The sequence below is a fragment of the Ranitomeya imitator genome, chromosome 6 (assembly GCF_032444005.1).
Source record: "Ranitomeya imitator isolate aRanImi1 chromosome 6, aRanImi1.pri, whole genome shotgun sequence".
NCBI lineage: Eukaryota > Metazoa > Chordata > Amphibia > Anura > Dendrobatidae > Ranitomeya > Ranitomeya imitator.
This window is the reverse complement of record NC_091287.1, coordinates 315,164,743-315,236,831: the sequence shown is the minus strand read 5'-3', so window position 1 is coordinate 315,236,831 and position 72,089 is coordinate 315,164,743. Positions and strand designations below refer to the sequence as shown.

Genomic DNA, 72,089 nt, shown 5'->3' with positions numbered 1-72,089 from the left:
ACCATAAAAGGGGATCACCCAAGGCAATGGATTAAGTATGAAAATTACAAATTTTATTAGAATAACACTCATGGACATTGGAAACAACCACATGGAGCACACAATTAAAAGCATTTAAAATTGGTCACACATAGGACCTAGAAACATGAACAAATGGCCCATAATAGAACCCTCCTCCTAGATGCGATCCCTCCCCAAACGCACTGTAATGGCTAATAATAATATATAGTACAGTGTAAGATGTCTGCATGAACAGCACTATTGGAATATAGGGTAAAGCAACACAACCTAAGGAGTATAGTTGTGACCATGATATATAATGCACCAGTCTGTGAATACCTCACACCAGCAGGATTACCTATGTAACACAAATAAGCAGATATGCAAAAAAAAAAAAAAAACACCTTTTTGCAATAACCTAAGACATAGACAAAAGCTTAATAAAGCATACACAGTGAATCAAATTGACCCCAAACCCCACATATGGCATGTAGGTCTACTCCATTAAGGTATAGAGTTGTATATAATGCAGAGTTAGTAGTGTAGCGATTCCACTGGTCTAGTCTAACGTGGTATATAACCTGTGCCATTAAATTGCAAAAGCTCCCATAGTAAGGGAAATAAAAGATCTGCTGAGGAGTGAGGATTCAGATCACCAATAACAAAAAACCAGTATGCAAACCCAGGAGCTGTTCAAGCTCTGTACATAGCCAAGGGGGGTATCGACAGGAGGAGCAGAGACCCTACGCGTGTCGCCACAGCAGTGGCTTCGTCAGGGGTAGCTCCTATGGAGATCCTGCATCCTTATCTAATCGAGTAATTGCAATTTAAGCAGTTGCAGCTGTGCTGCTTACCAGAGGCTGGCATGTGTTCCATCACCCAGTGATTCCAGAGGCGGTGCTTAGTGAGCTAAACAAACATGTGAGCCTGGAGGGCTCCCCCCCCCCTCCTACCTTCGTCACCATGCCCTCAGAGTGGTTGCCATAGCATCATGTAAATACTGCAATCCCTGGATTAACCAGTGTGCACGCGTCAGGAGATTCCTCCTGCTGTGTGTCGTCACACTTTCAGTCCTGTTACCATAGTCACCAGGTGTATACAGAAGCTGAGGAGCACAGCGGCACCTGCAGAGTCTATACCAATATGTCTTGCCGCACCTTATCGCTTCAGTGTGAATCACACCACTACATACTGGCGGCACAGGAATATAAAAGAGCTCTCCCTGTTAAACGTCATACTGATTATAACGTGTTTTTGCAAGGTGATAATTAAACCGTGCAGCAGTCAGTGGACCCATCAAAGCGCATATGCAGAAGAGGATAACTACCATCTTTTATCATCACACCCTCAATACAAATGCCATGATTCCTCAAAGGCGCACAAAAGGGGCAAATTTAAGTGGATACAACCTCCTTAAGATTTCAGTAACGCGTGTGCCTATGGGGTTTCACCCCATTTGACCCCCATATTAGTTGGGGTTATTTAGCTATAGACCCCAATACCATCAGTGCAACACGCACTGAATATCACTCATGAACATTAGTGAGCTCATCGGTGTACACACACCTGGTGGTCGCTCCCCACTTTATAGCATCATACCCCTGATACACTTGCCATAAACGCTTAGTGCGTGCCCAATACGGACAGCCAAACACTGTACATATAGGTAAGCACAGCCTCCGCTACATTAAAATGGCACAAACACATAAAGAAAATCCTCACGTTACAAGCCCTGATCATTGAAATTAAATAATCATGGACATTAGTATCACTGATATGGTATACAGTGTAGTAAGAATCCTCAGGAACCCATGTAGATCTCCACTACTTAGGGGTCAACCTTCATACAGTGGGGATACCAATTGTCCAGTATATATTGGAACGGGGAAAGGACCGTCAATGCAGTAGAGATAAATATGTGTACATAGAGGTAATGTTCATAATACAAACGGATCACGGCAAGCCAAATTGGATGTCCGTAAGCACTGGATACTGCTATTCTCAAATTACAAAGGGATTTTTTGAGGGTCAAATGTCTCCGAGAGTGGCCAGACCGAGACTCCAACCAAGAAGTAACATCAGAGGAGATTGACTCCAGAGCCACATACTAAACTTCACTGTCAAAGCCATGGGATTATAGACACCATAGTTACCACAGAACAGTTCAAAGGCGCATTTTTTTAGAGAACCCAGGTTTATTACCAAAACCAGCCACCAACTACCAATATACAGGCCCCAATGTCCCCACATCTCATGGAGGATATAGAACACTCATATCATGGCAGGTGCAAATGTTGCTGGGGGGGGTTGAATATTATGCTGTTCGCGCAGACATTTGGTCAGTTACCTCGTACCACCCTTAAGAAGATCATGCTGTTCATGCAGAGATCGAGACCTAGCAAACAGGGAGGTGAGATTACAAGCTTATCATGAACCTGCTCAGGCCTTCTTTCAATCCTATACATATACGCTTGAGCATAGTCTCAGACAAAAATGCTTCAATTGCTTATTCAAACCCAAAACCTATACAGGTCCTTCTCAAAAAATTAGCATATAGTGTTAAATTTCATTATTTACCATAATGTAATGATTACAATTAAACTTTCATATATTATAGATTCATTATCCACCAACTGAAATTTGTCAGGTCTTTTATTGTTTTAATACTGATGATTTTGGCATACAACTCCTGATAATCAAAAAAACCTGTCTCAATAAATTAGCATATTTCACCCATCCAATCAAATAAAAGTGTTTTTTAATAACAAACAAAAAAACCATCAAATAATAATGTTCAGTTATGCACTCAATACTTGGTCGGGAATCCTTTGGCAGAAATGACTGCTTCAATGCGGCGTGGCATGGAGGCAATCAGCCTGTGACACTGCTGAGATGTTATGGAGGCCCAGGATGCTTCAATAGCGGCCTTAAGCTCATCCAGAGTGTTGGGTCTTGCGTCTCTCAACTTTCTCTTCACAATATCCCACAGATTCTCTATGGGGTTCAGGTCAGGAGAGTTGGCAGGCCAATTGAGCACAGTAATACCATGGTCAGTAAACCATTTACCAGTGGTTTTGGCACTGTGAGCAGGTGCCAGGTCGTGCTGAAAAATGAAATCTTCATCTCCATAAAGCATTTCAGCCGATGGAAGCATGAAGTGCTCCAAAATCTCCTGATAGCTAGCTGCATTGACCCTGCCCTTGATGAAACACAGTGGACCAACACCAGCAGCTGACATGGCACCCCACACCATCACTGACTGTGGGTACTTGACACTGGACTTCAGGCATTTTGGCATTTCCTTCTCCCCAGTCTTCCTCCAGACTCTGGCACCTTGATTTCCGAATGACATGCAAAATTTGCTTTCATCAGAAAAAAGTACTTGGGACCACTTAGCAACAGTCCAGTGCTGCTTCTCTGTAGCCCATTTCCTGCACACGCCTGTGCACGGTGGCTCTGGATGTTTCCACACCAGACTCAGTCCACTGCTTCCTCAGGTTCCCCAAGGTCTGGAATCGGTCCTTCTCCACAATCTTCCTCAGGGTCCGGTCTCCTCTTCTCGTTGTACAGCGTTTTCTGCCACATTGTTTCCTTCCAACAGACTTACCATTGAGGTGCCTTGATACAGCACTCTGGGAACAGCCTATTTGTTGAGAAATTTCTTTCTGGGTCTTACCCTCTTGCTTGAGGGTGTCAATGATGGCCTTCTTGACATCTGTCAGGTCGCTAGTCTTACCCATGATGGGGGTTTTGAGTAATGAACCAGGCAGGGAGTTTATAAAAGCCTCAGGTATCTTTTGCATGTGTTTAGAGTTAATTAGTTGATTCAGAAGATTAGGGTAATAGGTCGTTTAGAGAACCTTTTCTTGATATGCTAATTTATTGAGACAGGTTTTTTGGGTTATCAGGAGTTGTATGCCAAAATCATCAGTATTTAAACAATAAAAGACCTGACAAATTTCAGTTGGTGGATAATGAATCTATAATATATGAAAGTTTAATTGTAATCATTACATTATGGTAAATAATGAAATTTAACACTATATGCTAATTTTTTGAGAAGGACCTGTAGAATACAGTTTCAAGATTGTTTATAAAACCCTGTGAACAATAGATCTTCATTAAGTCCAAATGGGGTTTGACTATTCAAATTGAAAATCCATTTAGACTCTCGTCTGAGCAGTTCGAGCGTGATGTCTCCACCTCTGATGTCTGGTTGAACGGATTCCAGGCCCACGATCTTAATTCCTCTGCTCTGTGAATTATGTGTCGACAGAAAGTGCGATGCCACAGAGGACAATGTTTTGCCCTTTTCCAAGTCCTTCTTTGCCGTTGTTATAGTTGAAAGATGTTGTTGTATTCTTCTTTTTAACTCCTGTGTTGTTTGGCCAACATATGTCTTTGGGCATGGGCAGATGAGGGCATAGACCAAATTACGTGATTTGCAGTTGAACACGCGTTACTGAAATCTTAAGGAGGTTGTATCCACTTAAATTTGCCCCTTTTGTGCGCCTTTGAGGAATCATGGCATTTGTATTGAGGGTGTGATGATAAAAGATGGTAGTTATCCTCTTCTGCATATGCGCTTTGATGGGTCCACTGACTGCTGCACGGTTTAATTATCACCTTGCAAAAACACGTTATAATCAGTATGACGTTTAACAGGGAGAGCTCTTTTATATTCCTGTGCCGCCAGTATGTAGTGGTGTGATTCACACTGAAGCGATAAGGTGCGGCAAGACATATTGGTATAGACTCTGCAGGTGCCGCTGTGCTCCTCAGCTTCTGTATACATCTGGTGACTATGGTAACAGGACTGAAAGTGTGACAACACACAGCAGGAGGAATCTCCTGAAGCGTGCACACTGGTTAATCCAGGGATTGCAGTATTTACATGATGCTATGGCAACCACTCTGAGGGCATGGTGACGAAGGTAGGAGGAGGGGGGGGAGCCCTCCAGGCTCACATGTTTGCTTAGCTCACTAAGCACCGCCTCTGGAATCACTGGGTGATGGAACACATGCCAGCCTCTGGTAAGCAGCACAGCTGCAACTGCTTAAATTGCAATTACTCGATTAGATAAGGACGCAGGATCTCCATAGGAGCTACCCCTGACGAAGCCACTGCTGTGGCGACACGCGTAGGGTCTCTGCTCCTCCTGTTGATACCCCCCTTGGCTATGTACAGAGCTTGAACAGCTCCTGGGTTTGCATACTGGTTTTTTGTTATTGGTGATCTGAATCCTCACTCCTCAGCAGATCTTTTATTTCCCTTACTATGGGAGCTTTTGCAATTTAATGGCACGGGTTATATACCACGTTAGACTAGACCAGTGGAATCGCTACACTACTAACTCTGCATTATATACAACTCTATACCTTAATGGAGTAGACCTACATGCCATATGTGGGGTTTGGGGTCAATTTGATTCACTGTGTATGCTTTATTAAGCTTTTGTCTATGTCTTACGTTATTGCAAAAAGGTGTGTTTTTTTTTTTGTTTTGTTTTTTGCATATCTGCTTGTTTGTGTTACATAGGTAATCCTGCTGGTGTGAGGTATTCACAGACTGGTGCATTATATATCATGGTCACAACTATACTCCTTAGGTTGTGTTGCTTTACCCTATATTCCAATAGTGCTGTTCATGCAGACATCTTACACTGTACTATATATTATTATTAGCCATTACAGTGCGTTTGGGGAGGGATCGCATCTAGGAGGAGGGTTCTATTATGGGCCATTTGTTCATGTTTCTAGGTCCTATGTGTGACCAATTTTAAATGCTTTTAATTGTGTGCTCCATGTGGTTGTTTCCAATGTCCATGAGTGTTATTCTAATAAAATTTGTAATTTTCATACTTAATCCATTGCCTTGGGTGATCCCCTTTTATGGTCTATTTCTTGTGTTGTTTTTTCATGGCTTAGTATAGCATAGACCAGGTTGGATCCCCGTTTCCTATGTGGTGCCCCCGTTCTAGTTATTTTGGTGACTGGAGGGGATTACAGAGTGGGCGCCGGGCACTGACTGCAGGGGAGTAGGGGAGGGACTAATCGGACTGTGCCCATCGCTGATTGGTAGCGGCAGCCATGACAGGCAGCTGCCGAGACCAATCAGCGACATGGGATTTCCGTTACGGAAGTTGCCGGCAGAAAGACGGAAGTACCCCTTAGACAATTATATATATAGATAAGCAGGCACCAGCAATGTAGTATGAAAAAATAGGTGTTACAAACCCATATAGCAAGTAAAAAAAAAAGGTCCTGCATCACAAAACAAAGAATATAGTAGCTATATAAAGTGGGTGATGCACACTGAATAACAATTAATGTAGTTCATTAGGTGAATAAATACAAACAATCCATGTGGCAAAAAATCGATTAAAAACTTTTTGAAAGTGGCAAAAACTAAACAGAAGAATTACCAAAACATTCTAAGTGTTTGTGTCAAAAATATTCCCTATCTTATCATATGTGATGACAAACCTGCTAGCATAGAAAATGCAACCTATTACATACACTGTGTAAAGTGGCAACTGCAAAGAAAATCTGTGCAATATATGGTGGTCCAAGATAATAAACCAAATGATGTATACCAATAAAATAACAATAAATACTGCATATAAATAATTATACATATTACTAAAGTAAATTCTATAAAAAATCCAAGAGAGACATGCCAAAGAAAAATAAGGGGGTATGAGGTAACCCTACACATACTGTCATGAATGTAACTTCCTCAGGGGTGACCCTAGTAGGGGGCATTTTTTTTATCCCCACATTTATCATAATTTTTTATTAAGTCTTGTACTTGGTTTTGTGCTGTTATGCAATTTTTAAATGTTTTTCATGGGTTTTTTTTTCCATATGGATTTGTACTGAATTACATAATAAGCTACATGCATTGTTATTCAGTATGAATTACCTGTTTTACATACAATAGCTACATTTTAGTATTTTGTGTTTTGTTATCAGTGCTTAAACCCCTTCCTGTGTAATTTTCCATGTATGCTTTTAGCTTTTATTTATTCCTCCTCCTCTTCCATGAGCCATAACTTGTTTTTCTGTCAACACAGCATTATGATGGCTTGTATTTTGCAAGATTAGCTAAGGTTTTAAATGACCCCATTCAATTCATTGTAACAATCAATGTACTGGAAAAGGGGGAAAAATTCCAAGTGCAATGACATGGTGGAAAAGAAATGGAATTCCTAGGAAGCCGAAATCGTTATGGAATATATAGCTTATCACTCGTCTCAGTCTCAGCAGTATGATTTTACTTGTGACAGTAATACCATCAGTTTGAGTCAGTGTTCTGCACAGTCCTTTGCCACCATAAAATGTATTTTAGACTATGAAATTTCAATTTTGTTAATGTCATCTTTCTTTCCTCCCCTTAGACTCCCAAACTACAGAACTCAGGGTGCTAATGAAGAACTTTCACAAAAATTTCATCCAGTTGATGTATTGGATGATATGAACAATGTGTGTTTGGACTTGGATAAGATAGGCCATAAAAGGTGGAGAAAATTATTCAAATGCATAGTTATGTTGGTGGCTCTGTCAGCTGTGATGATAGGATCACTGGCAGGGAAAGCTGAGGTGGTAGTGACATTCTGAGTCAGGGCCATTCTAGAGGCAGGAATCAGGGAAGGGGTCAAAGAGCTCAGGATATTTCCCTCAGTGAGACAACTGTCAGCTCAGTCAGCAATGATGATTTGGTGGACAAGACCTGGTACCAGATCAGGCTGATGATAAGGTGATGTCATCAAAGGAGGTGGGTGGTAGAATTAGTGATAAAGAGCAGAGCCTATATCCACACAAAATATATTCCAGGGGCAGATATGCCTCTACAGCAGTTAGCTCAGGAGTAAGAGATGCCACAACTGCTGTTGATGGAAGAGGCTCAACAGCACCTAAAAGCCGTGGTCATTGTCTCCCCTGTAGTAGAACGTGTTCCACTCCATGGACTTTCCATTGAGCTCGATCGTGCACATCACAATAAACACATGGAGTATCAATTATTATCAACAAGGAGAAAACATGTCTGTCATGGCCCACTGGTTCAATGATTTGAGTGGCAGTGATGAACCAATGTATTGAGTACTGTTATTGGAGCTTGCACAGTTGCTTAATAGGCTCAGTTCCAATGCCAGGCATCCCTTATCCATCTTCTATACCACCTCAGAATTCTAGTCAACTGACACCAGCAGCACCAGTTCAGAATGTTGAATCTACTATCTGCCCTTAGAATTTTCATCCTTGTAAGCTAAAGTACTGCCAAACTGTTTTACAGCTTATGAACATGGGCTGTAAAAGCCACAAAGCAGAATAATTGCATCTCTGCGTCAAGGAGCAAATCTCATTGTGCGTGGATTCCAGTCACCTACAACTGAGCATTGTCGTAAGCGGTAATGTCTAGAGCATAAAGGTCGCATTACATTTGGCCAAAGTAACTCATTCTCCACGAATGATTCACCTGAATCATAAATTTGATCATGCAATTTTTTTTTAAAGAAATATGCCTTCTTGAAGATGATGTTGTTCGTGGCCAGAATGGGCAGTTGAACCATTCTTACATGACAAAGAACGCCTTCTAGGCTTTGAAAAATAGGATGGTCTTTCTGAGCGTCAACTGATTTTGACACTGCAATAGAATTCAACATTGCATGCAGTGAATATAAAAAAGTTCACACCCCTGTGAAACTACCAGGTTTTTATCATGTAAAAAATTACACTAAGAAGAATCATTTCAGAACTTTGTCAAACTTTATGGACACCTATAGTAAATATAATTCAGTTTTAAAATAAACTGAAATCTTTTGGGATAAAAAAGAAAAGAACTAAAATAATGTGGTTGCATGAATATGCACACTCTTAACGCAATACCTTATTGAAGTACCCTTTGAGTTTATGACAGCATGACGCATCTAGAATTGGTAATCTTTGCTCACTTGTCCTTGCATTAGTGCTCCATATCTGACAGAATATGAGGGCACCACCTGTGCATTTCTCTCTTCAGGTCTACCCCAGATATTCATTTGGATTCAGATTTGTGCTCTGACTCAGCCATTTCAAAACTTTGATCTTCTGGCAAAGCCATTCTTTTGTCGATTTGGAGGTATGCTTAGGGTCGTTATCATGAAGAAAGGTGAAATTCATCGTTATGTTTGTTTGCGTGTAGCCCATTCACTATCCCCATCTATTCCCCAACCCCTGAAGATGGCTGGACCATGATTGTAAATACATCATTGTAAATACACACCTGTACTTTGTAGCTCCCCCTCCTCATTGTAGATTGTAAGCTCTCACGAGCAGGGTCGTCTTGTGTCGCTTTAATTATTGTATTGTTAACATTGTTACTTATGACTTTTGTGTTTGAAACTGTTAAACTGTAAAGTGCTGCGGAATATGTTGGCGCTATATAAATAAAGATTATTATTATTATTATCTTCAGCTTTTTAGCAGAGGCAATAGATCTGAGTGTCCGCCTCTAATAGGTGTACATGCCTGAGAATGATGCATGACAGAGCACACGTTCACTCTGAGGGTACCATTACAGTCTATGGCCCCTTCAGCGCATACTCCAGAATCCAGATTTTTGGGGGGTTTGCATATCAGCCCCAATGAGACCAACAAACGGGTGCCAAAATGCAGTGTGAAAGCACCCTCTGGTCTAGTAGACTACATCTGGTTGTCAGTCTACAGTAAGAATGCATGACTGAAAATGATGCACGACAGAGCACACGCTCAATCTGTTGGAACCATTATAACCTATGGCCCCGTCGGTGCATACACCCAAATCCTGTTTTGCTGGGGGTTCAGACATAAGATGAAAAAACAAAGTTTGAAAGCACCCTGAGGTTATGTGCCCACGAGCCGAAATGAGCAGCGCTTTGGCTGCAACGCATTTTTTCTGCGTCAAAAACGCTGAATTTTATTGAACGCAGTTAAATCCGCATGTGTTCATTGAACCATGTTGATTTACCACGTTGAATACATTCTATTGATGTAATTTCTGTTGCAGAGACTGGTGTCTCCACAAGAGAAATTGACATGCCGCGGTCCTCAAAGACAGCTGCATGTCAGTTTCTGTAGGTAATCCGCAGGCGCACATACACACAGCGTTAAAATTGAATTCCTGAACGTGGGAATGTACCCTTACTCTACTTCTGTTAATTTGTTGATGCATATCTCACAATGCCTCAGCATTTGGTTCAGAACATATCCTAAGATTTAGTAACAGCTCTTATGGAGATTAAATCCATAGTGAATTTTAATTTCACTGTAAATGTGTGAAGCAAACAATGTTTTGAGCGTAACTACACATTTCTTCAGTCCGAAAGGAAACATGCATAAATATTATCCAGTAAAAAGTAATAATACACAGTAAAAATAATACACAGGGGCTAATTCTTCAAAACGATTGCAATAGAAATCTGATACAAAACTATTTGATATTGAAATAGTTTTTTTGCTTTTTCACACTGACTCCATCAACTTTTTAAAAAGCAGGTGGAACTTTACAGAGAGGACAAAGCCTATTATGCCTGAAACGCAACAAAATGTACACCACAGACATAGTAACATAGTAACATAGTAACATAGTTAGTAAGGCCGAAAAAAGACATTTGTCCATCCAGTTCAGCCTATATTCCATCATAATAAATACCCAGATCTACGTCCTTCTACAGAACCTAATAATTGTATGATACAATATTGTTCTGCTCCAGGAAGACATCCAGGCCTCTCTTGAACCCCTCGACTGAGTTCGCCATCACCACCTCCTCAGGCAAGCAATTCCAGATTCTCACTGCCCTAACAGTAAAGAATCCTCTTCTATGTTGGTGGAAAAACCTTCTCTCCTCCAGACGCATAGAATGCCCCCTTGTGCCCGTCACCTTCCTTGGTATAAACAGATCCTCAGCGAGATATTTGTATTGTCCCCTTATATACTTATACATGGTTATTAGATCGCCCCTCAGTCGTCTTTTTTCTAGACTAAATAATCCTAATTTCGCTAATCTATCTGGGTATTGTAGTTCTCCCATCCCCTTTATTAATTTTGTTGCCCTCCTTTGTACTCTCTCTAGTTCCATTATATCCTTCCTGAGCACCGGTGCCCAAAACTGGACACAGTACTCCATGTGCGGTCTAACTAGGGATTTGTACAGAGGCAGTATAATGCTCTCATCATGTGTATCCAGACCTCTTTTAATGCACCCCATGATCCTGTTTGCCTTGGCAGCTGCTGCCTGGCACTGGCTGCTCCAGGTAAGTTTATCATTAACTAGGATCCCCAAGTCCTTCTCCCTGTCAGATTTACCCAGTGGTTTCCCGTTCAGTGTGTAATGGTGATATTGATTCCCTCTTCCCATGTGTATAACCTTACATTTATCATTGTTAAACCTCATCTGCCACCTTTCAGCCCAAGTTTCCAACTTATCCAGATCCATCTGTAGCAGAATACTATCTTCTCTTGTATTAACTGCTTTACATAGTTTTGTATCATCTGCAAATATCGATATTTTACTGTGTAAACCTTCTACCAGATCATTAATGAATATGTTGAAGAGAACAGGTCCCAATACTGACCCCTGCGGTACCCCACTGGTCACAGCGACCCAGTTAGAGACTATACCATTTATAACCACCCTCTGCTTTCTATCACTAAGCCAGTTACTAACCCATTTACACACATTTTCCCCCAGACCAAGCATTCTCATTTTGTGTACCAACCTCTTGTGCGGCACGGTATCAAACGCTTTTTAAAAAATCGAGATATACCACGTCCAATGACTCACCGTGGTCCAGGCTATAGCTTACCTCTTCATACATGGCATATAGACTGTAATTTACTCCACTTAATGACTGAAGTACATTTCAGGAGCATGATAACTGAAAGGAGGAATCAAAATAATAAAGAGGCACATGGTCTAAAAGAATTTGGCGCATCTTACTCCAGGACAACTTTGGTAAAGACTGGTGTGTAAAATGCCATTCTTGATGCATTGGCCCCTTATTATCTTACAATATATACAAACATAACAAATCATATAGAGGTGACCGGGTCTTTTGAAATTCAACTTCACTCTAAAGAATAGAGAACCCTGCTGACCATAAGAGTTTACACGCCACATGTAAGAGAAACTTATCCAGTGACTCTGGTGATTGAAAATGACTCTGCTGTACAAACTACATGTATGTGCTGCTGGGAACTGCTGATCAGTGATGGTCCAGGTACTTATCACCACTGTATAAGGCTTGATCAGTAAATCAGTAAGATGTCATAGCTGCAGGGTATTATGGGGAGGCTCATGTGCAATGCAAAATTACATTAGCCCTCTCTCTGATGCTTGAACAGTGTGGGAAATAGTGATAGGCAAGGTTTTTTTGTAAATCCAATGTCAAAATGTTTGAATTTGAGTTAAACTCTGAATTTCATGAAATTCGACTAAAAATCAATCCTCTGCCAATTGATCTGCTCATCTTTAATATCATATAAAAAATATCATATGAAGATGGTGTACTAAACTGTAAAAAAATATATACTTAAATAACACAATGGATCTTGATAAATGAAGCAATTCAAGTTGAAAGTCTTTACTGTTACAAATTGTATAATTTATTGAGAACAAATGCCCATCCATGGATATTAAGCTCATTAATTTACAGACCGCTGTATCTCATATTCTTAGACTCTCTTGTAACAGGGGTGGTGCCACAGGATTGGAGGATGGCTGATGTGGTACTTAAGAAAGGTAAGAAGGAGGATCCAGGCAACTACCGTCCGGTAAGCCTGACATCGGTAGTTTGCTAAGTTTTTGAGGGGATCATAAGAGATGACCTGCAGAAATATATTGCAGAGAATAATATAATAACTAGCAAATCTGGATGTTGGTAATGTGGCTAATGTGATTTATCTGGACTTTTCAAAGGCATTTGATAATGTATCACATAACAGCCTTATACTGAAGCTAAATTAGCAAGGACTTGGGAAACTATATGCAGATGGTAAGGAATTGGCTAAATGATAGGAAAAAATACTCATAAATGGTACATTCTCTAAATAGGATATAGTCAGCAGTGGGGACTGTAGAGATCTGTGCTAGGACCGATCCTTTTAACCTCTTTATTAATGACCTAGTAGATTGGATTGAGAGTAAAGTGTCAGTCTTTACTGATGACACCAAACTATGTAGGATATTAAAATCAGACCTTGACATTACAATATTGCAAAACAATTTGAATAAGATGTCTGGATGGGCAAACACTTGGCAAATGAGATTTAATGTTAATAAATGCTGTAGTGCAACAGTAGCAACGTAAGCAGTGATGAGGCAGTGACCCAGCAAAGTTCAAAGCAAAATGTCTCTTTAATGTTCAACTCAAAAAAACACAGCACACGATATCCTCCGATTCGCAGCCGGGCACAAGACAGTCCACCTCCGGTTCGCAGCCGGGTACATATCCTCTGAATTACAGTCACTAAACATGCAAGTCCACCTCTGACCGGTTGCCATGGACCAATGCACCAGCATGTTAATGTTCTACTCACAGCATCACACAGTATATGATATCCTCCAGTTCGCAACCGGGAACCATATCCTCCATTTTACAGCCAATAAACACGCCAATCCACCTCTAACCGGTGGAACCAGGAGAGGGAGGGGGAAAACTATCTATGCTGGGGGGTAGGGGCTTGCTACCGACCACCATAAAACCTGCCTGAAGTCACCACAGAGGTAAGACTATCTTTCAGTATGGAAGACAATCCATGCCCTGCGTCTGCAGAGCCCAGCGCTGCCCTGCCACAGTAAGTGTATGCAGGGATGGGGTCCTCAGGTAGATAATTTAGGGGGTACTTTTTGTCTGACACCTCTCTCCCTCTCGTTCCAGGGAGACAAGTCTACCCCCAAAACCACTATTAGAAAAAAGTGCACCATCTGTAATATAAAGCTACCCTCACTATGGGATAAAAAGCTCTGCCAGTCATGTAATGACAAAGTAGTCAGAGCAGAGCAACCATCCTGTCATGATCCAGTTCTGAGATTATGTTCAGCTCTCTTGTCTCTGGACTGGTCATGTGGGAGTTAATCCTCTCTGCCTCACCCTAGAGCTGGCTGAGCTATTTAAGTCCTCTGCAGCCTGTGGGCCAGTGTCAGCTATAGTTCATGCTGCACTGTTTGAGCTCCTGACCTGATCCCTGTTATAGTGTTCCTGTTTGCCTCTGACTGCCTGCACCTGTTTATGACTTGTTCTGACCTCTGGCCTGTACCCCGACTCCGTCTTACGTCTCACGTTTTGGTTACCACGTTCCTGGTAGGTTCTGACGTCTTGCTTGTCTCCGACGATTCTCTGCTCGCCCCTTCTGTACCGCGCTGCTATCTCCATGTATGACCTGGCTTGTTTCATGTCCCTTTCATTACCTGTGACACCTGTGTTGTTGCTCAGTTTTGCTGCGCTGTGTGTGCAACCTCCTTTCCTTAGCCAGCACCCCCTGGTGGAGGTTGCTCTATACTGCACTGCAGCAGCACATTACACATCCCTTTGGGAAGAAATCCGCCAGCTAGTCAAGCAGGAGGTGCAGTCTTTCCTGGGGGCTTTTACCTCTCCACCCCCACCACCACCTTCTCCATTGAGGAAAAGGAAAATTTGAGGACTCTGAGTCTGAATCAGACCTATCCTATGCATCGTCCTCTGGTAGACGGGAAGAACCCGTATCACCTAAGGCCTCTGAAACCAGAAAATGTATTTTTTCCTTGGAGTTGATAGAGGAGCTGGTTTCTGCAGTACGCAGTACTATGGGGCTGGAGGAGGCATCAGAGCCTCAGTCCATTCAGGACCAGATGTTTGGTGGGTTAAAAATGGGGAAATGTGTAGGGTTCCCGGTGCATGCTAATATACTTGACATGATTTCTCAAGAGTGGAAACTGCTGGAGAAACGCCTCAGTACCCCCTCAGAGATGAAACACAGATTCCCCATAGAAGGTGATTCTGTCAGATGGGACATTCCCAAAGTCAACGTACAGGTGGCAAGGGTTGCGAAAAGAACCGCACTCCCATTTGAAGATTCTTCACATTTGAAGGATCCAATGGACAGGAAAATAGAAAGTCCTGGGAGACATTTATGGTTACCTTAAAGGCTAACATTGCTTCCACCTGTGTAGCTAGAGCCCTCTCCCGCTGGTTAGAGGAACTTGAAACTCATATATCCCAGGGTACCTCCAGGGGTGAATTGCTGGATTCCCTGCCTAGCCTTCTCAGGGCTACTGGGTTTTTAGCGGACTCCTCTATGGAATCCATCAGAGTTGCCGCCAGGTCACTTGTGCAATCCAACTCAGCTAGGAGAGCCCTCTGGCTCAAGATGTGGTCTGGTGTCATCACCTCCAAAGCCAAGTTATGTGCTATACCCTTTAAAGGAGAATATGTATTTGGGCCCTCCCTAGATGAGATCTTAGAAAAGGCCTGGAACAAAAACCCTCTAAGAAACTTTTTTTTTGTCGTGCCTCACAGCCTCAAACCTCCCAGAGGGGGGAGGACAAGACCGGGAGGTAGAGCTATGCAAAAGGTGGAGGAAGGAATATTGTTATCTCCCAACAACAGCAGTCTCAACAAGAGAAACGGTGACTTTGACCTGGGTGAGGGGGAGACTCTCAAAATATGTACATCAGTGGTGGAATATCACCAATTGCCACTGGGTCCTCAATATCATCAAGGAGGGCCTATTAATAGAGTTAATTTCCTCCCCTCCATGGGGTCTGAAAGTCACCTACCTTCCAACCCCAAGAGATCAAACAGCGCTGCTAGTAGGTTTCAGAGACCTGGCAAGATCAAACGTGATCTCCCAAGTTCCAAAGTTGGAATGGGGTCTGGGCCATTACTCTCGACTGTTTCTGGTAGCCAAACCCTCAGGCGAGGCCCGTATCATTATAAATCTGAAGGGACTGAACCAACATGTAAGATACCGCAGATTCAAGATGAAATCCGTAAGATCAGCCATTCCTTTGATCGGCCCTCACTTCTTTATGTTAACCATCGACGTCTACTTCCATATTCCATTCCACCCGAGACACAGAAAATATCTCAGGTTTGTGGTACAGGGAGGTTGGCAGGTGGAACACTATCAGTTCATAGTCCTTCTACTTGGCATCTTTACAGGATGAAAATGATGAAATGGTAAGAAAGGATGCTGAGAAGGCCAAACTTTTAAATTCCTATTTTCCATCTGTTTTCTCTCAGAAAGGAAATGTAACATCAACTGATGTTCTCTGTCCTATTAAAGGAGTAGAAAAATCCAGAATATCAATAAACAGGACGATAGTGAGGAAACACTTGGATAGCACAAATGAATTCAAGTCTCCATGTCCAGATGAATTACACTCCAGAGTACTGAAGGAGATAGCAGAAGAAATTTTTTAACCACTCTCCATAATCTTTGAAAATTCTTGGAGAACAGGAGAAGTTCCAGAAGACTGGAGAAGAGCAAATGTTGTTCCTATCTTCAAAAAGGGGAAGAAAGTGGACCCAGGGAACTATAGGCCGGTGAGTCTGACTTCCATACCAGGAAAGATCTTTGAACTAATTATTAAACAACATGTATGAAAGTACCTGGATAAGAATGAAGTGATTAACCAGAGTCAGAATGGGTTTGTAACTAATAAGTCATGTCAGACTAACTTGTTTTCCTTCTATGACAGAATCACTGACTGGGTGGATCATGGAAATGCTGTAGATATAGTATATCTTGACTTCAGCAAAGCATTTGACAAAGTATCTCACACCATCCTTAATTAAAAAATGACTAAGTATGGAATGGAGAAGGCAACTGTCAGGTGGATTCATAACTGGCTTAGTGATCAGATGCAAAGAGTGGTCGTAAATGGCTGCACATCCAGTTGGAAGAATGTCCCAAGTGGGGTACCACAGGGTTCTGTCCTGGGCCCTGTATTGTTCAACATCTTTATCGATGATTTAGATTAAGAAATTGAGGGTACACTAATTAAATTTGCTGATGACACAAAGCTAGGAGGGATAGCTAATTGTTATGACTAGGCAATTCAGTACCACAGTGGACATAGAGGTCAGAGCACATACAGTGATCTGACAATAACCCAAAAACATAGAACGAGCTCTGAGACGTGGGAACTCTGTTGACCGCAATCCCTGATCCTCTCCAACAAACACTAGAGGCAGCCGTGGATTGCGCCTAACGCTCCCTATGCAACTCGGCACAGCCTGAGAAACTAGCTAGCCTGAAGATAGAAAATAAGCCTACCTTGCCTCAGAGAAATACCCCAAAGGAAAAGGCAGCCCCCCACATATAATGACTGTGAGTTAAGATGAAAAGACAAACGTAGAGATGAAATAGATTTAGCAAAGTGAGGCCCGACTTTCTGAACAGAGCGAGGATAGGAAAGGTAACTTTGCGGTCAACACAAAACCCTAAAAACCACGCAAAGGGGGCAAAAAGACCCTCCGTACCGAACTAACGGCACGGAGGTACACCCTCTGCGTCCCAGAGCTACCAGCAAACAAATAGAAAAGCTGGACAGAAATAAAACAAACAGCAGCAGGCCACAGGAACGATCCAGGAGGAAAACAAGTCCAATACTGGAACATTGACAGGAAGCCAGGATCAAAGCACTAGGTGGAGTTAAGTAGAGCAGCACCTAACGACCTCACCACATCACCTGAGGGAGGAAACTCAGAAGCCGCAGTACCACTTCCCTCCACCAACGGAAGCTCACAGAGAGAATCAGCAGAAGTACCACTTGTGACCACAGGAGGGAGCTCTGCCACAGAATTCACAACAGTACCCCCCCTTGAGGAGGGGTCACCGAACCCTCACCAGAGCCCCCAGGCCGACCAGGATGAGCCACATGAAAGGCACGAACAAGATCGGGAGCATGGACATCAGAGGCAAAGACCCAGGAATTATCTTCCTGAGCATAACCCTTCCACTTAACCAGATACTGGAGTTTCCGTCTTGAAACACGAGAATCCAAAATCTTCTCCACAATATACTCCAACTCCCCTTCCACCTAAACCGGGGCAGGAGGGTCAACAGATGGAACCATAGGTGCCACGTATCTCCGCAACAATGACCTATGGAATACGTTATGTATGGAAAAAGAATCTGGAAGGGTCAGACGAAAAGACACAGGATTAAGAACCTCAGAAATCCTATACGGACCAATGAAACGAGGTTTAAACTTAGGAGAGGAAACCTTCATAGGAATATGACGAGAAGATAACCAAACCAGATCCCCAACACAAAGTCGGGGACCCACACAGCGTCTGCGATTAGCAAAACGTTGAGCCTTCTCCTGGGACAAGGTCAAATTGTCCACTACATGAGTCCAAATCTGCTGCAACCTGTCCACACAGTATCCACACCAGGACAGTCCGAAGACTCAACCTGTCCTGAACAGAAACGAGGATGGAACCCAGAGTTGCAGAAAAATGGCGAAACCAAGGTAGCCGAGCTGGCCCGATTATTAAGGGCGAACTCAGCCAAAGGCAAAAAGGACACCCAGTCATCCTGATCTGCAGAAACAAATGGAACGGGGCTTAAACTTAGGAGAGGAAACTTTCATAGGAATATAACGAGATGACAACCAAACCAACCCAACACGAAGTCGGGGACCCACACAGCGCCTGCGGTTAGCGAAACGTTGAGCCTTCTCCTGAGACAATATCAAATTGTCCACTACATGAGTCCAAATCTGCTGCAACCTATCCACCACAGTATCCACACCAAGACAGTCAGAAGACTCAACCTGCCCTGAAGAGAAACGAGGATGGAAACCAGAATTGCAGAAAAACGTCGAAACCAAAGTAGCCGAGCTGGCCCGATTATTAAGGGCGAACTCAGCCAAAGGCAAAAAGGACACCCAATCATCCTGATCAGCAGAAACAAAACATCTCAGATATGTTTCCAAGGTCTGATTGGTTCGTTCAGTCTGGCCATTTGTCTGAGGATGGAAAGCCGAGGAAAAAGACAAATCAATGCCCATCCTAGCACAAAAGGCTCGCCAAAACCTCGAAACAAACTGGGAACCTCTGTCAGAAACGATATTCTCTGGAATGCCATGTAAACGAACCACATGCTGGAAGAACAATGGCACCAAATTAGAGGAGGAAGGCAATTTAGACAAGGGTACTAAATGGACCATCTTAGAGAAGCGATCACAGACCACCCAAATGACTGACATCTTTTGAGAGACGGGGAGATCTGAAATAAAATCCATAGAGATATGTGTCCAAGGCCTCTTCGGGACCGGCAAGGGCAAAAGCAACCCACTGGCACGAGAACAGCAGGGCTTAGCCCGAGCACAAATCCCACAGGACTGCACAAAAGTACGCACATCCCGCGACAGAGATGGCCACCAAAAGGATCTAGCCACTAACTCTCTGGTACCAAAGATTCCAGGATGACCAACCAAGACCGAACAATGAACCTCAGAGATAACTTTATTCGTCCACCTATCAGGGACAAACAGTTTCTCCGCTGGACAACGATCAGGTTTATTAGCCTGAAATTTTTGCAGCACTCGCCGCAAATCAGGGGAGATGGCAGACACAATTACTCCTTCCTTGAGGATACCCGCCGGCTCAGACAAACCCGGAGAGTCGGGCACAAAACTCCTAGACAGAGCATCCGCCTTCACATTTTTAGAGCCCGGAAGGTACGAAATCACAAAGTCAAAACGGGCAAAAAACAGCGACCAATGAGCCTGTCTAGGATTCAACCGCTTGGCAGACTCGAGATAAGTCAAGTTCTTATGATCAGTCAATACCACCACGCGATGCTTAGCTCCTTCAAGCCAATGACGCCACTCCTCGAATGCCCACTTCATGGCCAGCAACTCTCGGTTGCCCACATCATAATTTCGCTCAGCAGGCGAAAACTTCCTGGAAAAGAAGGCGCACGGTTTCATCACTGAGCAATTAGAACCTCTCTGCGACAAAACAGCCCCTGCTCCAATCTCAGAAGCATCAACCTCGACCTGGAACGGAAGCGAAACATCTGGTTGACACAACACAGGGGCAGAAGAAAAACGACGCTTCAACTCTTGAAAAGCTTCCACAGCAGCAGAAGACCAATTGACCACATCAGCACCCTTCTTGGTCAAATCGGTCAATGGTTTAGCAATACTAGAAAAATTGCAGATGAAGCGACGATAAAAATTAGCAAAGCCCAGGAACTTTTGCAGACTTTTCAGAGATGTCGGCTGAGTCCAATCATGGATGGCTTGGACCTTAACAGGATCCATCTCGATAGTAGAAGGGGAAAAGATGAACCCCAAAAATGAAACCTTCTGCACACCAAAGAGACACTTTGATCCCTTCACAAACAAAGAATTAGCACGCAGGACCTGAAAAACCGTTCTGACCTGCTTCACATGAGACTCCCAATCATCTGAGAAGATCAAAATGTCATCCAAGTACACAATCAGGAATTTATCCAGGTACTCTCGGAAGATGTCATGCATAAAGGACTGAAACACTGATGGAGCATTGGCAAGTCCGAATGGCATTACAAGATACTCAAAATGACCCTCGGACGTATTAAATGCAGTTTTCCATTCATCGCCTCGCTTAATTCGCACAAGATTATACGCACCACGAAGATCTATCTTGGTGAACCAACTAGCCCCCTTAATCCGAGCAAACAAATCAGATAACAACGGCAAGGGGTACTGAAATTTAACCGTGATCTTATTTAGAAGGCGGTAATCTATACAAGGTCTCAGCGAACCATCCTTCTTGGCTACAAAAAAGAACCCTGCTCCTAATGGCGACGATGACGGGCGAATATGCCCCTTCTCCAGGGACTCCTTCACATAACTGCGCATAGCGGCGTGCTCAGGCACAGATAAATTAAACAATCGGCCTTTTGGGAACTTACTACCAGGAATCAAATTGATAGCACAATCACAATCCCTATGCGGAGGTAGGGCATCGGACTTGGGCTCATCAAATACATCCCGGTAATCAGACAAGAACTCTGGAACCTCAGAAGGGGTGGATGACGAAATTGACAGAAATGGAACATCACCATGTACCCCCTGACAACCCCAGCTGGACACCGACATGGATTTCCAATCTAATACTGGATTATGGACTTGTAGCCATGGCAACCCCAACACGACCACATCATGCAGATTATGCAACACCAGAAAGTGAATAACCTCCTGATGTGCAGGAGCCATGCACATGGTCAGCTGGGTCCAGTACTGAGGCTTATTCTTGGCCAAAGGCATAGCATCAATTCCTCTCAATGGAATAGGACACTGCAAGGGCTCCAAGAAAAACCCACAACGCTTAGCATACTCCAAGTCCATCAAATTCAGGGCAGCGCCTGAATCCACAAATGCCATGACAGAATACGATGACAAAGAGCAGATCAAGGTAACGGACAGAAGAAATTTTGACTGTACCGTACCAATGGTGGCAGACCTAGCGAACCGCTTAGTGCGCTTAGGACAATCAGAGATAGCATGAGTGGAATCACCACAATAGAAACACAGCCCATTCAGACGTCTGTGTTCTTGCCGTTCAACTCTGGTCAAAGTCCTATCGCACTGCATAGGCTCAGGTTTAAGCTCAGGTAATACCGCCAAATGGTGCACAGATTTACGCTCACGCAAGCGTCGACCAATCTGAATGGCCAAAGACATAGACTCATTCAAACCAGCAGGCATAGGAAATCCCACCATGACATCCTTAAGGGCTTCAGAGAGACCCTTTCTGAACATAGCTGCCAGTGCAGATTCATTCCATAGAGTGAGCACGGACCACTTTCTAAATTTCTGACAATATAACTCTATCTCATCCTGACCCTGACAAAGAGCCAGCAAATTTTTTTCTGCCTGATCCACTGAATTAGGTTCGTCGTACAGCAATCCGAGCGCCAGGAAAAACGCATCGATATTACTTAATGCAGGATCTCCTGGCGCAAGAGAAAATGCCCAGTCCTGAGGGTCGCCACGCAAAAAAGAAATAATGATCAAAACCTGTTGAACTGGATCACCAGAGGAGCGAGGTTTCAAGGCCAGAAATAGTTTACAAGTATTTTTGAAACTCAGAAACTTTGTTGTATCTCCAAAAAACAAATCAGGAATAGGAATTCTTGGTTCTAACATAGATTTCTGATCAATAGTGTCTTGAATCTTTTGTACTCTTGCCGAGAGCTGATCCACACATGAAGACAGACTTCTAATGTCCATTGCTACACCTGTGTCCTGAACCACCCAAATGTCTAGGGGAAAAAAAAGGCAAAACACAGTGCAGAGAGAAAAAAATGGTCTCAGAACTTCTTTTTTCCCTCTATGGAGAATCATTAGTACTTTGGGCTTCCTGTACTGTTATGACTAGGCAATTCAGTACCACAGTGGACATAGAGGTCAGAGCACATACAGTGATCTGACAATAACCCAAAAACATAGAACGAGCTCTGAGACGTGGGAACTCTGTTGACCGCAATCCCTGATCCTCTCCAACAAACACTAGAGGCAGCCGTGGATTGCGCCTAACGCTCCCTATGCAACTCGGCACAGCCTGAGAAACTAGCTAGCCTGAAGATAGAAAATAAGCCTACCTTGCCTCAGAGAAATACCCCAAAGGAAAAGGCAGCCCCCCACATATAATGACTGTGAGTTAAGATGAAAAGACAAACGTAGAGATGAAATAGATTTAGCAAAGTGAGGCCCGACTTTCTGAACAGAGCGAGGATAGGAAAGGTAACTTTGCGGTCAACACAAAACCCTAAAAACCACGCAAAGGGGGCAAAAAGACCCTCCGTACCGAACTAACGGCACGGAGGTACACCCTCTGCGTCCCAGAGCTACCAGCAAACAAATAGAAAAGCTGGACAGAAATAAAACAAACAAAATAGCAAAGGAAAACTTAGCTATGCAGAGCAGCAGGCCACAGGAACGATCCAGGAGGAAAACAAGTCCAATACTGGAACATTGACAGGAAGCCAGGATCAAAGCACTAGGTGGAGTTAAGTAGAGCAGCACCTAACGACCTCACCACATCACCTGAGGGAGGAAACTCAGAAGCCGCAGTACCACTTCCCTCCACCAACGGAAGCTCACAGAGAGAATCAGCAGAAGTACCACTTGTGACCACAGGAGGGAGCTCTGCCACAGAATTCACAACAGCTAATACTAGAGAAGAGAGAGGATTCAAAATATATAAATAAACTGGAGCAGTGGGCAGCAACTAACAGAATGGTTTTTAACATGGAAAAATGCAAAGTACTACATCTCTGCAATAAAAATGAAAAAAGGCATTTACAGAATGGGAGGCATAGGGCTAATCAACAGCACATGTGAAAAAGACTTGGATATACTAATAGATCATAAACTGAACATGAGTCAACAGTGTGATGCAGCAGCAAAAAAGGCAAATGCAATTCTGGGATGTATTCACAGAAGCATACAGTCTGGATCACGTGAAGTCATTATTGCCCTCTACTCCTCTTCAGTCAGACCTCACCTGGAATACTGTGTCCAGTTTTGGGCACCACATTTTAAAAAAGACATCAGCAAACTGGAGCAAGTTCAGAGAAGAGTGACCAGAATGGTGACCGGTCTGCAAACCATGTGCTATGAGCAACGGTTGCAAGATTTGGGAATGTTTAGCTTGCAGAAAAGAAGACTGAAAGGAGATTTAATAGCTGTCTAAAAATATCTCAAGGGCTGTCACATTGTAGAAGGATCATCTTTATTCTCATTTGCATAAGGAAAGACTAGAAGCAATGGGATGAAGCTGGATGGGAGGAGACACAGATTAGATATTAAAAAAAAACTTTTTGACAATTAGGGTGATCAATGAGTGGAACAGGCTGCCACGAGAGGTGGGGAGTTATCCTTCCATGGAAGTTTTCAAACAGAGGCTGGACAGACTTCTGTTTGGGATGATTTAGTGAATCATGCTTTGAGCACGGGGATGGACCAGATGACCCAGGAGGTCCCTTCCAACTCTATCATTCTATGATTCTATGATCTCCTCAGCGTCAAAAGTCTTCTCCAAGATAATGGCAGTAGTAGTGTCCTTTATCCGGAGTCAAGGCATCTTTATATTGCCTTACCTTGCTGATAGTAGCCTCCACCAAGACGGTCCTAGAATCTCATGTATCAAAGACTCAATATTTTAACATCTCTGGGGTGTATCCCAAACCTGAGAAAGTCTCAGCTACGGCCCTCCAAAACTAAGAAATTCCTGGGAGTACTCCTGAACTCTGTGAAACAAATGTCTTTCCTCCCAGAAGACCACCGTCTAACCTTAATAATAAAGATCAAGAGATTCAGAGACATGAGGTCCCCTACACTCCGAGAAGGTATGTCAGTCTTGGGCTCCATGACAGCCTGCATCCAATCAGTACCCTGAGCTCAGGCCCACTCCAGAGTCCTCCAAGCTCACATTTTAGGGAACTGGAACGCCCATCCCAGTGCTCTAAAGAGAAGACTACACACGCCGGGTCGAGTAAGAGCCTCCCTGGCATGGTGGATAAATTCAAAAAACCTCCACAGGGGTGTGAGCTGGTCTCAGGTCCCACTAACTACAATCACATCAGATGCCAGCAAGATGGGCTGGGGAGCCATGATAAGCAATATCCCATTCCAAGGACTCTGGGTCCAGACAATGAGCAGGAAGTCGTCCAATTTCAGAGAGTTGAAAGCTGTAGAGGAAGCCCTTGTAACAGCAAGTAGCCAGATCACTGGACAACACATCCAAATATACTCAGACAACATGACTGCAGTTGCTCATATCAAGCATCAAGGCAGTACCAGGTTCAACAACCTAAAAAGTATCTCCCCTCAAATATTCTCCTGGTCCAAGAAACACCTATTGTTGCTGATAGCAGTTCATTTGAAAGGCTCTTCCACACCCAGGCAGACTATCTTAGTCGCCAAGACATCCAGCCTGGGGAATAGAGCTTGTACAGTCGGAGCTTCAAAATACTGGTAGACAGGTGGGGTCTACCAGAAATCAATCTTTTTGCATCTCACCAAAACACGCAGGTTGAAGCCTTCTTCCACCTAAACCCCAGGGACAATTCCAGGGGAGTAGATGCTCTAGTCCAGAAGTGGGATTTTCACTTGGCCTATGCGTTCCTACCAATTCCGATTTTGGTGAAGGTTTTACAGAAAATCTGAAAACGAACCCCAACTATCTTGGTAGCCCCGTTATGGCCAAAAAGAAGTTGGTTCAACCTGATTATCGATCTGCAAGTAGACGGGCTGTTCCAGTTTCCAGTAGAAAACGACCTCTTACATGGGCCCATTCATCACTTGGATCATCAGAAGTGGAACCTAGCGGCATTGTTACTGAGGCCCAGGTGCTGAGAGCCAAAGGGTTATCGGACCCAGTAATTACTACTCTACAAATGTCCAGAAAGACAGTAACCAACACTATCTACAATAAGGTCTGGAAGAAGTTTTCATCCTTCTGCCTCCCTAATCTACCGGATCCTCATAGCCCAAATATGTCACAAATCTTAGATTTTCTACAAAAAGTCTTAGAGATCGGCCTTAGGCCAAGCACCCTAAAGGTCCAGGTCTCCGCTCTCAGTTCTGTTTTTGACCAGGATCTAGCAGGTCATCGCTGGATCAAGAGGTTCATGAAATCGGCCCTCAGAATGAACCCTAAAAGACAGTTGGTGGTTCCCTCATGGGATCTTAACTTAGTGCTACAAGGGCTTACAGGTCCACCATTTGAGCCTTTGTATTCCTGATCTCCTCAAAACCTTGCTTGTAAAATGGTTTTCTTGGTGGCTATAACCACAGCAAGGAGAGTAGGAGAACTACAAGCCCTATCAATGAGGGAGCCCTATTTGTCAATTAGAGACGACTCCATAGTCCTTCATCTCAATCCTTTTTTTCTTCCAAAAGTAGTCTCTGAATTTCACCGTTCCCAGAAAATTGTCTTACCATCCTTTTGCCAAAATCCAGCAAACTCGAAAGAGGAAAAATTCCACACTCTCGATTTCAGACGCATTGTTCTACACTACTTTTGCAGAATTGATCAGAATCTGTTTGTTCATCTCTCTGGTCAAAATAAGGGGGAAAAAGGTGGCAAAAAGCACTATTTCTAATTGGATAAAAAGAGCTATAGCAGAAGCATATCTCGCTCAAAATAAATCACCCCCAGTGGGGGTCGAGGCCCACTCAACCAGATCCACATCAGTCTCCTGGGCAGAAAGAGCAGGCACATCCGCAGACCAGATCTGCAGGGCGGCGACATGGTCTTCACTATATACTTTCGCTAAGCATTATAGATTGGACATATTGGCCATAGAGATCTAGTCTTTGGCCAGAAAGTACTGCAGGCCGTTGTCCCACCCTAGCACCAAATTAGTTGGTATTTCTCCGTATGCCGTCGTGGAAGGTGACAAGAGAAAATAGAATTAGACTTACCGGTAATTCGGATTCTAGGAACCTTCCACGATGGCGCTAATTCCCTCCCTGTATTCCTGGATAAAAATCTGGGATTCAGAAGGTAAACCGGTGCTATGGTTTTCAGTTTGAAGTCACTGGCAAGTGGGAGGTGGGAGGTTCTTTTAACCTCTCTGTGTTTCCTGTTTCCCATCAGGGCAAAGAGGCAACCTCCGTTTGCTGTCATAGCAGGTTCCTAGAAACCGAATTACCGGTAAGTCTAATTCTATCTTTGGGGTTGGACTTTCCGTTGCCCCTCCCGTGCACCTGATGTCACAGTGTTCATTAATACATAATGTGAAAAAGTCATCATAATTGCTAAAAACAGTTGCTAAAGATAGGTGTTCTGTTAGCCAGGTATACAAGAAATATACAGGTTCCATAGGCGTAGAGCTACAATGATGCCTGGGATGTAGCGAGATGCTGACCACTCATTGTTCCGTTTTCTAAGTTCTCATTGAAGTAATCTTATAAATGATTGCAGAGAGGGAACTTTTCAGCAGCATGTCCACATTGCCATTCAGCTTAAAGACAAGAGTGATTGGTTATTTTTGATCCTTTACCATGACTTTGTTACCAACCTTTATTTACCCAGATTTCTTTTCTCTTCAACACAACTAATAATACTACATATTCTAATATTCTTTTTTATTTTCTATAATCACATCCTACTAGTTCAATAATTCAGATAAACTATAACTTCCACAATAATTAAATAAGCAAAGCTACCCTAGTGCAATTCATTGTCTCCTCTTCTACCAAACTTCATGCTAATCTTGAAATAATGATAATATACCAACTTTCCCATATCAGAATAATAGGGGAATAAAGAGGCTAAAGCAAATAATAACCAGTTCAATAAAAATATATTTTTAATAAGAAATATTTTTAAAAAAGTATATATAAACAATGAGACCTCTTAGTGAGACAGCTGGGAGCAACATCAAAGTTACGCCCCTTATTTGAGGAAGCCAGTCAGGCGAAACGGCGCTGTCGGGGTCGCTGTGGAGCACGCTTAGGTTGGAGATTACATTCATGTAAGTTCATTTCTTTTCGGCGATAGTTGCAGCCACAGTCCATGATCTTTAGCACTGTGCACTTTATTTCAGTCCCTGGTATCATTTAGAATGGAGATCTTGTATGTATTTATAGCCATCGTTACTCTATAGGAACGTTGTTTCCAATATATTTTTTACATATGGCCTATTATATTATCTATACCTTCTACTAGGAGATACTGAGGACTGTTTTGTCATTTGGTACCGTTAGTCTTGTGCCTTCTATGATCATTCTCTGACTTTGATGTTGCTCCCAGCTGTCTCACTAAGAGGTCTCATTGTTTATATATACTGTGTTTTAAATATTTCTTATTAAAAATATATTTTTATTGAACTGGTTATTATTTGCTTTAGCCTCTTTTTTCCCCTATTATTTTGATATGGGAAAGTTGGTTTATTATGAATACTATGAGGTATGCACTATATGGTTTGTGGACATATGATAAAATTATCTTGAAATACTGAACAAAGTACTTCCTTTTAGGAGAAAATAAGGAGCAGCATATGGTGAAAGATAAGATCACAGAACCATGCATCTGTGAATGTATAACTGCTTTTCCAGACATCTTATTGTTGAGTCTCCCATCCAGAAAATGCTGGAGAAGACTGCGGCCTGTCAGAAAGTTCACATTAAGTGCTCTCTGCTGGGAAAATATTGTACTACAGCCACTCAGATGAATCCCTGTCTATGTGATGGAAAAATATTTAGAATTGAGAGTCCTCAGTGGTTGATACCTTTTAATGGCTGACTGAAAAGATGGTAACAAATTGCAAGCTTTGGAGACTACTCAGGTCTCTTCATCAGGCAGAGACTAAAATAAATTCTGGAGAATAACATATTTATGCACAACACATCACAGAAAGAAAAAATACCATAGATAAGACAGGTGACATGAAGAAGAATTACCATGAGTGATAAACAGTTATGTCCATAAATATTGGACCAGTTCTTAAATAAGGAATGTTTTATTGGCCTCTGGGGTCTGGTTCTGTTGTGATGACCCCACATGGTCTGAGGGGCAAATTCCTTAGTTACTTAGTTGTCATAAATCCATGCGACACATTCATTCCTGCACTAAGAGTGTCAAAGATCATCATCAGCTTATATTCCCAAACTCTTCTGTCTCTTTGAGATTTGAAGTTAATAACTTTCCTGTGTCTATGTGATGCAAGGTCTAAAGCAAGAAGAGTAGAAACCATGCTTAAAGCCCCCATATCCAAAGGATAACAGTTTTCCAAATCCCAAAATTTAATTGGACAAACTGATTTCCCTGACAGATCATGCCCTGGGAGTGAGCAAAGAATTGGGCCGTTAGAATTTAAATGCCAAATGATTTTGTTTTCAGGCACGATAAGCCACTGTCAGAGTTGAGTATCCCATGTCTTCTTTCCCCTGTGCCACCATATCTATTGGGGAGTCTGGAGAGATTACTGTCTGCTGAATTAATTACAGGAACTATCTCATGTGTATGGCCAGCTTTACAGAGTGCCTCTCTTAGTTCTGGATAATGAGAAAAGTGGTCCTATTAGGACTTGCATTAGTAGTTGATGTGAGGCGTCTGAGTTCGAACCCTTGGGCTTGTGCATTGTGGTTGGCTTCTCTATCTGTTGATCTACAGCAATTACACCTTTTTGACTGGGTGTTTATTGTCTGGTATGCTTGCTTTAGTCTTTTTACATTGACAGGTGTTTTCATGTATTTATTTGTCTGCTTAATCACCTTTCAGGTGCGGTTATATAAACATTTCCCCTGCTGGTGTTTTCTGCTAGTGATATTCTCATTTGGATGTCCAGTAATATATTATGCTAGTCAGTGAAAGACCAGCTAGGGTTTATCTCTCTGCTGATTATGCTTTTCACCCTGCATCTATCTTTTGTTTCTTGTTTAGGAAGTAGGCAGCATACTCTTCAGCAGTACGCTCCTTATCTTTTCATTTTGTATTTCATTGCTTATTTTAACTCACTATGGGATCTTTTTCTATCTCAGCACTCCTTCCCTTCTGTAGGTAAATTGCACTTTGCTATGCCGTCCGGTTCCTTAGGAGGAACATGAAGCGCTAGGCGGACTTTCAGGCAGCATAGCTCCCAGCTGCCATTGTTCAGTCTGTTGTTAGAGCTTTTCCAGCCAAAGTAGAAACCAATAGGGACTGAGAGGTCATAATCTTTAGACGGTACAGGAACTGGCTTGGCCTGTTGCAGTTTTTTAGTGTTTTACCTATTTTCCCATGTGAGTTGTTACACAATTATAACAGTTGGTTCAGTTGGATAGTGGTTGAATTGCAAACAAGACTGATTATCGCTAACATGTCACTATCCTCCACCAGGAAATGCTAATTTTTATGCAAATGATAGTAAATGTGGCGCTGAGTCACTTCTCATGAACAAGCTATGAGTCAGGGAAGCCATGGAGTCTGAGGTCAAAAGCCAGTAGGGTACATCATAAACAGAGGAGAGAGACAAAGGCTGTAGTCAGATAACAGTCCGATGTCAGAATTCCAAAGTCAGAGTGTGTCAAGTCAAAAGGGGTAATACACGTGGGTAGTCAAAAGGCAAATTCAAGGTCCAGCAACAAAGATCAGAATATCAGTGCACAGAACAAGACACCACTGAGCTGAAAGCTACGACTGGCAATAGTCCTAACATACTCAACCAGCTAAATGGCCAGGCAATCACTGTGAAAGGGAGACAACTGGAGAATTTCCAGCAGGCCTGGCCTGATTGGGTTGCAAGGAAATTCCCATCCACACCTCTGTATATTATATGACAACCAAGCTGTCTCTCACAATGTTGACAACCTGGCACACCCCTGCAATCTATTTGACAGCTAAGCTGTTACTGTGTCCCATGGACACAGTGAGCAGCAGGATCGCAAAACTAATGAGCAAGTTTCTTAGCTCCTATCAAATCACCAAATTATCTAGTCAGTTTAGCAATGCCAAGAAAGATGATGCCTCTCACACGCATATGCCATGCTATGCTAGATACCTGGAGGGAGGGGTATGGAGGAAAACCAGCCATTTTGCTTTGAGCAGTGTTTTAGATAAAAGATTAGGACAACTAATGGATGAAATTAGGAAAAACCTTTACCGTTCTGTGTCTGACAAAGTAGCACATTCAAATCTGTGTATGCAGAAGCAGTGCTGTAACTAGGCTTATTGTCATCTGAGTCAATGACGCACCCACATGGCAGTGGGGTACTCGGTACCGGTTCCAGTCGCAAAGAGGGATGTCACCGTGGCTGCAACCCGGTCCATGGCCCTGGGCATCAACGTTAAAGGGGGTTAAATGTTCAAAGTTTGTCGTGACGCCACCTGTGGAGTTCAGTCAGTAATAGGACCGACACTGCATTAAAGGGGTCCCCTGGGGGATTTGCGGCAGCCCAGATGTTACACTCCCCACAGGTGAAGCGGGGTCCCCAGGGGTCCTATGGTGTGTGGTGTAGATGTAAAGGCCAGTGAATAAATGGAGGAGACAAGTGATAAGTCTTTACCTTGTTTACTTCTGGGTGACAGGCCACAGTCCAGGGTACCAGGCATGGATTATGGTGGTCCGGCCGACTCAGAGGCAAATTAGAGTTCTCTTTTCCCAGTAGAGGTCCATGAGCCATTCCTACTTGCGCCTTTCTAAGTGAGGTCCCTGCTGCTTTAAGCTTCCTACGAGGTCCTCCAGTTTCCCCTTGTCCTGGGACAGGTACCTGCACGACGGGCAGCTTGAGCCTTTTTACAGCACTCTCAGATGCCCCGGGCTCCTCCAGTGCTGCTGCGTCTCAGGTGTGATGCGGGCAGGTGATGTGTAGTGTTATGCCCTCCGGTTCTGCTCTGTGTCATAGAGTCTACGAAAGCCTCGGGCTCCCGGTATCCGGATTATTGCACTTCAGCTCCAAGGGTGCCCTGCCACAGTTCCCCTCTGAGCTCCGTCTCTCTCTCCTGTGCTCCTTCCCTTCTGGCTGCTCCACATGCAACCCAACAGGTTACTCCTTCCCAGATGCTGCAGCTCCCTCGTGGCTGCCAGGACTCTCTGTCTGCACTCAGTTCCAGACTTCCTTCTTCTATCTCTCCCTCCTGGAGACTAACCAGCTCCTCCTCCAGGTCATGTTCTTTATCCAGGGAAGCTCCCCTGAATCCGGGTCTTGAGCTCCCTGTTATGACCTGGTGGTCAGGACAATAATGGACCTGGTGGTTAAGAGCACAGGGAATGACCTGATAGTTACTGATATTAAAGGACGAGCTCTGGGACGTGGGAACTCTGCTGACCGCAATCCCTAATCCTATCAACACACACTAGAAATACCCGTGGATTGCGCCTAACGCTCCCTATGCAACTCGGCACAGCCTAAGGAACTAGCTAGCCCTGAAGATAGAAAAATAAAGCCTACCTTGCCTCAGAGAAATTCCCCAAAGGAAAAGGCAGCCCCCCCACATATAATGACTGTGAGTAAAAATGAAATTACAAACACAGAGATGAAATAGATTTAGCAAAGTGAGGCCCGACTTACTGAACAGACTGAGGATAGGAAAGGTTGCTTTGTGGTCAGCACAAAAACCTACAAAAAGACCACGCAGAGGGCGCAAAAAGACCCTCCGCACCGACTCACGGTGCAGAGGCGCTCCCTCTGCGTCCCAGAGCTTCCAGCAAGCAAGACAGCAATAAAAATAGCAAGCTGGACAGAAAAATAGCAAACCAAAGAAAATACAAGCAGGAACTTAGCTTCTGCTGGGAACTAGACCAATACTGGAACATTGACAGGTGGCATGGAGCAAAGATTTAAGTGGAGTTAAATAGAGCAGCCAGCTAACTAATTAACCTTGTCACCTGTGGAAGGAAACTCAGAAACACCCACCAGAGGAAGTCCATGGACAGAACCAGCCGAAGTACCATTCATGACCACAGGAGGGAGCCCGACAACAGAATTCACAACAGCTCCCCCTCCTTGCCTGGATTCAGAATGTGTTGCATGTGTGTGCCTTACCTGGTGAAGAGAATTCCTTTGCCTCTGAGGATGACATCACCTTCCCCGAAGGAAAAGCAACATCACTGCAGCAACCAGTAACCTTGGGTGCTGCACTCCGCCCCCCATTAACACCAGTACTCCTGGACTGGGAAAAGAAAACAGGCATTCAGGTAAAAGACAATTTTTGAGACATGCATGTCAACAGGTGAAACAGGTTAAACTTTAGCATCCCTTTATGGGACGTACGGTTCTTGAACATTGCATAACATAACAATAAAACAACTTTTAATTACAGGTGCACACAGGCTAAAGTGCAAACTTAGAAATGAACAAGGCGCATTGGCCAATCCTGGTCTCTGCTGCGCCAGGTAGTTTTGCTCCAGTCCTGAAAAGCAAAACAGGTACACATATTTACAGTTCTGCTTTGAGTCTGAAGAGAAACAAGGTAAATAAGACAAACAAGGTCCTACCCACGCTGGCAAGTGGGCAGAACCAGGGTGTACCTTAACAGGTGGCAACTATTTATAAAATCAGTTTCCAAAGAACATTTGGTCCATAGTGCTGCAAGGAAACAAGCATCAAGACAACATATTTACAACAGTTATTTCACGCAGGTGAATGTCCTTTACTTCTGCTTTTTCCAGGGCAGGTCCTGGTGTGTACAGCTCCTGACTGGGGAAGTACATGAACACAGGGGTCAGCAGGTGACTCCTTAGAAAAATGTTCAAGTTCCACAGTTTGTGTAGCTTGAGTCTGTGTTTCAGTTGCTACACCGGTGCGATCAGGATATCCATGGCACCGTTTTACATGATGGGCGTAGTTTCCCCTTTCTCCGTTGTGCCAGATATAAGTGACTCTCTCACCAGGGTACAAATCACAATCAAGGTGTTCTCTTAACAGGTGTGACTCCACATCCCTGCAGTTCACAAACAGTTCTCTTTGTCCAATTTGCTCTCTTATGAATCCCCAACCTCTGTCCAAGTTAAAGGAAACTACAGTTCCAGTTCTAGTAGGCCCTCTACTGGCAGGTTTAATTAAACGAGATTGAGCTTTGGCTGTTAAGTTCTGTTGCTCCATAGCCTCCCATTTAGCTCTACCTTGTTGTCCTTCTGTTTCCAGTTTTAGAATCTGCTGTTTGCAGTAGTCCTCTGTTTCAGTAACTGTCACGCTATTAGATGCAGATTGAGCTTCTATAGGAAATCCCATAAGGTCTGTCTGAGGGTGTTCCCAGAGTACTGTCTTTTTGGGCTTATATGCCTTCAGGGCTGCTGCGTCTCAGGTGTGATGCGGGCAGGTGACGTGTAGTGTTATGCCCTCCGGTTCTGCTCTGTGTCATAGAGTCTACGAAAGCCTCGGGCTCCCGGTATCCGGATTATTGCACTTCAGCTCCAAGGGTGCCCTACCACAGTTCCCCTCTGAGCTCCGTCTCTCTCTCTCCTGTGCTCCTTCCCTTCTGGCTGCTCCACATGCAACCCAACAGGTTACTCCTTCCCAGAGGCTGCAGCTCCCTCGTGGCTGCAAGGCCTCTCTGTCTGCACTCAGTTCCAGACTTCCTTCTTCTATCTCTCCCTCCTGGAGACTAACCAGCTCCTCCTCCAGGTCATGTTCTTTATCCAGGGAAGCTCCCCTGAATCCGGGTCTTAAGCTCCCCCTCCTGGCCTGGATTCAGAATGTGTTGCATGTGTGTGCGCCTTACCTGGTGAAGAGAATTCCTTTGCCTCTGAGGATGACATCACCTTCCCCGAAGGAAAAGCAACATCACTGCAGTAGGGGTGATGCTACTGGGGTCATTGGCTCAGTCAATGTGTCACATGCATCCGTTATGCAGACCCAAGTAATAGCAGTTATTACTTGTTTGAGCACTAAGCTTGGCGGGGGTGCTAATGATCCCACTAAAGCGTCTTCAGCTACCGGGGCAGTTAACATACCTATCTCACCGGTGCCAGGATCTTGTGTTGCCTCCTCTGCTGGGGTCTGGATGTCTGGTTGTCGCTGTGCTTGGTCCACGGACTGCAGGGCCTGGTGCTGCGGCGTGGTCATCTCCGGGTTCAGCGTCTCACTTGTCGGCATCTCACTTTCCAGTTGGGCCTCACTTTCCGACTCTGTCAGGGCGGCAGTGCGAAGTCCAGGTTTTCTGTCGGCAGTGTTGTCTCACGTTCTGGCAGGGTCTTGCTTTCTGGCTCTGTTGGTGCTGTAGGAGCAGGCTCCAGATCTCCTGTCGGTGGCGTCTCCTTCTCCAGCAGTGCGTCGCTCTCCGGCTCCACCGAGGTGGATAGTGCAGGTTCCGCTAGGGCTGGGAACGTGGCTGGTAAGTGTTGGCGTGGTGGCTGGGTGGTCTTCATTCTCCGGCCCAGGGAATCTTTCCAGGCGGCCACCGCTGTCATCTGGGTCTTCATCAGTTGCTGGGCCAGCTCCTCCATCTCTACGACGAGGACCTCCGGGTCCAGGATAGGTTGTAGGTCGGAGGTTTCTTGCCGCTGCGGACCAGGGACATCTTTCGGGGTTTCTCTTATTTCTAACAGCGCTTCTCCGCTGTCCACCAGGGTCTTGACCAGGCTGCGTGCAGCCATCCTGCTGCTGTGCTGTTCCACATGCTTCCTCTTTCTGTGCCTCATGCACTTTCCCACCAGATCTCTCTGTGGGCGGACCCGTCCTGGTGACGGACATCTTTGTTTAGCATTACAGTCTCTGTAGGGGGTGGATCCAGCTTTCGCACCAGTTTTTGAACTCCACCCATAGCAACACAACTCTTCCTGTTCTCTGTCCTCCCCGTGGTACTGCAATGGCGTCCATATTTCAATATCACACAGTAGAACGCAGTCTATTGTAATCCATGGTGCACAGTACCTGATGATGCCAGGGCACGAAATCCTGTTCGTGACGCCAAAAAGTTGACAAGCCCACAGGGCAGTGGGATTCTCGGTACCGGGTCTGGTCGCAAAGAGGGATGTCACGGTGGCTGCGACCCGGTCCGTGACCCTGGGCATCAACGTTAAAGGGGGATACATGATCAAAGTTTGTTGTGACGCCACTTGTGGAGTTCAGTCAGTAATAGGACCGACGCTGCATTAAAGGGGTCCCCTGGGGGATATTGTGGCAGCCCAGATGTTACACTTCCCTCAGGTGAAGCGGGGTCCCCAGGGGTCCTATGGTGTGTGGTGTAGATGGTAAGGCCGGTGAATAAATGGAGGAGGAAAGTGATAAGACTTTACCTGGTTTACTTCTGGGTGACAGGCCACAGTCCAGGGTACCAGGCAAGGATGATGGTGGTCCGGCCGACTCAGAGGCAAATTAGAGTTCTCTTTTCCCAGTAGAGGTCCATGAGCCTTTCCTACTTGCACCTTTCTAAGTGAGGTCCCTGCTGCTTTAAGCTTCCTACAAGGTCCTCTAATTTCCCCTTGTCCTGGTACAGGTACCTGCACAACGGGCAGCTTGAGCCTTTTTACAGGACTCTCAGATGCCCTGGGCTCCTCCAGTGCTGCTGCGTTTCAGGTGTGATGCGGGCAGGTGACGTGTAGTGTTATGCCCTCCAGTTCTACTCCATGTCGTAGAGTCCACGGAAGCCTCGGGCTCCCGGTACCCGGATTATTGCACTTCAGCTCCGAGGGTGCCCTGCCACAGTTCCCCTCTGAGCTCCGTCTCTCTCTCCTGTGCTTCTTCCCTTCCGGCTGGTCCACATGCAACCCAATAGGTTACTCCTTCCCAGAGTCTGCAGCTCCCTCGTGGCTGCCAGGCCTCTCTGTCTGCACTCAGTTCCAGACTTCCTTCTTCTATCTCTCCCTCCTGGAGACTAACCAGCTCCTCCTCCAGGTCAGGCTCTTTATCCAGGGAAGCTCCCCTGAATCTGGGTCTTGAGCTCCCCCTCCTTGCCTGGATTCAGAATGTGTTACATGTGTGTGCCTTACCTGGTGAAGAGAACTCCTTTGCCTCTGAGCATGACATCACCTTCCCCGAAGGAAAAGCAACATCACTGCAGAAACCGGTAATCTGAGGTGCTGCATCAACATCTCACAGACCATTAATCTGAGACCCTGTATCGCAATACCTTGTTCAAGACAACGCTACTTGTTCACACCAAATAAACAAGTCACAAGCCCCTGTTGCCCCCTCCTTACCTACATCTGCACTCCAAAATATACAGTACCTTGCGAAAGTATTTGCCCCCCTGGAACTTTTCAACCTTTTCCCACATATCATGCTTCAAACATAAAGATAACAAACGTAAATTTTTGGTGAAGAATCAACAAAAAGTGGAACACAATTGTGAAGTTGAACAAAACTTATTAGTTATCTCAATTTTTTCTGGAAATTCAAAAACTGAAAAGTGGGTTGTGCATTATTATTTGGCCCCTTTAACTTAATACTTTGTTGCACCACCTTTTGCTGTGATTACAGCTGCAAGTCGCTTGGGGTATGTTTCTATCAGTTTTGTACATCGAGAGACTGAATTTCTTGCCCATTCTTCCTTGGCAAACAGCTCAAGCTCAGTGAGGTTTGATGGAGATCGTTTGTGAACAGCAGTTTTCAGCTCTTTCCACAGATTCTCGATTGGATTGAGGTCTGGACTTTGACTTGGCCATTCTAACACCTGGATATGTTTATTTGTGAACCATTCAATTGTAGATTTTGCGTTATGTTTGTGATCATTGTCTTGTTGGAAGACAAATCTCCCTCCCAGTCTCATGTCTTTTGCAGACTCCAACAGGTTTTCTTCAAGAATGGTCCTGTATTTGGCTCCATCCATCTTCCCATCAATTTTAACCATCTTACCTGTCCCTGCTGAAGAAAAGCAGGCCCAAACCATGATGCTGCCACCACCATGTTTGACAGTGGGGATGGTGTGTTCAGGGTGATGAGCTGTGTTGCCTTTACGCCAAACATATTGTTTGGCATTGTTGCCAAAAAGTTCGATTTTGGTTTCATCTGACCAGAGCACCTTCGTCCACATGTTTGGTGTGTCTCCCAGGTGGCTTGTTGCAAACTTTAAACAATACGTTTTATAGATATCTTTGAGAAATGGCTTTCTTCTTGCCACTCTTCCATAAAGACCAGATTTGTGCAGTGTGCGACTGATCGTTGTCCTATGGACAGACTGTCCCACCTCAGCTGTAGATCTCTGCAGTTCATCCAGAGTGATCATGGGCCTCTTGGCTGCTCCGTATACGGAGACTTACACACAGGTTGATTATATTCATCATCATTAGACATTTAGGACAACATTGGATCATTCAGAGATCCACAATGAACTTCTGGAGTGAGTTTGCTGCACTGAAAGAAAGTAAAGAGGCCGAATAATATTGCACACCCCACTTTTCAGTTTTGGAACTTCCACAAAAATTTAAAATAACCAATAAATTTCGTTCAACTTCACAATTGTGTTCCACTTGTTGTTGATTCTTCAGCAAAATGTTCATTTGGTATCTTTATGTTTGAAGCATGATATGTGGGAAAAGATTGAAAAGTTCCAGGGGGCCGAATACTTTCGCAAGGCACTGTATATAAAGTCATGGCCAAAAGTGTTGGCACCCTTGAAATTTTTACAGGAAATGTAGTATTTCTCCCAGAAAATTATTGCAATTGCACATGTTTTGCTATACACATGTTTATTTCCTTTGTTTGCATTGGAACAACACAAAAAAACAGAGAAAAAAATGCAAATTGGACATAATTTCACACAAAACCCCAAAAATGGGCCGGACAAAATTGTTGGAACCCTCAGCTTAATATTTGGTTGCACACCCTTGAGAATAACTTACAATCATATAAACATCAACAAACTTCTTACACCTCTCACCTTCCAAACTGCTTCAGACCTCTCATATTTGAAGGGTGCAGTCTCCCAACAGCAATTTTTAGATCTCTCCACAGGTGTTCAATGGGATTTAGATCCGGACTTATTGCTGGGCACTTCAGAACTCTCCAGAATTTTGTTTCCATCCATTTCTGGGTGCTTCCTGAAGTATGTTTGGGGTCATTGTCCTGCTGGAAGATCCATGACCCAGGACGCAAACCCAGATTTCTGACACTGGGCACTACATTGCGACCTAAAATGTTTTGGTAATCTTCAGATTTCATAATGCTTTGCACACAGTCAAGGCACTTGGTGCAAGAGGCATCAAAACAACCCTAAAACATCTTTGAACCTCCATCATATTTGACTCTAAGTACAGTGTTCTTTTCTCATTCCATTTTCGGTAAACAGTAGAATGATGTGCTTTACCAAAAACTTCTATCTTGCTCAAATGTTTCCACAAAATGTTTTTTTTCAGACAGATCTCTGTCAGCAAAGATCTTTCTGCTTTTTCCTGCCTTAGCGTTTTATTTCATTCAAATGTGGATGGATAGTTCGCACTGACACTGATGCACCCTGAGGCAGGACAGCTTTCATTTCTTTGGAACTTGACTGGAGCTGCTTATGTACCATCTGTACTGGCCTGACTTGCAACCTTTCATAAAATTTTCTCTGCCATCCACAATCAGGGATATTAGCTATAGTGCTATAGGTTGTAAACTTCTGGATTATGTTGCGCATCATGGGCAAAGGAACATCAAGGTCACTGGAGATGGACTTGTAACCTTGAGCTTGATAATAATGTTCAACAATTTTGGTTCTCAATTCCTCAGACAGTTCTCTTCTCCTCTTTCTGTTCTTCTTGCTTAGTGTGGCACACATAGAGACACAATGCAAAGACTGAGTGATCTGCTTCCCTTTTTATCTGGTTTCAGGTGTGATTTTCATATTGCCCACACCTGTTATTTGCCACAGGTGAGTTTGAATGAGCATCACATACTTTAAACAAAGTTGTTTACCAACAATTTTAGAAAGGTCCCAACAATTTTATCTCCCATTTTTGGGGTTTTGTGTGAAATTATGTCCAGTTTGCCTTTTTTTCAGTTTTTTTATGTTGTTCCAATACACACAAAGGAAATTATTATTATTTATTATTATAGCGCCATTTATTCCAGGGCGCTTTACATGTGAGGAGGGGTATACATAATTAAAACAGGTACAATAATCTTGAACAATACAAGTCACAACTGATACAGGAGGATAGAGGACCCTGGACGCAAGGCAGGGCCGGCTCCAGGTTTTTGAGGGCCCTGGGCAAAAGTGTCTCAGTGGGGCCCCCCCCTTAACACATACCACGATTCATGATCGCATATAACACAGCCATGTAGTATATAACACAGTCCACGTAGTATATAACACAGCCATGTAGTATATAGCACAGCCCATGTAGCATATAACAGCCCATATAGTATATAGCACAACCACATAGTATATAACACGGCCAACGTAGTATATAGAACAGCCATGTAGTATATAGCACAGCCCACATAGCATATAACAGCCCATATAGTATATAGCACAGCCACATAGTATATAACACGACCCATGTAGTATATGGAACAGCCATATAGTAAAAAGCACAGCCCACGTAGCATATAACAGCCCATATAGTATATAGCACAGCCACATAGTATATAGCACAGCCCACAGAGCATATAACAGCCCATATAGTATATAGCAAAGCCCACGTAGTATATAACACAGCCATGTAGTATATAGCACAGACATGTAGTATACAGCACAGCCCCCCTTCCCCCAAGAATGGCCCCATAGACCAGTACTCACTGTTATGGTTACAAAAAAAAACACTCCTCACCTCTCAACGTGCCCGCGCTGCTTCCCTGCTCCAGTCTCGGCGGCTGCCACTGCACTGCCTGACACAGCGAGGGCACACCCACAGCGGCAGTGTCAGAGGCAGAGTGGGGAATGATGGGAGAGGGAGCGTCAGGTGACACTCTCTCCATCATTTGCTTTGAACTTTACCGGCAGACGCCGGTATAGTTCAGTGCGCCAGCGGGGGAGTTGGCGCTGGCGGCAGGTGGGCCCCCCTGCCTAACAGATGCCCCATAGCGGCTGCTGATGTGCTGCTAGCTGAGGGCCCCTGGGGGAGTGGGGGCCCTAGGCAGTTGTCTGCCACTAACGCTGGCCCTGAATGGGCCCCCCTGTCTCGCCAGGGCCCCGGCACTTGCCCGGGTACGCCGGGTGCTGACGCCAGCCCTGCCGCGAGGGCTCACAATCTACAAGGGATGAAAAAAACATGGATATCAAAACACATGTAATTGCAAAATTTTTTTGAGAGAAATACTTCATTTTCAGGAGCAAATACAAAAGTGCCAACAATTTCGGTCATGACTGTATTGTAGGGATGCACTAAGGCATTGGGCCTTAGGTAGTGTTCACACAGGCAATGCAGTTTTGGTCAAAATACGTGCAGTTTTTTATTGTTTTCCACAGGTTGCACACCACATATAATATAACAATGTTCTATTGGATAGCACTTGGACCACTGTCATACTATGGAGCAGTGAATATCTGACAATTCTGCATGAGAAAACAATTGCAGCGTGCTGCGAGTGTATCCGAGAATCTGATCGCACACACCCATATAAATCTATAGCTGTGTGTGAAACATCGGACTGCACTCAGATGTCATTCTAGGGCAGTCCGATTACCGCGGACGCCGTCAATGGAGGAGATGGAAAAATTAATTTCTCCATCCCCGCCGCACCTGTGCTGAGACTCTCTCATGCGAGAGAATTGGAGCACAGTGCACTGACACTTGGCTCAAACTTTGCATAATCGGCATGATTCTGTCACGTGAGAGAAATGACAGCTGTGTGACCCCGGCGTTAGATGAACACATAGCATGTTTATATGCAGAGCCAGCCAGGTGTACTAATCAAAGCCTGCAAAACTAGGATTTAACCCTAGCCTATCTGGCATTGTTACGATATACACAGTGAAATCACTGAAAAAGACCTCCAGTCTGAGAAGACCACCGCCTTATCAAGACCAGGTTTCCTGTGACAGATTTTCAGTATCACAATATGCAATTATTATGGGCACTGAGTAACAACAGTTGTGTGTAGGATATTGTTCGCTGAATTAAAAGCTATTGATTGCAGACTTTAGTAGATTGATCACCACAGGCAGGAACCATTACATCAGATCCGTTGTGCTTTTACCACCCTCCTTTCATTCCCTCTCTGCTTCCTTGTTATAATTTCACATACTGCAGACTTCTCTTGCTCCATCGGCCACCACCCACCTCTGTGAAACATACAGCAGTCACAGCTTGGAAGAACCCAGGAAAAGTGCGAACAGGGTAAGACTCCATTTACTCTCATGTTTCCGAAAAATACAAAGTTGATATAAGATAAAAAGCTTTAGAACACATTCTTACCGTGAACCCGAGCTGATTCCTCCTTATTTGTCTTACATATGTGTATAAATCTGCCTGAGTCTGAGACATACAGTATAAACAGTACAGTCGTTATTACTTGGTCGGACAGGGAGAAAAGTGTGAAAGGTAAAAGTACTGAATTCTCTAAGAATGCATGCTACATATGGCTTTACTATCCACTATTTAAAAATATTCAGTACAAGTAAGTATATATAGTTATTTATTACTTCTCAAGAAAACCATACTGTTGTTTAATGGGTTTGTCTTGGGAAGATATACCCTCTCTAAAGTACCACCCCAGCGTTTGTTTTTTTTCATTGCAGCACGTGAGTGATGCTTCTAATGTGTGCAACTAGTCTTAGGGCTCCTTCTCACTTGCGAGAAATACGTCCGAGTCTCGCAGGTTAAAACCAAGCTGTGGCGCCGGCACTTGGGAGCTCCATGTATTGCTGTGCAGCCGCACGCTCCGCTCCCAAGTGCCGGCGCCACAGCTTGGTTTTCACATGCGAGACTCGGACGTTTATCTCGCAAGTGGAAAGGAGCCCCTATACTTACCTACTGCTGCCTTCCCCTTCTATCGCCTCCAGTCTCCAGCAGATTGAGACCTGTCAGATCGCTCCAGTGTTTGCTGGACGGCCTAGAGATCACTTTTCTCTTAATATTCCACAGCACTTTACATTTTAGAGGGACTTTCATGTGATCACAAGTATGCGATATACATACTCCTGGCCACATTCTGACTAGACTGTTTGCAGCCTTGCTCAATACACTTGCAATGAGTGAGACTGCACACATCTAGTCAGATTGTGGCCCAGAGTATGTATATTTCATATTCGTAGACGCATAACCGCCTGCTCCCAGCATCGGAGAACTCTCACGGCATGCAGTGTGCGTAATGTGAGGATTCACAAGTCTGCAGTCACATAAAATGACTGCAGACCTGTAGCCTAAGGCCAGACATCCCCTTTTAATTTATTAGTCAGAGGGTAGAGAAGCTACAGTCAGTCTCTCTCTCTTCCTCTCTGTGGAGGACCTGACACGTTTTTACACTGCATGGGCAACCCATTGCTTTCTCTAAGCATCATGCAATGCTTAAAGGACCTGACACCAGGCAAAAAGGGAGCAGTATTTATTATTTTATCCCCTGCTCCAATGAGTATTCTGTTTTCTTGCATTTTTCAAAATCTGCCAAACAGATCCAGAGATATGGCCATAATATTTAGTGCTAATTTTTATGGTCTTTAAAAGTAGGTGTGGCTCACGGGATTCTCCGGGGCATGTCTTTAGATTGCTCCACATAACTACTTAGTGAGCTACGTACGCCTACTTGGTAAAGACCATGAAAGTAGTTAGCCCAAAATAAAAGTCTCTGGAACCATGTGGTAGATTTAACAATCAAACTATGGCAAATATTGCTACTACCAAATGGTCATATACAGCACAATTAATCTCTGTCTTCATTCTTGTTTCAGACCCCAAGATGGAGGCACTGAGTTCTGCGTGTACCAATTTCTCACTCGATTTGTTCAGGAAGTTATGTCAAGACAACCCTAATGGAAATATTTTTTACTCTCCGCTAAGTATCTCAGCCGCATTGGCCATGATTTTCCTAGGTACAAAAGGTAAAACTGCTGAACAACTATCCAAGGTAAATAATGGAAACCAGAGGGGTCTAACCAGCACCGTGCTATGGCTGTAGTGCTATAGTTACATAGCCACATGCCATGTTATATTATTCTATGTTAGTGATCTAAGGGGTAACCTTTCTCCTTGTGCAGAGTGACAAGCCAGGCCTGGCATGTCAAAGTGAAAAGACTTATAAGCCATTATGCTACTCTGGGAAACTAAATATGCAAATTTTCTCTTCAGAGACGATGAGCGCCACCTATTGAAAACAGCAATCCTAAAAGTTAACCCCTTAATGGCCAGAGGTATTTTTGGTTTTGCATTTTCATTTCTTCCCAGATGCATAACTTTTATATTTTATGGTAAATATGGGCATGTAAGGGCTTGTTTTTTGCAGGACGAGATGAACTTTTGAACGACACCACTGGTTTAACCATGTTGTATACTAGAAAACAGTAAATAAAATTCCAAGTGTGGTGAAAATGCAAGAAAGTGCAATCCCACACTTGTTTTTTGATTGTTTTTTTTTACTACGATCACTAAATGCTAAAACTGACCTGCCATTATCATTCTCCAGGTCATTATGACTTCATAGTCATCAAATATGTCTATTTTTTTAATCTAAGTCGTGAAAAAAAATTCCAACTTTGTTAAAAAAAAAAAAATTGTGCCATTTTCCGATACCCATAGCGTCTCCATTTTTCGTGGTCTCTGGTCGGGTGAGGACTTATTTTTTGTGTGCCGAGCTGAGGGTTTTAATGATACCATTTTGGTGCAGATACGATCTTTTGATCACCCGTTATTGCATTTTAATGCAATGTTGCGGCGATCAGAGAAACATAATTCTGGCATTTTGACTTTTTTTCTTGCTATGCCGTTTAGCGATCAGGTTAATCCTCTTTTTTATTGATAGATTGAGCGATTCTGAAAGCAGTGATACCAAATATGTGTATGTTTCTTTTTTTTTATTATTGTTTTCTTTGAACGGGGCAAAATGGGGGTGATTTGAACTTTTATATATTTTTTATTTATATATATATATAGAGAGAGAGAGATTTTTTTTTAACTTTTTTTTTTTACTTTTGGCATGCTTCAATAGTCTCCATGGGAGACTAGAAGCTGCCATAAACCGATTGGTTCAGCTACATACAGGCGATGATCAGTTCGCCTATATGTAGCTGAATTACTCACTTGCTATGAGCGCCGACCATTGGGCATCCGGTGGGCGGATTTCCGGCTCGATTACCAAAAGCGCATGCTAAGTGCCAGTGTCAGCGTTTGACAGCGGCATTTAATGGGTTAATAGCCACAGGTGGATCACGACTCCACCGGCGGCTGTGTCGGGCACATGTCAGCTGTTCAAACAGCTGACTTGTGCAGGGAAAGATGTTGGCCAGCGCCGGACCCCACATCAAAGTGAGGGAGTCCGACATCGGCAGGGCTGGACTGGCCATTTGGCAATTCTGGCAAATGCCAGAAGGGCCGGTCTGGTTGTGGGCTGCCTTGCTCCTGCATTGTTAACAAAATCTATGTTATCAGGACACCCATACTGTTAAGAGTTGTGACGGAGCACAAAGTCACTGACTCCGTCACTTACCCCAGGAGGCCACGGTTATCATCTGACATATTAGTCTTGTAGTAAATCTCGTTTTCCCTCTATCCAGGGTAATATTAGTAATATATCCCATCTGGTGCTTGGAGATGGAGAAAACATGGGCCTGTGTGATTTCAAATGCCAGGGCTGAATTTCAGCCCCAGTCCGTACCTGGACATCGGTGTACTATTACGGCTGATGTCAGAAAGGGGTTAGCATCGACTCTTTAACTATCCTTGCAATATGACTTAGGATGAAGGCCAAACCAAAACCTCAATTTGCTAATACGGTGTTTTGGGGTGTTGCCCCTCATCAGTACAAAGTATGAGATCTGATTTGGCTAAGTGAGAGGCTTTGGATTGGGGTCTAAGGGGTAACGTTTCTCCTTGTGGAGAGTGACAAGCCAAGCCTAGCATGTCATAGTGAAGAGACTTATAAGCCATTGCTCTGGGAAATTAAATATGCAAATAAATAAGTTATATTGCAAGTTAAAGAGTCAATATTGACTTTTTCTGCTTCCAATAGGTGGCGCTAGAGTTCTAGTCTTTTTCCTTTCTGACAATTTGCATATTGTATGTTAGGGAAAAATTCATGTAAGGTTCTGAATTTTACTAATCATACTTACAGGCCATGGTAGCAGGAGAATTAGGGCTCATACTCACTTGCGAGAAACTCGGATGAGTCTCGCACGGCAATACCTGGCACTGCAGCCGACACTCAGGAGCAGAGCGTGCGGCTGCATGTATTCCTTTATGGCCACACGCTCTGATCTGAGTGCCGGCAGCAGCGCCGGGTATTGCCGTGCGAGACTCATCCGATTTTCTCACAAGTGAGTATGAGCCCATATACAGAGATGCATTTTCCTGATTATTGGTAGATCATGTAGTATCATAGGTCACTTTTCTGAGGCAAATAAAACTAAAGCAATCTGTCTCTTATCAGTAAGGGATATCCAATGCTAAAGCTTCACCATAGCAACTGGCGCCATAATAATGATTAATGTACACGCAATTTGCTTGTAAAAGTTACTCATGTAGTTGGTGAACTTTAGACTCGCCATTTCTAACTTTATACAATGAGCTAACATGACCAAACTTGACTCTGGTAATAGATTTTTTTTTTAATATAGCAACTAAATCAATGAATGTTGAAATCCATAACAATTTTCAAAAGACACTGGGAAAATGTCAAACAGTCTGCTATAAAAAAGCAGGATTCACAATAGAGAGGCTGTGTTCACTGCTATGTGTTTTCAGTTGTATTTTTTGTGCAGAAAATTTGCTGCGTTTGACTATCCAAGCAAATTGATTATGATTACATGAAAACTTGTTTTTAGTGTTTTTCTTTTTCTATTGACTGAAAAAAAAAACCACATTAAAAATACAGTTACCTTTTTAAGTGCAGAATCAAGAGCTTTTCTGTACTAAAAAAAGCATTGAAATAAGTTACTTCAAATCTGCACCAAAAATGCATCAAATGAAGGGGAACACACAGCAAAGCAAAAGCAATAATCAGAGAAGATTGTTATAGCATATTTTGGTGCAGACACCTGCACTTTGTTTAATTAGATCCTTTTTAGGAGCAGTATATTATGAGGTTACTGTAATCCCACCCTTCTCACCAGTGATCAGAGATGACACACTAGCTTCTGCTCCTAGGGGATCTGACACCAGCTTTTTGCAACCCCATCTGAGAGCAACATAATTTAGGAGTAGAGACCTTGATTTCAGCAATGTGTCACTTCTTGGGTTGCTTCCTGCAGTTCTGATAAAATCACTGTATTATCAGCAGCAGATTCAACAGTTCTCTGAATGCTGAGCCCTGTATAACCCCGCCCACGCCACTGATTGGCAGCTTTCTAGCAACACTGTGCAAAGGCAGAAAGCTGGTGGCATGTCTCATGAATATGGAGGACAGCAAGGCAGCAGGTTTACTAGTTCTTCTAATAATGATCTCCTGCTGATAAATCAGTGATTTTATCAAAACTACAGCAAGCAGCATAGTAAGTGATACATCACTGGAATCAGAGTCTCTTTCTTACATTATGCTGCTCTCAGAATGTGGCAAAAAACCTGCTCACATATTCCCTTTAATATTTAACCATCATTTACTGTAACATTATTTTAAACAGGTTGGAAACTCTAGTATGATGGTAACATCAGCAACAAAAGAAATAATTACTTTATCTTCCTAAGGCTGGAGTCACACTAGAGAGGAATACTACGGACGAGTGCTATGCGAAAAAAAAATTGCATAGCACTCGGACCCCTTCATAACCCCAGCTTTTTTCGGTTTTGTGTTTTCGTTTTTCGCTCCCCTCCTTCCCAGAGCCATAACTTTTTTATTTTTCCGTCAATTTGGCCATGTGAGGGTTTATTTTTTGTGGGACAAGTTGTGCTTTTGAACGACATCATTGGTTTTACCATATCATGTACTAGAAAATGGTAAAAAAAAATTCCAAGTGCGGTAAAATTGCAAAAAAGTGCAATCCCACACTTGTTTTTTGCATGGCTTTTTTGTTAGGTTCACTAAATTCTAAAACTGACATTAACCTCTTATTACCCCATAGGCCACCACTACAGGCCAGTGGGAAGAGAGAGGCTAAGTGCCGGAATTGGCGCATCTAACAGATGTGCCTTTTCTGGGGTGGCTGGGGGCAGCTTTTTTTAGCCAGGGGGTCCAATAACCATGGTCCCTCTCTAGGCTATGAACATCTGCCCCTAGTTACTGGCTTTCCCTCTCTGGCGCAAAAAATTGTGCAGGAGCCCACGACAGTTTTTTCTGTGAATACATTCTTTTAGTAAATACATACAGGTCCCAAAATTTACACACACATACTACTAACAATATTAGACATTGGCATACAGTATATAAATCTAACTGTTCTGCATGGATTTAGTGTATGTAAACCATGTCTCCTAACCTGTCGGGTTCCACAATGATTTTACAGAAGCCGACAAATCAATTATCAGCTATTCTGCTATCTATCTCTCATGAAATATAAAGATATATATACATATATATATGTATATGTGTCACTGACATATATATTATATATATTGTGATGCAGTGACCCTTGTTACAGGTAGGGGGGGCTGCATGGTCTCCCCAGAATACGCATGAAGGCGTATTGAGGCCATAGGAATGCATGGTAATCACAGGCATAACTATGGTGATGAGACAAAGTCCGGCATTATTGTGAATGGCCGGTATGTGTGTCACAGAGGAAGATACTCTGCACTGTCAGCCTGAAGTAAGGATGTTCTGGGACCTGTAGTCTCACAAGTAATCGTGTTGTTTTATAGGGAGGCTGGCAGGGCTAGTTCTGAGAGCTGGGCAGGTCGAACTAGCCACACACACCCCACCCATCTATCGGAGTGGTTACAGCTTGATAATGTGACCAGGGTGTGGGTCACATGTTGTCCTGTGTTTGGTTCCTGTGCATGGTTCCTGCAATGGAGTCTGTATAGGTTCCTGTGTATGTTCCTGTGCATGGTTCCTGAGTATGAACCTGAATTGATTTTAGCTAGAAGGTCCTGTGAAAGGAAAGGCCTGGGTGTTTGGAGGTCCAGAGTGGGGACCTGGTGTGCACCTGGTGTGGCCGAGGTCCTGGAAGGCCTCTGTGTTGGGTGGTCCTGGGAGTAGGACTGGATCCCTGAAGAGCACATGGGGAGGCCTTGGACCTGTGGGCCTGTGTGTTGGATGGTCCCATGTGGGGATGGACGTCCTGAACAGTGCACAGAGAGGCCATGTGTGCAGAGTCCGTGATGGCACTGCATTGGGGGAGCTACAGTCCGTCTGAGGATCTGGACTAACTGATGTGTGCCTGCCAGGCAAGTTGGTGATCTCAGTTCGGCAGTTTCCCTGGAGGAGACAGAGGTCAGCGTGTGGAACAGGAGGGGGGAAGGGGCCTATCATAACGGCAGAGACGTATCTGCAAGTGGAACAGACTGTTGGTGCTTGTTGTGCTCCATGGACATTGATGAACTGTTCGGTGTACGGTCACCCATGGTAACTGGACGAAGTGAGAAGTCCAGCATGTTTAGTGTCTGTGAGTTGAAGCTGAATGTGAAATGTAAATAATGAACTGTGCATATCCCAGTTTATGCTGCATAAAATAAACCGGATAGACTGTTTAAGTGAAAAAACGTGCCTGAGTGTATCCCATTGCCAAGCGAGTGTCCCCCAACACATGCGGTTAGCGCTATTTCACAATATATATATGCACCTATTCTACGTGTATATATCTCTATTCTATCCTTTTCTAACTTATTCTATTCTATACTGAACGCGGCAGATCATTTGTCGGCTTTTAATCTCGCTCTCTCTCTCTCTATATATATATATATATATATTCGTATATACTCGAGTATAAGTCGACCTGAGTATAAGCCGAGACCCCTAATTTTGCCACAATAAACTGGGAAAACTTATTGACTCGAGTATAAGCCTAGGGTAGGAAATGCAGCAGCTACTGGTAAATTTCAAAAATAAAAATAGATACCAATAAAAGTAAAATTGATTGAGACATCAGTAGGTTAAGTGTTAAAATGTGCCACATATAATGCTCCATACAGTTCATTATGGCCCCATAGATGCTCCATATAAAAATGTGCCACATGTAATGCTGCTGCAATAAAAAAAAAATGACATACTCACCTCTCGCTGCTGCCTGCTGCTCCTCAGCGTCCCGTCTCTCCGCATTGACTGTTCAGGCAGAGGGTGGCGTGCACACTAATATGTCATCGCGCCCTCTGACCTGAACAGTCACTGCAGAGGACGCGGAAGACGGAGCGGCGGTGGAACGAGGAAAGGTGAATATGAAATACTCACCTGCTCCCGCCGCGGTCCCTGGCAGCTTCTCCAGGACAGATGGTCTCTGGGAGCCGGCAGCTTCTTCCTCTGTTCAGCTGTCACTGCTACCGTTTATTACTGTAATGAATATGCGGCTCCACCCCTATCCATATTGAGCAGTACCATGTGACCGCTGAACAGAGGAAGAGCTGTGGGCGCCGGAGATCATGGGACATGCATGGACCGCACCAGGAGCAGGTTAGTATGTGACAGTCGTCGCTCCCCCTCCACTGCCGACCATGACTCGAGTATAAGCCGAGAGGGGCACTTTCAGCCCAAAAAAATGGGCTGAAAATCTCAGCTTATACTCGAGTATATACGGTATATATGTTTTGAAGATTATTTATTATTAAAACGATGTTTACAGTTGTGTTTTACAATGCGATTTTAACATGAGCTTTTACATAGAGAGAAATGCTGTATGGAGAAGCTCATGTTAAAATCGCATTGCAAACGGATGTCACACTGTTACTAGATGCGAGGAAATCGCATCCTTGCATTGCAAACAGATTACATGCGGATCACTGTTCGGGGAACATTTGTGCGATTCTCGGTCGTCAAAATCGGACCGATTTTTTATTTTTTTTTTATACAGTAAGTGTGACTGCAGCCTAATAGGTTTTAAATCAATGTGGTGGGCAGCCTGAAATGTAAGTACATGAAAGTGAAGTGAAAGTTAGATTAGAGAATTAAAAGAAAAAATGTTTTTAGCATATCAAGAACATTTTAGCCGTTATTTCAGTATTTCTGATATTAATCTCTGAAAATATACCTGTATGTGGCAATGAGTTTATATCTCATTATTGAAGGTATCAAAATTTGCTTAAAATTAGATTTTTTATATCCGTTGGGTAGGGGACATATTTTCAATAATTGGGGGTCCAAATGCTGGTTCTCTGATTCTACCAAGTCTCAATGGGACCAATCAGAAAGAGCTAAACACTGAATGAATGGAGCGGAGGTGCACATTGTGAAAAGCCCTGTTCTTAGAGTCACTGGGGACCCCAGTGGTGAGACCCCCAGTGATTGGGAAGCTTTCCCCTATCCCATTGACAGGGGATAATTTATCAACTTTGTACACCCCTAATAATAACAATAATAATATTTTTGTTACTTGTAGTTATTAATTCTAGTCATGGAAAAGAAAGCTACTGAATTTTATGTTACAATATGTGTATTATGAGCACTAATACAGATCTTCCCAAGTAGCAGAGATTTCCAGTATATGTTAGAAGGGTGGATCTTACAATAAATTCTGGTCTCACATGTACACACATTTATTTTTATCTATACCTTTAGGCACTGCATTTTGAAACTGTTAAAGAAGTTCATTCAAACTTCCAAAGCCTGAATGCTCAGATTAATAAAAAATCCAGCTCCCATACCCTGAATCTGGCTAATCGGTTATTTGGAGAACAGACCTTCAACTTTCTTCCTGTAAGTAAATCACAATATCATTATTATTTTACTTATTATGATTTTTTTTTTTGTATATTCTTATCATTCTCACAGAGAGGAAACATCTGCATTAATAATGATACTGTTTTATATCTTTGCTCAAATTCCTTATCACTCCAGCAAAAAAAGAGCTTACACAAAGTCATGCCCGAAAGAGGGGACGGAATTCCTGGTCAATGCCAAAAAATACATGAATCATTCATACAGACATCCAGGAGAGAATGAGGCTTAATGAGCTTTTTCTTATGCAAATAACACAACAGGGCTCTGTTTTTTTGTGGCCTTTTAATGTATATAGAGCGATAATGTATATTTCATTTTAAGAGTTTACGTAAAGCTGGTAAATATAAAAAGTCTTGTCCTTTTACGTCCGTGAATAGGTTTGATATTCCTGAAGAATGGCGATGGAACCGTCTTTCTGTCGCACACCACCTGTTCTGTGACCTTGTCACCTGCGCATTTGCAGCTCATAGATGAGGCACACGGCTCTCGCTGTCTCCACCGGCTCTGCTGAGTTACGTCATGGGCACTTCAGCTGCAGCTGTTGGGATTACATGGACAAGAGGGTGCAGAAATTCTTCAGAGAAGCTGATACTCAGATAAATATATGCATTAAAATATTTTTGGGATGTTTTTACAGGGCACTGTTTGTCTTTTATGCTGGAATTAGGCCCTTTAGAACTCACGTTTAGAACTCACATACACTCTATTGAGGCCACGTCTATTAAAATAAACATCGTTCATAGAGACTACTATCCTCTACGGCCTTGAACAGCTGCAGGCTTGTGCATTTCTGAAACATGTTTTAACTTTCAACCATTATGTGAATTTTTTATTTCACTGCTGAAAAGTTGTGACTATTACACTACACGTTTTGATGCCGTACCGGGGTCTTTTTCAAGTGAAAAAAGAAAAACAGATGAAACATGCTGAATCAGAGGTATATCAATCTTGAAATGGGCACCAAGTGGAACATAAATGCCCACTCAGAGATTGAAACACAAATTCGAAAAAGAGGAAGGAGAATATACAACCCCGACCCATTCTGCTCCCTTTTTTAATTTGTGTTTCAAATCCTGAGTTTTGGCAATTCATATGCCATTTGGTGCCCGTTTCAGGATTTAAATACCTCTGTGTCAGTAAGTTTTATCTGTCAGTTGCTTTCACTTGAAAAAGATGATGGTACGGCATCCAAATGTTTAGTATAGTAAATGAACCCTAATCTGCATTTTTTTTTTTTGCAGCAAGAGACTTCATGCCGGACTTGCAGCCTATTTTTAAAGTGTTTTTACCCTAATTTGTGAAGTTTATGTTGGGTTTCTCCCCCAGCTATGAGGCACGTGCAGTTGGTACCTTCTAACCCTTGCAAAGTGCTCACACAGAAGGCTCTCTTTAGCTGTCCTTGTGTTTACAGGACTGTTGTAGATCAATAGATCATCAATAGTGAATTTATTTCTCTAATTAAGGACTCGTGAATAAAATTGTATTATAGGTTCATTTTGGGTGGAGTTGATATTTTCCTTTACTGCTCCAATGAAAGTAATATATGTACACAAAACACTGAAGACAATCTGCCTCGGTAAGAAGAAGTATTGGGGGTCGCTTTACTAAAGATGGATTTATTATGGACAGATATAGTTTTATATATCTTCCCCCAGTAGGCTCACGTCAGGCAGACGTATTCTATTTGAACTCTATGGTCACATTGCATAAAGGATGTGGTATGGAGTTGATGATCATAGCCGGTCGCTATTATACGGAAACATTGATTCATGCTATCTGCCAATCTAACAGTCAGGAAGAATATATGCCCTGTGTCACACGTAGGGGGTATACTTTTTTCCAGGAACACAAACATTTTTGGTTTATCTAATACTTGCAAATATGTGAAAATATGTGAAAATAATCACAGCTTGTGGCATGTCTGATCTTTAATTTTTGGGAGACGTTGTTCATCTCAGGCCCTGCATGAGTGTTAGTCACAAACATTAATTTTCAAGCATACCTAACAAAATTTTGCATTTTAATGGTAACTAGTGATGAGCAAGTGTACTCGTTGCTCGGGTTTTCCCGAGCACGCTCAGGTGACCTCTGAGTATTTGACTGCTCGGAGATTTAGTTTTCATCACAGCAGCTGAATGATTTACAGCTGCTAGCTAGCCTGAGTACATGTGGGGGTTGCCTGTTTGCTAGGGAATCCCCACATGTAATCAAGCAGGCTAGTAGGTGTAAATCATTCAGCTGCTGCGATGAAAACTAAATCTCCGAGCAGTCATAAATACTCGGAAACCACCCAAGCGTGCTCTGGAAAACTGAGCAACGAGTACACTCGCTCATCACTAATGGTAACCTTTCAGAAGGTTTCGGGCCTCAGTGTTTAACCCCTACCCAATAGTTATCTACTAGTAGTTACCAATGAATGTGTCATTTTGGTAAAAATGATGTTTAATAGGGCTGTTGTCATATATATTTTGGCATATATTACGTGCATTAAAGCAAATCTGTCAGCAGGATTTCACACCCCAAACTATTTATATGCACATGTAGCTTTTTCAAAGACAAGTCCAGCAATACCTTTACATGGACAGTCCAATCCTCTATTACTGAGAAATTAGCATTTTAATTTATATGGAAATGAGACTGAAGCGCTATTATAGATTTGATCCCTCTGTTTCAAAAATGTCTACATTTCTGTTTTTTTCAGTCAAGATGGGGTGCAGAGTGTACATTAATATTGAATTTACCAAATGGCTGCAATGAAACAAAGAGTGAAAAATTTTAAAGGGAACCTGTCACCCCGTTTTTTCAGTAGGAGATAAAAATACCGTTAAATAGGGCCTGAGCTGTGCTTTACAATAGGGTATTTTTTGTCCCCTGATTCCCTACCTATGCTGCCGAAATACCTTACAAAAGTGTCCTTTTTCGCCTGTCAATCAGGCTGGTCAGGTCGGATGGGTGTGGTCACAGCGCTGTTTCTTCCCCCAGATCTTGCTTATGTTCCCGTTGGTGGCGTAGTGCTTCTCGCATGCGCAAGTGCCGAATGCACTGCGCAGCTGTAGAAAAAGAGCACGCTCGCTGCTATTCAGCGGTTTCTCGGTGGGCGCGGCCATCTTCCTGAGGCCGCCCGTGCGCAGATGGAGTCTCCTGCTTACCGGGGCTTCAGGAAAATGGCCACGGGATGCCGCACGTGCGCAGATGGAAATCGCGGCGGCCATTTTCCTGAAGCCGAGTTCGAATCTTTTTAAAAAGGGGGAGGAATATGAGTGGGACAAATCATGGTCAAGGGTGACCAACAAATTAAAGACACAAAGGTGGCATGAATTACTATGGAATAGTGTCTGTCGTACACGTCTGTCGGTAACGCATGGCGGATGAAACGTGTGTCGAGTTATATGAATTTTGTGCATCTTACTCCAGTTCTCCGTTCCCCTCAAACTTAAGATCTGGGTCTAAATGCTGAAATCTAACTTTAAGGCTGCAGTCACACTAGCAGTATTTGGTCAGTATTTTACATCAGTATTTGTAAGCCAAAACCAGGAGTGGGTGATAAATACAGAAGTGATGCATATGTTTCTATTATACTTTCCATCTATTTGTTGCGCTCCTGGTTTTGGCTTACAAATACTGATGTAAAATACTGACCAAATACTGCTAGTATGACGACAGCCTAAAGGGTTTTCCCCTGCCAGGATATCTTGGCATAGTTTGTTATAAAAAAAAAAATTGCACTGTACTCATAGTCCCCGACGTTCCTCATGGTGTATAATGCCCGTTGACATTGTGGCAGCCAATCAGTGGGCTAAGCAGCTCTGTGCTGGTCATTCACATTTCCAAAACTACCCGCTCATGCACACAGTGCTCCCAAAGACAGTGCCTGGGAACTGGGATGATATTATCCAATTATACTTTTCTGTGAACCATTTTTGATTTTTACAACTGAATCCCACAGGAGTTATGGTAATACTAATTAAAATGCTTATTGAAAGCAAAAGGTATCATTATTGTAATGGGAAAACTGCAGCATCTTCACATAGAGATTACACGTGGCCACTAACCCAGTGTACTTATGGTCTATTTGTACAAAATGAGATATGTAAACCCTAGTAAAGATATGTGTATATTTATTAGTCATTCTGATGAAGGCCGCCATTCACATTAGATAGTGGCTCCCGACCCCCACATACCTAGCAACCTCGCTCCTGTGCTCGCTATGAGAATGCATTTAGGGCCTTAACATTTTTCTCTACCCACAACATTCAACACTGACCAACTCACGATGGCCAAACTTTATGTAACACCTTAAATGTTATGTTTTGGCAGGAATTTTTGGCATCTATTCGAAGTCTATACAAAGCTGAGCTGGGCACTGTAGACTTTATATCTGCGTATGAAGCTGCTAGACAGGAAATCAATAAATGGGTTTCAGAACAGACAAAAGGTCAGTATTTTGTTAAACATGTGAAATTAATTTTGACAGGCAAGGGGGATGCATCAGCACATCAAAGGGGTTGACTCGTCTAACATAACAATACGTGACTGCATACCTGTGAATCCTCACAGCGTGCTGTGAGGATTCTCGGGTGTTAGTGCCAGTAATGGCGGTCACTCGTCCACAAGTATGTGATATACATACTCTCGGACAGAACTCATATAGGCAGTTTCCAGAGTGCTCAATACTAGTGTATTTTGCGAGGTAAGAAACAATCTAGTCAGGTTCTAGCCTGGAGTATGAATATCACATGATTGTGGTCATGTGACCGTTGTTCCCGGCACTGACACCTGAGTATCCTTACAGCACACAATGTGCTCTATGTGACGATTCACAAGTCTGCAGTCACATAATGTAATTGCAGGCTTGTTGATTTAGACCAGACAACCCCTTTAAGCCTTGAAGAAATACTTATTGGTCACTTTATCCACTCTACCTTGTTGGTACTGGGCAGTGCCTTATTTGCCTTAAAGGGAATCTGTCACCTGATTCATACTGACCAAACTATTGCAGTCATGTATTATTCTTTGAAATGTTTGAGAGAAAATATACTTCACAGACTCACTCAGTGCCTCTTTAGGAGACTGACAAGCCTCTCACTGTGGGAGAGACTTGTCAATCACTTGCAGAGGTGCTGGGAGAAGCTTCTTTAAAGCCTATTTTCTCTGAACCACCAGAGCATTTCAGAGAATAATATACCTGCATGTAATTGTGCAAACAGGCTCCGATGCACAGGATTAATCAGGTGACAGGTTCACTTTAAAATAAGAATTGCTTGGAACATTCCTTGCAAGAACATTCCTTAAAGTGAACCCGTCAGATTTATCATGCTATACTATGCATGCTGCAGAGCAAAATGAGCTAAGCAGATTATCACGTACGCACCTCTCAGAACGTGATGTGGGGTGCGCTGGCAATGGTCAATTTATCTCCTCTTACTCAATCTATCACTAAACTAGACTATAAAGTGAGCATAGATAGCACCCCGACACAATCCACACACCTCAGTTACTTAACACGCTGCCACTACTCATCAAACACACTGGGTGATGAGTCCCTGAAATATGTTACTGTTTGACAAACAAAAAGGACACACACTCTCTGAAACACTATAGATTCTTTAGAACATACAAGGATCAAACTTATTAAAGATTTTTAAGCTTTAATATAAATATATACAGTGTTTACAATAAAATAAATAAAAAGATAAAAATAAACTGACACAAATTTGCAAAACAGTTATAAAATAAAAAGGTGTATACATATTAGTCCTCAAATCAACCTAAACACACATAGGTCGCACTCTGTATGTATCACATCTACTCAGAACCAGTTAAGGAACAAGGAGTGTATATAAAATCAATAAAGTTTATTCTCCAAAATATACATAAAATATTGTTCAAGTACATAATGGATGCCTCAAGCCAAACTAGAAGACCAACAGATGTCAACACACAAAATCCCTTAATACCTAATTAATATTGCATGGTAGGGCCATAGGTTCATTACAAAAAACAACCATAACTCATGGATATACGTTTCACTATATAAGGTAAAATTACCTTGGCTGTGTGGGTGAGACGCAGCACTTTATTGATAGTGGTCAGTACAATGCACATAGTCACTTTATTTCATCATGCTTCCATATGGGTATTTAGGAAAGCAACCTTCACAGTATTACAACTATCTATTTTTGGTAATTTTACCTTATATAGTGAAATATAGATATATCCATGAGTTATGGTGTTTTTTGTAATGAACATATGGCCCTACCATGCAATATTTATTAATTAGATATTAAGGGATTTTGTATGTCGACATCTGTTGGTCTTCCAGTTTGGCTTGAGGCATCCATTATGTACTTGAACAATATTTTATGTATATTTTTGACAATAAACTTTATTGATTTTATATAAACTCCTTGTTCCTTAATTGGTTCTGAGTAGATATAAAATAAAAAGGTAGAAATAACAGAAATTACTATTGTTCTTCTGTTTCCTTTGGGGAAGGAAACAGTGAATTATGGATCACAAGCAGCCTAGGACTCCCTCACATGTGAACAACTTCTTTTGTGCCACCCAGCTATAAAAAGCCCTGACCATAGGCTCATATTTCCAAGATGATCTGGATTGGAATATTTAAAAATTGTTGTTTCCAATTGGACGCTGAGCTAAGGGCCTTGCATTTCAAATATCTTGTGTCTCCCCAACTGCTTTCTATACAGTAAATAGGAAATATTCTGCCTAGTTACAGACCATTCATTTCCTATTGAAGCTCAGGGTCCAGGAGCTGAGGTGCCATGTTTGACACCTCCAGAAAAAGTCCCTTTGTGTTTGCAGTACTGGTATACCCTGGTCCACCCTTTGACAACTAAATGTAACTCTACTGCTGCTATATTTTTCCCTTTTTTTATTGTATATTTTCTTCGCACAGATTAAAACATAGTTTTGTAGGAAAAGATTCAGCACTCTCTGCTCATGAATCCAGTGGGCTTTGCTTACACATGGAAGGTTGTCAATTATTGATTCGCTCCTACTGAATTTGAATGAGCCCAGTGTAAGCAAGGATTAAACATCCTACTGAATATTTTCCTTTTAACGTAAATATTAGCACCTTTTGCTCGATAACATACTGTGATAGGACACCATGTTCAGTATGATGAATTTGCTTTAAAGATGCTGGTCCGTGGTATTCAAGGTACTCAAATCTGCTCTCACTTTATGTGACCGAAGGCTTGTGAATCCTGGCTGCCTGCAGAGTGTGGCTGTCAGGATTCTCCGGTGCCAGCGTTCATTCATTTGAATACAATTATGAGATTTGCATACTTCCGGGCACATTTGGACAAGACCTGTCCAGTCTTGCTCAATTCACTGCAGTCACATGTAATGTACGCACGGACCAGAGAATCCCAACAGTGCACATGTAACGGGCCAGGGACGTAGTCGTGGATGAGGGCAATAGCACACCCTGGCCCTCCATCACATAAACACATTGCCCCTTCTGTTGTGCACTTGGTGATTCACTTACTTGCACATCAGAGTCCACTCTGGTCTGCTGGGGCTTTCTTCCTTTGAATATCACGCAATAACAGTCAGAGTGCATATACAGTTCAAACAAAACAGTTTTATTCAGTTCTTTACACAGCGTGTCCAGTTTAGTCACAAAGGCAGCACAAGATTCTCCACAGCGTGTAACTTTTCCTTTCCCTGTGCTGTCCCTCACTCCTCCAGGAATATAGCAGGGTCGTACCATCACCTTCGGTATCGCAGCTTCATGACTGGCCATTCCAATCTGCTTCAGGAATCCCCTGTCCGTTTTGCACCAGACATTTGGGATCGTTCCCCCCGAAGTTAGCCGCTACTATCCTGATGATGCCCTGTATACCGCCGTTACCAAGTGACCTTCAGCCCATAGACCCTGGACGGCAGGGCTCCTTGCTTAAACATTCTGGGACTCAACTGACTCCTCCGGGCTCCCAGCCCCAACTAACTCAATTCAGGAAGCTCTCTCACTTACTCCCAGCTGGCACCTCCTAACTAAATCCTATAGGTCTATCTAATATCTCACTTACTCCATTCTCTTGTGCCCCCTCTAGTGGGCTAATCTGAATCCTATACTTTCTCTACTTTTAAGCAATACAAAGAATATATGTCACAATAGGACTGGTGAGTAAACTGGGACCAGGGGCACCTTTCCTGGCCCTAGAACTAGGGGGCACCCTAACTCGCCCTGTTCCCTGGGATACTTCAGATGGCAAGGATGCTGGGGCCTCTGCCCTTGCCCTGACACCTAGCTGCAGCCCTGCATCTGTCCCCCTAGAGAGGCGCTACCGTGTACCGCAGTACACCAACCTGACAAACAGGGGAACCAATGCAAGGGTAAAGGAAAACTCCACTCACACAAAATATACTCTCACAAATAACAGAGGTATTCACCAGGGTGTGAAGGAAGGGGGGAATAAAATAAGGCAGGTAAGGATGAGGAATTTCCAAGGGAACAAACCAAGCAACAGTCGTACAATAAACTCCTCCAGCTCTCCAAACACCAGCTCTTCACACTCCAGGTCTATGGAGCAAGTGCTATCTCAGACAAGGATCTGGCCAGAAGGTCTAGCTTTTATAGGAGAGAGGAGTGGCTAACCGAGCACAGCTGAATGCAGGGATTTCCACGTGGCCAATTAACCCCTGTCCTGCTGAAAGAAAACAAACACATTTAATACACAGGAGAAATGCTTATTTTCAGCGGCGAAGCAGGAGCCATCAGACGTGCTAGCTTCTGGCTCTGGTCTGTCGCGGTAACTCCGTGACAATATATATACATTTGAAACACATTACACAGTATAGCAATATTATAATACACATACCACATAACGGACATACAACATATAGCAGCATTATTGGACATATTACAAGTACCAGCTTTTCAGGGGCGTAGAAACACAAGTGAGGGGAGTGGGGCACAAACCAGTCCTTGTGCACCCCTTACACACAGTGAGGATTCATAAGTCTGCAGCCATATAGAATGATTGCAGACTTGAGCCGCATGCCTAGACAACCCCTTTAAGTACAGGTGCTTCTCACAAAATTAGAATATCATCAAAAAGTTAATTTTTTTCAGTTAGTTTATTTCAGTTTTTCCTTCCATTCAACTTTCCATTAATATGCTTGGATACAGCACTTTGTGAACAGCCAGCTTCTTAGCAATGACCTTTTGTAGCTTATCCTACTTGTGGAATGTGTCAATGACTGCCTTCGGAACATCTGTCAAGTCAGCAGTCTTCTCCATGATTGTGGAGCCTACTGAAACAGACTAAGGGACCTTCTTGAACGCGTCTTTGCAGATGTTTTCTTTGTTAATTATTCAAATTTACTGAGATAATGACTTTTGGGTTTTCATTGGCTGTAAGTTATAATGATCAACATTAACAGAAATAAACACTTGAAATAGATCACTCTGTTTGTAATGACTATAAAATATGAGTTTCACTTTTTGTATTGAAGAACTGAAATAAATTAACTTTTTGATGCTATTCTAATTTTGTGAGATGCACTTGTATTTATGGCAGATGGTTGCACATTCATGCTGGCAAACTCCACACTGTGTAGTGGCAGCTCTCAGGTACTGCAGTTCAGATAACATTAACTTGGTAGCTGAGCTGCAGCACCTGAGAATGATCACAGTTAATGGAGCTATGGTGTTCCGACTTCATCTTCTGTGAACTTTCTCAGCCAAAAGTTTATCAGCTGAGCTGCTCTGGTTGTCTGGACCTTCAGAAATGTGATGTTGATGTCCTATATCCTGAGTAACCCACTTGATTTGTTATTTTTTCCACCTTTGAGCTAAAAAGATTGGTCACCAGACTACAATGACACAGCAGAACAGAGATTTATATTGTTATCTCACAGGATTGCCTGTAATAGATAGAGACGCAACTCAATGGATAAGATTTATTAGGTATGTTGGGTTTTAATCTGAAATTGTAAAAGAAATATATGTCCTTTTACTGATACCAAGTCAAGATCTTGAAACACGAGTTTATAGAAAGTTGAATAGTTTTTCTTTGCACAACAAAGACATTTTGTTTGTAAGACTGGACAAACCTGTAAAGTACAGTATAGAATTAAACAGTAACATCTCCTTCTGTTAGTTACATAATTTACTGTGTTTTACAGGAAAAATTCCAGAAGTACTATCTGAGGGAACAGTAGATGGAACTACCATATTAGTTTTGGTGAATGCCATATATTTTAAAGGTGACTGGGCTGAGAAGTTTAACCCAGAACAAACAAAAGAAGTACCTTTTAGATTAAACAAGGTAACCTTTTATTCCATCTTGAGAGCATCATTAAAGAAGTACTCCCATCAAAGTTTTTATCCTCTTAATCTATTGCAGCCATCATATTATACAGCACTGTGTACTTACAATTGCTCATTTTACTTTTCTACCCAGTTAATTCTTTTCTTTTCCACTAGGTCTATGACATCACATAATTAATAACTGATTAGCTGTATCCTTCTAAGCTCTATGTAGAAAAAGGAGGTCAATTTTCTCTGTATGACTCCTGAGTTATTGCAAAAGTCCCTGTCAGGGTCAGGAGGGAGCAGCTGGGTCAGGACTTGAAGAGGGGAATGATTTATGCCGGGACAAGAGACTTCTTGTTTCTACATAGAAAAGAGAATAATTAACTGGGTAGAAAGGCAAAATGAGCAATTGTAAGTACACAGTGCTATATAATATAATGCCTGCAATATACTAAGAGAATAAAAACTCTAATGGAAAGAGTGCTTCTTTAGCAACAGTTTTCAGAGACTGTGTAACCAGATACTGTGCAAGTCCAACGGCAACATTATTCTCTTCATGTGTAAAATGAAAAACGAATGCTTATTTTTAGAGAAAATGTAATAATTAGCAGTTATTTACTACTATATTTGGTAAATCTGCAATGCTATATTTTTTTAACTAAAGAGCCACATCCACTGTAACCTACTGCAATATTTGTAAAAAAATGTCAGCAGTCTTTTGCCACCACTAGGGGGCCAATTTATAAGCACATGTGTGCTGAATATGAGAAGTGTATGGATCAGTTTCTCAGGAGTGTACTTGTGACGGAAGAAAACTGTGCAGTAGATATATCATGTACTATAGGTTTATCAATTATAGTAAATACTCCAAATCATTAATACTACAGGTTTCTGAGAAACCCTGTAGTAAGTAGTAAGAAGACTTTATTTGCCCAAAATCACAGCAGATCCATATTTAAAAATAAACTACAACATAATGTACCATACAAATATGTTCTTTTGTCCAGAATGAACAAAAACCTGTAAAGATGATGTATCAGATGAAACATCTGCCTTTTAACTACATCTCAGAACTCAGCTGTCGTGTACTGGAGCTCCCATATGTGGGAAATGAACTCAGTATGATTCTCCTATTGCCTGACAATATTGAAGACGAGACAACTGGCTTACAAAAGGTAGGTTTACTTCATCATAGTGAGACAGAATATCAATCTTTTTTCTATCATTTTCATATGGGAAAAACCCTAAAATACTTAATAAGGGATACCAAGCTCCTCTTCAATTATTTGTGGACAACTAAACCAAAAATCATAGACGGTCCAACCCTCTTACCAGTACTAGCCCTATACATTATGCTCCCAATGCGATGCTATTGATTAATAATAATCTTTTTTTTTTATATAGCGCCAACATATTCCACACGCACGCTTTACAGTTTACACACATTACATTGAACCGATGGGGCTCATAATCTAAATTCCCTATCAGTATGTCTTTGGAAACCGGAGAACACAAACATGGGGAGAACATGCAAACTCCTTGCAGATGTTGTCCTTGGTGGGATTTGAACCCAGGACTCCAGTGCTGCAAGGCTGCCGTGCTAACCACTGAGCCACCGTGCTGCCCATTGATTCACAAAGACATTCAAATTAAAGGGTTTATTGGTAAATTAAGATTCTGGTAAATATCCGGCATTCCTTGTTGACATAGTAAGACCATTGCGGTGCCATAATTATTGTGATCATCTTTGCTACCATGTAACTAAAGACTGATGAGGAGCAACAGGAGTATCTGTGCAGAAGCAGCAAAATATTTATAATTTAGAGTCCTTCTCAGTGGTTGATACCTTTTAATGGCTAACTAAAAAGATGTGAACAAATTGCAAGCTTTCGAGACTACCATCTTTTCAGTTAGCCATTAAAAAGTATCAACCACTGAGGACTCTCAATTCTAAATATGTTTCTATCTACTTATTCTGCATCTACTCTCCCTACATCCTGCAAATGGCCGCCATATACCGACCTCCGGGCCCGACCACTGCCTTTATTGACCAATTCTCCACCTGGCTCCTTCACTTTCTGTCTGCTGACATTCCCACCATCATCATGGGTGACTTCAACATCCCCATTGACACCCACTAGTCAGAAGCCTTTAAACTCCTGTCCCTTCATCTTTTAGACTTACTCAGTGGTCCTCTGCAGCCACCCACACAGACGGACATACATTAGACCTGGTCTTCACCCGTCTCTGCTCTGTATCTAACTTCACAACCTCCCCTCTCCCTCTATCTGACCACCATCTGCTCACTTTCTCATCCCTGTCCTCCTCACCTGTCACCCATGTCCAGCAACATGCGCACCCCCGCAGAAACCTCACACACCTTGACACCCACATGCTCTCTGACTCTATCCTACCACTGGCATCCATATCCTCACTCCAGGACACAGACACTGCCACTGCTTTTTACGATGCCACTCTTGCATCAGCTATTGACACGGTTGCCCCTGTCATGCATAGCAGAGTGTGACAAATCAATAGACAACCCTGGCACAATAACATCACTAAAAAGCCTCGGCAAGTATCCAGAATTGCAGAATGGCATTGGAAGAAAATGCATTCGCAAGGTGATTTCACTGCACTCAAACAAACAACATTCACATTCAAATCAGCTCTCACCTCTGCTAAACAGGCCTATTTTACATATATCTTCTTTATCCCACAACCCCAAACAGTTGTTCAACACTTTTAACTCCCTCCTCTGCCCACCACTGCCCCCTCCGAGTTCCCTAATCATTGCCGAGGACTTTGCCATGCACTTCAAAAATAAGATAGACCAAACAAGGTAAGTCTTTGTTGTCAAATGACCACAACCCCTTTGTTTACCAGACCAATGCCCTAACCCCATAACTTCCCTCTCCAAAATTAATGAAGGGGAGCTTGCTCATCTTCTCTCCAAATCACACCTCACCACTTGTGCGCTTGACCCCATCCCATTCCACCTGCTCCCCAACCTCAACACCAGACTAATCCGATCCCTAACCCATCTCTTCAATCTATCACTAACTTCTGGTACCTTCCCCTCTGCTTTCAAACATGCCACAATCACACCTATCCTCAAAAAGCCATCCCTTGACCCAAAGCGCTATGTACAGCTATCGCCCCATACCTTTGCTCCCATTTGCTTCCAAACTCCTTGAGCAGCACGTCCATGCTGAACTTTCCTCTCACTTTGCATCTAACTCTCTCTTCAACAACCTACAATCTGGCTTCCATCCCCACCATTCCACTGAGACTGCCCTGACCAAAATTACTAATGACTTACTTACAGCCAAAGCTAACAGACAATTCTCTATACTCCTCCGTCTAGACCTGTCCCCTGCCTTCGACACAGTTGACCACTGCCTCCTACTACAGATCATCTCTTCCTTTGGTGTCAAAAACCTTGCCCTATCCTAGATCTCCTCATACCTCACCAACTGCACATTTAGTGTTTCCTACTCCCATACTACCTCTTCATCTCGCTCCCTCTCTGTTGGTGTCCCTCAAGGCTCTGTCCTAGGACCTCTTTTCTTCTCAATCTATTATTATTATTATTTATTTATATAGCACCATTGATTCCATGGTGCTGTACATGAGAAGGGGTTACATACAAGTTACAAATATCACATACAGTAAACAAACTAACAATGACGGACTGATACAGAGGGGCGAGGACCCTGCCCTTGCGGGCTTACATTCTACAGGATTATGGGGAAGGAGACAGTAGGTTGAGGGTTGCAGGAGCTCCGGTGTTGGTGAGGCGTTAGCTCCGGTGTTGGTGAGGCGGTAGCTCCGGTGTTGGTGAGGCGGTAGCTTCGATAGTGATGAGGCAGCAGCGATGTCAGTGCAGTGCAATCTATACCCTTGGGCTGGGACAACTCAAAGTCCTATGGCTTCCAGTACCATCTATACGCTGATGACACTCAGATTTACCTCTTTGGGATTCTGGAGAGCAGAGAGGTGACATCTGGGCCAGAGTGTCTATCAGCCATATCCTCCTTCTTCTCTCATTGCTTCCTCAAGCTCAATGTGGACAAATCTGAACTAATTATTTTTTCTCCATCTCACACATCTTCCCTACCTGATCTATCTATCAAAATAAATGAAATCACACTTTCTCATGTCCCCGAAATCCGCTGCCTCGGAGTAACCCTTGACTCTGCCTTGTCCTTCGAACCGCACATCCAAGCTCTCACCACCTCCTGTCACCTCCCAGCTCAAAAATATTTCCAGAATCCATCCTTTCCTCAATCCTCACTCTACCAAAATGCTTATGCATGCCCTAATCATCTCCCGCCTCGACTACTGCAACATCCTCCTCTGTGGCCTACCTTCTAACACTCTCGCACCCCTCCAGTACGTCCTTAACTCTGCTGCCCAACTAATTAATCTCTCTCCTCACTACACTCCTGCTTCCCCTCTTTATAAATTCTTTCACTGGTTCCCGATTTCCCAGCGTATCCAGTTTAAACTACTAACCATGACCTACAAAGCCATCCATAACCTTCCTCCTCCATATAGTTCCAAACTATTCTCTCAATATCTTCCCTCATGCAATCTCCGGTCCTCCAAAGACCTCATTCTCTCCTCCATGCTTAATCGCTCCTCACCCAATCACCTCCAAGACTTCTCCCAAATATCCCCCATCCTCTGGAATTCTGTGCTCCAACACTTCTGGTTATCCACCACATTTGGATCCTTGAAAAGAAACCTGAAAACCCACCTCTTCAAAGAAGCTTACAACCTGTAATGACCACACGGCCACCTTAAAACCATCAGAGCTACTGCAACCCCATACCTACTGTCTCCTTCCCCATAAGACTGTAGAATGTAAGCCCGCACGGGCAGGGTCCTCTCCCCTGTGTTCCAGTCTGTCATTGTTAATTTGTTTACTGTAAGTGATATTTTTATTTTGATGTAACCCCGTCTCATGTACAGCACCATGGAATTAATGGTGCTATATAAATAAATAATAATAATAATCTACTGGCTAACATGGTACAAAGATATATATCTTTCCTGTATCAAAAGCAGCAAGGGATTTAAGTCATTGACAGTCACTATAATTCAGCATAATCCCATAGGGGGATACCACACTGACTACACATCCTGCAGTACGATTCCATATATTGTATGCAGTAGAAGAGGCCACAAGGGAAGGCAAAAGGAGAAATTAGGGCTATATTGACAGCTCAGACCAGAAAAAGGAAAGCGCATCTGCTCATTAGCCATCGGAGGCAAGAGAGATATATTGTGGCCAATAAGAAGGTGTTCATAACGGGAAAGGCAGTTCCCACCCACATACACTTTACTGTAAATATTAGTCGAAGCTACCCCCTGAGTGAGCACAGCAAACATGATATTATCCAGTAGCCAGTCCTGCATACCTTTCCCAAACCCATGAACCCATTTGTCTCACTCTGAGGTCATCAGTGACCTGCCCAATACCCACCCATAATATAGACAATGCTGGGCTAGCAATGAAAAACTCATAAGATGACAGGGGATTGGATTAGTGAAATACTCATCTCCTTCCCAGACCTCCTTCCTCTCCTGCTGGTTGCTTACCTTGCACTGAGCAAGCCAGTTTTGGTGCATGCACAGGGCAAACATAAAGGTAAACTATGAATATCCCAGTAAGTGTTTTATTTTGCTTTGCATCTTGTTTTTGTGGACTGTCCTAAAAATTTACAATTTGTAATGCGGTACTGAATTTTTCCTACTAACCACTAGAGCCAACAAAATAACCATTTTCTGCAGTTCTCTTTGCTGTTTAGACTAAGCAGGTTCAGCAGAGTCTTCTCACTTTTTCGAGAAGATCCACTGCCCCTGAAAGTCTAGATTAGGCAAAATATCAGCACTTTACACAAAGGTAAGGTTTTGTATGTAGTTTCCCTGTAACTCACATCTATACCTGTAAAAAGTGTATGAACTTATAGGCACTTTTTATTTTTCCCATTTAGTTGTCAGACTCACAATCAATAGAGACAATTCAGAAAGGATGCTTCTGCATTTTAAGGGATTGTGTTGACTAACATATCGATGATCAATTCATAGGCTAAGTTATCAATATTAGATTGAGAGAGTCTGACACCCCAATGGATCATTTGTTAGCTGCTGCAGCACTGGCTGGTTGTAACAATAAGCCAGAACAGCACAGTTTCATACAATGTTCAGTATCAACTCTTGGGTACTGCATTTTATCACCCATTCACTTGAACCCACAGATAACCCCTTTGACATTTTGCAGGCTCCAAAACAGTTAGTAAAAACTAAACATTTTAAATAATATACACATTTAAAATTTTAATGAATATGCATGATATTTTGCGTTTCAGTGTACCCAGAGTTTCAAGACTAATTGTTCATTAGATGAAATTCAGAAAGCAGTGAAACACAATCTGAGTACGTACCATGATGTCCGGACTGGTTACAGGTCTACTGACCTGATCTCAATAGCTTCATATATAACGGGGAAAATAAGTATTTGATGCACTGACGATTTTGCACGTTTTCCCATCCACAAAGAATGGAAAAGTCTGTAATTTTAATTGTAGGTACACTTCAACTGTAAGGCTGGGATCACACATGCGAGAAACACGTCCGTGTCTCGCCTGTGAAATCCAAGCTCTGGCGCCGGCAGTCCAGAGCGGAACATGCGGCCGCATAGCAACACATGGAGCCGCACGCTCTGCTCTGGAGTGCCGGCGCCAGAGCTTGGATTTCACATGCGAGACACGGACGTGTTTCTCGCATGTGTGATCCCGGCCTAAGAGACAGAATCTAAAAAAAATCCAGAAAATCACATTATATGATTTTTAAATAATTAATTTTCTTTTCATTGCATGAAAAAAGTATTTGATACAATAGAAAAACAGAACTTAATATTTGGTACAGAAACCTTTGTTTGCAATTACAGAGGTTAGACGTTTTCTGTAGTTCTTGACCAAGTTTGCACACACTGCAGTAGGGATTTTAGCCCACTCCTCCATGCAGATCTCCAGATCTTTCAGGTTTCAGGTCTGTTGCTGGGCAACATTGAGTTTCAGTTTCCTCCAAAGATTTTTTATTGGATTCAGGTCTAGCTAGGCCACTCCAGGACCTTGAAATGCCTCTTATGGAGCCACTTCTTAGTTACTCTGGCTGTGTGTTTCGGGTCATTGTCCTGCTGGAAGACCCAGCCATGACCCATCTTCAATGCTCTTACTGAGGGAAGGAGGTTGTTGGCCAAAATCTCACGATACATGACACCGTCCATCCTCCCTCCCCTTTGCAGAATAGCACCCCCATGCTTCATGGTTTGGACAGTGTTCTTGGGGTTGTACTCATCCTTCTTCTTTCTCCAAACTCAGGGAGTGGAGCAAAGTTCTATTTTGGGCTCATCTGACCACATGACCTTCCCCCTTGTCTCCTCTGGATCATCCAGATGGTCATTGGTGAACTTCAAATGGGCCTGGACATGTGCTGGCATTAGCAGGGGGACCTTGCGTTCCCTGCCTCTTATGTTGGCATAGTGTGTTACTAATGTTTGGGACTGTGGTCCCAGCTCTCTTCAGGTCATTGACCCGGTCCTCACATGTAGTTCTGGGCTGATTACTGACCTTTTGCAGAATCATCCTGACCGCACGAAGCAAGATCTTGCACCGAGGAAAATTGACAGTCATCTTGTTATTCTTTCAATTTCTAATAATTGTGCCAATAGTTGTTTCCTTCTCACCAAGCTGCTTGCCTATTGTCCCGTAGCCCATCCCAGCCTTTAGAAGGTCTACAATTTTGTCCCTGGTGTCCTTAAACAGCTCTTTGTCTTGGCCATGGTGGAGAGGTCAAAGTGTGATTGATTAAGTGTATGAAAAGATCTGTGAGAGACAGAATTCTTGCTGGTTATTATGTGATCAAATACTTATTCCATGCAACAGAATGCAATGCAATTATGTAAAAATCATACAATGTGATTTAGTGGTTTTTATTTTTAGATTCTGTCTCTCACAGTTGAAGTGTACCTATGATAAAAGTTAAAACCTACAAGAGAAAAAAGTAAATGAAAACCCTGATGTAACTAAGTGAAAAAGCAAAAGTGCATTTAAATAACAGAGTTTTTAGTAATACTGTTTTTTGATCAAAAAATAGCACAAAAGCCATCCCACCTCGTCACGGTAACTCTGATTGGGACAGTCCTATACTATCTAATATTAAAACCTTACCATGTGTCAATGTTGACCTCAGTGTGAATAAGGGCAGACGAAAGGACTGGGCCCATCCAGTGAAACACTAGACTGGGGAAGCCTTATATAGTCTCTAGCTCAGAAACAGGTAGGCCACACCCCGGGTTCCACAGAATGCAACAATACAGAGAAAAAAAACAAAACACAAAATTGAGCTTAACTTAAGTTGGTATACATGCAGAGGTTAAACGCATGTTCACAATGGCCACAAAACATTAAAACCTACAAGAGAAAAAAGTAATCGAAAACCCTGATGTAACTAAGTAAAAAAGCAAAAGTGCATTTAAATAACACAGAGTTTTTAGTAATACTGTTTTTTTTTATCAAAAAATATAACTCTGATCAGAGTTACCGTGACAATGTGGGATGGCTTTTGTGCTATTTTCTGATCAAAAAACAGTATTACTAAAAACTCTGTGTTATTTAAATGCACTTTTGCTTTTTTACTTAGTTACATCAGGGTTTTCATTTACTTTTTTCTCTTGTAGGTTTTAATGTGTTGTGGCCATTGTGAACATGCGTTTTACCTCTGCATGTATACCAACTTAAGTTAAGCTCAATTTTGCGTTTTTTTTTTTTCTATGATAAAAGTTACAGATTTCTCCATTCTTTATAGGTGGGAAAACTTGCAAAATCGATGTATCAAATTCTTATTTTCCCCACTGTATAACTATGAGGCTGTTGAATTTGAGTGACAAGACCCAGGCCCAGTCCTGTCATCATGGTCCATACTCAGACTATGTTTCAATGACATCTGAATTACTCTGGATGATAACAACCATTTTTATAACCCACTGTATGTAAATTGTGTTTCAGCTTGAAAAGGAAATTTCCTTAGAAAAACTTCAGGATTGGACACAACCTGAACACATGTTTCCAATTGATGTGCATGTGCATCTTCCAAAATTCAAATTAGAAGAAAGCTATAAGCTTAAATCAACATTATCTGCTCTTGGAATGGTTGATATTTTTGATGCAGGTTGTGCAAATCTATCTGGTATATCAGGATCTGAGAATATTTTCTTATCTGAAGTCATACACAAGTCTTTTGTGGAAATAAATGAAGAAGGCACAGAGGCTGCGGCAGCCACAGCTGGCATTGCAATGATGTGCATGCTCCGCGAAGAGGAATTTAATGCAGATCACCCATTTCTCTTTTTCATTCGTCATAATGAATCCAAGAATATTCTTTTCTTTGGCAAATACTGTTCTCCATAGAAATGAACATCTTTATGCCTATTGATGAAAATGATATAATATGATAATCATTTTTTGTTTATAGAATTTGTTATGTCATCAAAGTAAAGAATAAAATAGAATAAAAATAAAGGAACTACTCTTCTTAGATAAAGGCATTCCTTTTCCATTTGTGTGAAATCACTATTTATCAGAAATATGGATAACAATAAATATTTGATGAAAAAGTGGTGGTACTCAGCATTTTCACCAAGACTAATGCCAGGGCTATCCAAAGAATTTGTAGCGTTTAACAGTTCTCTCAGTTGCTGGTAATAAGAATAGGTGAAATTTCTGAATATACAAATTTCATGAGAAATTTAGGGAATTGTCACATAATAAAAGTAGCAATAAGACATTTGGTGGAAAACACACAGTAGCATGCATGTAGCATGAGAATTCTGCAACACTCCTATTAAAGTGGCTGTGTCTAAGGTCTGCCATACACATTAGATTACAGTCAGCAGAACACATAGATTTCAGTTGCTCAGTAAACTACAGACAGTGTCAGGTTGGTGCCGTTATACAGATTAAAATAATACCTTGGTTGATGAAATCCGTCTTCTTGTTGTTTAATCTGCATTTTCAGTTTTCAGTTAATGAGATTCTCATGCTCCAGGGCGGCTGGTGGGGGGGTCTTTATGTGGCGCTCTGCTTACACATTCATCTGTATTGCCTTATGACAGGTCAATGATCCTTCAGTGACCTGCCTCCTATTTTACATAATGCATATAATATTGCTGCTATTATTGTTGATAATGTATATAATATTGTTGGCTATTGTGAGGCTTAGAAGAAAAATTACATCAAGCAAAAAGGCACTGGCAGCAGCACCTGTGCAGTAACATGTATCTCTTACCAATAGATGCTACTGCGCAAGCACCGCCACCATTTTTCTGCAGTCACATTCTTTTTACTCCAGCAAAATGGCGCCGGGAGCGCCATTTTGTTGCAGGAAATAAAGAATTGCTCCTGCATTGAAATGGCTTATAACTGCCATCAGCTGCTGAAAGTGAAAATCCTGTAGAGGTACAAAGTTAAAAAAGTAAAAAA

At 42.8% G+C, this 72,089-nt stretch overlaps 1 protein-coding gene across 1 annotated transcript; it reads left to right on the top strand.

Moving 5' to 3' along the window:
• The first annotated feature begins 41,503 nt into the window (after window positions 1–41,503).
• SERPINB1 (serpin family B member 1) lies at window positions 41,504–71,151 on the top strand. The gene is made up of 7 exons (XM_069730763.1): window positions 41,504–41,638; window positions 43,189–43,364; window positions 51,090–51,227; window positions 55,569–55,686; window positions 61,410–61,552; window positions 62,547–62,714; window positions 70,617–71,151. Exons 2-7 carry the CDS (start codon window positions 43,197–43,199, stop codon window positions 71,016–71,018), a joined length of 1,137 nt encoding a protein of 378 aa, XP_069586864.1. The 5' UTR covers window positions 41,504–41,638; window positions 43,189–43,196; the 3' UTR covers window positions 71,019–71,151.
• Window positions 71,152–72,089: the final 938 nt, after the last annotated feature.

Excerpts from the sequence above, each read along its gene's own strand:
- SERPINB1 (XM_069730763.1), top strand. The coding sequence starts at position 43,197 with ATGGAGGCACTGAGTTCTGCGTGTACCAATTTCTCACTCGATTTGTTC. Across the intron at positions 51,228-55,568 it reads AGACCTTCAACTTTCTTCCT|GAATTTTTGGCATCTATTCG; the intron begins GTAAGTAAATCA and ends ATGTTTTGGCAG. Across the intron at positions 55,687-61,409 it reads GGTTTCAGAACAGACAAAAG|GAAAAATTCCAGAAGTACTA; the intron begins GTCAGTATTTTG and ends TGTGTTTTACAG.